The 72,089-nt window shown below is 41.6% G+C and overlaps 3 protein-coding genes and 1 long non-coding RNA gene across 4 annotated transcripts; 2 read left to right on the top strand and 2 right to left on the bottom strand.

Moving 5' to 3' along the window:
* Positions 1-4,140: 4,140 nt before the first annotated feature.
* Positions 4,141-12,593, top strand: LOC134284169 (vacuolar protein sorting-associated protein 11 homolog). Its single transcript, XM_062842562.1, has 6 exons — positions 4,141-4,329; positions 4,416-4,925; positions 5,070-6,702; positions 10,561-10,858; positions 10,933-11,167; positions 11,751-12,593. Exons 1-6 carry the CDS (start codon positions 4,315-4,317, stop codon positions 12,291-12,293), a joined length of 3,234 nt encoding a protein of 1,077 aa, XP_062698546.1. The 5' UTR covers positions 4,141-4,314; the 3' UTR covers positions 12,294-12,593.
* Positions 12,594-19,096: 6,503 nt separating this feature from the next.
* Positions 19,097-33,664, bottom strand: LOC134284054 (dolichyldiphosphatase 1-like). The gene is made up of 5 exons (XM_062842274.1): positions 33,643-33,664; positions 30,211-30,504; positions 29,986-30,086; positions 29,650-29,828; positions 19,097-21,221 (listed from the first exon to the last, which is right to left on the bottom strand). Exons 1-5 carry the CDS (start codon positions 33,647-33,649, stop codon positions 20,861-20,863), a joined length of 942 nt encoding a protein of 313 aa, XP_062698258.1. The 5' UTR covers positions 33,650-33,664; the 3' UTR covers positions 19,097-20,860.
* Positions 33,665-36,480: 2,816 nt separating this feature from the next.
* LOC134289661 (uncharacterized) lies at positions 36,481-37,215 on the bottom strand. The gene is made up of 2 exons (XR_009998601.1): positions 37,063-37,215; positions 36,481-37,001 (listed from the first exon to the last, which is right to left on the bottom strand). It is a non-coding gene; the product is annotated as an uncharacterized LOC134289661 (long non-coding RNA).
* Positions 37,216-37,469: 254 nt separating this feature from the next.
* On the top strand, positions 37,470-48,264 carry LOC109404863 (translationally-controlled tumor protein homolog). The gene is made up of 3 exons (XM_062859296.1): positions 37,470-37,644; positions 38,208-38,463; positions 47,184-48,264. The coding sequence occupies exons 1-3, from the start codon at positions 37,617-37,619 to the stop codon at positions 47,413-47,415; spliced, it is 516 nt and encodes a 171-aa protein (XP_062715280.1). The 5' UTR covers positions 37,470-37,616; the 3' UTR covers positions 47,416-48,264.
* The last annotated feature ends 23,825 nt before the right edge of the window (positions 48,265-72,089 follow it).

Here is a 72,089-nt window from a genome sequence, read left to right on the forward strand (position 1 = left end):
ATCGAACTTTGAAGGGAGTAGACCGAACTTCTTTAGTGCCGCATCCAGCTTCTGGTTCCAAACTCGGCTTGCTTGCTTGAGACCATACAAAGCTTTATTGAGTTTGCAGACCTTGGACTTCTCCTTCGGATCAATGAAACACGGCGGTTGTTCCATATAGATGTCTTCTTCAAGTTCTCCTTGCAAGAAAGCTGTGATTGCGTCCATTTGGTCCACGTTGAGATTGTGTTTCACCGCCAAAGCAAACAGGTACCGCAACGAACTATACCGGACCACGGGGGCATACGTCTTCTCATAATCCACCCCCTTTCGCTGCGAGTAGCCTTTTATCACAAGGCGGGCTTTGTGACGAACCAATCTTCCATCCGAGTCATGCTTGGTTTTAAACACCCACTTGCATTTAATCGCTTTCCGTCCAGCCGGCAATTCGGATAAACTCCACGTCTCGTTGTCCATCAGTGCATCGAACTCCTCCTGCATTGCTTGTTTCCAGTGGTGCCTGTCACTACGCTGCAGCGCTTCATGATGCGTCAACGGATCGTTTTCAGAATCATCCACCGCGCAAGTTGACACTGCTACATGGCCAACGTCATCATCGGATCCATCATCACGATCGCCGTCCGACAAACTTTGGAAGCTTGTGTCGTCCTCGGAAGTCTCAGCGATTTCCTGTGAAATTTTGATACCAGGAAGACCAGTTCTATCAACGGAAAAATGTTTATACTTGCCTGGCAAGACGTGCTCCCGTCCACTTCGCCTCAACACCTGTGACCGAGGTGGTTGTGAAACTGGTCGCGGAGGGAGCACAAGATCGGTCAGCGGTTCAACAGTAACATTCTCACTGCTTGATGCCTCGCCGTAATCCTTATCGTCATCATCGTCGTCATCGGGGTGAACTTCTTGCCGTTGGAATTCGGTTTGCAGGGGAACCTCACCTGGCTGCTCCAAGTCCAAACGTATAACTGCTTGTCGTTCAACTGCAGCGCCAAGTGCTTCAGTGCCTTCTTTCACAATGGCCGAAACACCTTCGTCGAGGAATACCACTTCACGGCTGATGATTGTTGATCTCGTCTTAGGGTCATACAGACGGTAACCTTTTGTTTCTTCGTCAAAGCCAGTGAGTAGGCATTCACGAGATTTGGCATCCCATTTCTTCCTTTTCTGTTTCGGTATTTGCACCATTGCCCTTGTTCCAAAAACACGCACGTGTGACAAATTTGGTTTTCTTCCAGTCCAAGCTTCTTCGGGGGTAACCTTGTGTCCCTTGGTTGGTGACCGGTTGATCAAATAAATAGCCGTGGACACGGCCTCGGCCCAAAAACTTTTTGGAAGTCCTGCCTCGTACAACATACAGCGTGCTTTTTCTACGATGGTTCTATTTGCACGTTCCGCCATCCCATTCTGTTCCGGAGTGTAGTCGTTGGTCCTTTCATGACGGATGCCATTCGAACTCAGATATTGCTGGAAGCCTCGATTTGTGTACTCCTTACCGTTGTCCGTTCTAATGGTCTTCAATTTCTTGCCGCTCTGACGCTCCGCCAACGCGTGGAAATTTTTGAACGCACCAAGTACTTCATCTTCTGATTTGGTCTTGAGGAAATATACAGTCATCCGCCTTGTTTTGTCATCGATGAAGGATACATAGAAACGATTTCCGCCGTGGGAGTTCACCTCCATCGGACCGCTAATGTCCGAGTGCACCAGTTCTAGTATTTCCGAAGCTCGTGTTCCATTCGATCCAAACGGTAATCTTGATTGCTTCCCCATTGGACAAACTCGACAATCCTTCATTTCCTTCGCGCTGACCTTCATTCCATCTACAACACCATTTGCAAGGGTCTCAACATTCCTGACACTGAGGTGGCCTAGGCGCTTGTGCCACAGCTCTAGACTTCCAACACCATCGCGAGTAGCGCCACAAACCATGACATTGCCTCTACGTTGCGTCTGTTCTAGTTTGAACTGGTTGTTTTCATGCTTACCGGTTGCCACCACCACTCCATCGCCGTTATAAACTTCGCAGCCGGTGTTACGGAACGTTACCGAATATCCTTTTTCAACAATCTTGCTAATGGACAACAGATTCGCCGTTAACTCTGGGATGAGCTGAACATCACTGACCGCTACGCATTCTTGACCGCTACAAATCGGCCAAAGCTTGGCCTTACCGCTGGCTACAATATCCATTGTTCCACCATTGGCAGCTACGACCTTCCCATTTCCTTCGCCGAGTTCTTCCAGCAAACTTTCGTCACTTGTCATGTGTGCGTAGGCAGCAGAATCAAAAATCCAGTCAGAAGCATCCGCTTTCTTGAACGTAGACAGCACAGCGCAGAACGTCTCACCTTTCCTTGCGTTTGAATCCTTGCAGTCCCGAGCTATGTGTCCAAACTTCTGGCACTTCCGACATTTTGGACCTTTGGCTTGCACTTGGGTGGGTTGAGGTTTCTGCTTGTTTCTTCCTGGGTTACGTTTGTTCGTCGCTAAGGCTTGATTGCGGTAATGGTTGCTTGACAACGGTTGTTCCTGGAGAAGTTTGGTCTTGATGTAATCGCCCGTAATGTTCACGCCCGAATTTTCTAGCGCCATGATCATTGGCCGGTAATCTTCAGGGAGGCCAGCCAATCATGTCAATCCACAGGTCCGGAATCTTGAAGCCAACACCATTTAGTTGATGTGACGTCGTCATTACTTGATTCACATATTCTTCCATACTTCCCAAGGGGAATGACATATCCTTTTCTAACCGGAATATCCGCATTTATCCGTTTCTAACCGTCGCTAACCGTTGCTAAGCGAGCTGCTAAGTGAGCAGCGGTTAGACGCGGTTAGCGACGGTTAGAAACGGATAAATGCGGATATTCCGGTTAGAAAAGGATATGTCATTCCCCTTGATACTTCCACAGGAACCGAGATCGGACTTGATAAGCTTGTGCAGAAGACCAACTTGACGAGACAGTCCACGATCTTCAAAAGCCTTCTCCAACTTGTCCCACGCCAGCTGAGCAGTCTCCGTATCCTCCAGATCACGGGTTCCCAACCGGTGGTCCGCGGCCCCCTGGGGGGCCGTGAAGCCAGTTCAGGGGGGCCGCGATGTAACCAAAATAATTGTTAAATTTTTATTCTATTTTGTGCAAATAATACCAATTTTAAATTTTCCATACCGCCACCCCCAAAAAACCACAATTTGAGGAAGAAATGTTCAGTATAAAACGCCGTCAGAGGAAAAAAATTTCGGCTGCGCCGCTATTTTCCAGCTACGGCACAAACTGAATGTACATGACTTCATTATTTACGAAATGTGAGTGTCAAATAAAAAAACGTATCATTGATCGTCGAAAATCCCTCCCACAGTAAATTTCTGGTAAGTAACTCTACTCAAAAACTCGGTTTCGTTAATTAAATTCATATTTTTTCTAAAAATTTGCATTGGGCCGCAGATGTTTTGATAACTCGTAAAGGGGGTCGCCACCTCAAAAAGGTTGGGAACCCCTGCTCCAGATGAACGTAAATGATCGGGTCGACCAAAAGAATCAGCTTCAGTTTGGCACGTAGATCTTTCTGCTCGTCCACTTGTTCGAAAGTTCCATCCTCCTTTTGCTTCGGCTTGACTGTGTCCCACAATCCTTCCAGTTGAAGATACGTCTTCGCGGCAAACTTCCAAGATGCCCAATTGGCTCGACCGGTCAGTCTTTCTATTGACGGCATACTTGAAAAACCGGACTGGGGATTTCCAGCACTTCCGCCTTGAGAGAATCCAGATGAACTTGATAACGACATTTTGAATTAGATGCTCAGGCCCATAACCTATAGCAGAGCTAAATGATTGTAGTCTGTTCTTAACAGTGGTTGGAAACTAACTATCTTTATTAAACAAATTATAACATAAGTCATCTTCTCAAGGCTTACTGTGACTTCTCCAATAGATTTGAACTAGAATTTAATTGTGTTTACAATTTATTTTTCTGCGTGTAACCCGTGAAAATCAATATTATATCCTCAACATTGTTGTCGGTTCGTAAAATGGCTCCTTCGCCCCAATCGCGAATTTCTCCGGAATTGTCTAAGCCATCTTTTTTACAATGGGGAAGCGTACAAAAACACCAAACAAAACCACCCGAAGCCCCGCAAAAAAACTTCGTTTTTTTGACAGATTCGATCTCCGATAAAAAAGGGATTGTTCATCATCAAAGATCAAAACATTTTTGTTTCTCAATTTAATAATAATTATTGTTTGAAAATTGTAGTAAAAAGTGCATATTTAGGATCTACAAAACCCTGTTGGACAGAAAAAAAGCTTATATTTCCGCCAGCATGGCAATTTTTGAGGTGAGATTGTTTTCTGCTTCACAATCAGTAAATATAAAAGAAGACACTCTACCGATGACGCCTCTTTTCTTCTGTTCTATTCGCAGTGGCGTAAGTTTAACTTTTTCGACCTTCGGAATGGCGTCGACGGTGGTCAAGTGGCCCAGGCGCTGCAGGGCGCTCAAATTAAGGCCACCACCAGTGGGAACAATCTGGTGGTGATATGCGACTCGGAGGGAATGATTCATGCCTTCAATCGATCGTGGGAGCCGGTAAGCTTCCGCGGTCACGATGGGCCCATTTTGCTGTGCGACATCTCCAAGCAGAACCACATGCTCGTCACGGTGGGATGCGATGGGCCCTCGTTTAAGGTTTGGAACCTGGCCAAACTGAACCCGGTGACGGGGGCACCATGTTTGCGCACGGTCCGAACGATGGTGGCAATGCCGACAGCCCTTGCCGTATCCGAGGGAGGCCAGTTTATGGCGATTGGATTCGCCAAAGGAGGAATTTCGCTCTACCGTGGGGACATCAGCCGGGATCGGTCCAAGACGTTGAAGCAGCTGACGGCGGGCAGTACGGACATTACGGGGATTGCATTCAAGCATTTCAATAAGGTAAGGCTTTTAAAGTTAGTGGGTCCAAATCTGTAGAATCTGACAGCTTTGAAGAAAGTTCCTACTAATTCTGAGTTAAGACTACAATTTGTAGTAACTCTAGGGGTAATTGTAGTAAGCAGAATTTCCCTTATCTACTTCTAGCTGACGCAAATGTTCGTGTGCTCCGACTCGGGCGTCTACCTGTACAACCTGCAAAGCCGAGACAAGGAGGTGCGCATCATCCTGGACACGATCAGCAAACCGGTCGGCTGTTGTGCACTGCAGACGGGCCACAACGAAGGTCATTTCATGGTTGGGCGCGAGGATGCCGTCTATTGCTACACCTCGGACGGGCGCGGTCCATGCTACGCCCTGGAGGGAACGAAAACTTTGCTCCAGTGGTTTCGATCGCATTTGCTGATCGTTTCGAGGAATAGCCGTGCGGCGGGGTCGAATGCCGGAGGATTTGTTCTCACCGTGATAGACATTCAGAATAAGTTCATCGTTTTTACGTGTCCCATCGAGGAGATTTCTGCGATCATTACGGAGTTCGGATCTTGCTACATACTGACGGAGGGTAAAGCTATTTTCCATTTGGATGAGAAGGATCTGCAGAGCAAACTTAATTTGCTGTTCAAGAAAAACTTGTACGATATTGCTGTCCGGATAGCCAAGAGCAATCAGTACGATGCCGATGGATTGGCGGGAATATTCAAGCAGTACGGGGACCATTTATACAGTAAAGGAGATTTCTCCGGGTCGGTTGATCAGTACATCAAAACTATTGGATTTCTAGAGCCTTCGTATGTGATCAGGAGATTCCTGGATGCTCGTCACATTCACTATCTAACGGATTATTTGCAAGCCATTCATAAATCCGGAAAAGCAACTGCTGCACATACGACTTTACTGTTAAACTGCTTCACCAGACTAGATCGAACAGAACAACTAAAAGAGTTCTTGGAGAATGAAAACAAGTTGAATCTTTTCGACGTTGATGTTGCGATCAAGGTATGCCGAAATGCGTCCGTCGAGCTTGCAATGTCCTTGGCAAAGAGGCACAAGAAACACGATCTATGCCTGAGTATTCTCACGGAAGATCTTGGCCGACATGAGGAAGCTCTCGAATATATCATGCAGCTTGAGTTCCACGAAGCGGAAAAGAACGTCAAGAAATACGGAACGCTGCTAATGGAACATTGTCCGGAGAAGACCATTCACTTGCTGAAGAAGCTTTGCACCGACTATGTCCGTACGGATTTGGGTGCCAACGCACTGCAAGATCACTTTGGAGATGATATGTTTTTCAAGCTTGATAACGAAAATAGCAACTATACCCGGGGTAATCCGGAAGATTTCATACACCTCTTTTCAAACGACGAACTCCTAATCGACTTCCTCGAACACCTCATCCGGAACATTCCGTCCTGCAGTAAGTTCGTGTACAACACCCTCATCGAGCATTACCTCTACCGTTGGCGGGAGTCCCCCTCGACAGAAGCTAAACTGCTGAACCTGCTGAAGACCGATCCAGATCGGTACGACAAAAACCACGTCCTGATACAGTGTCGCGTCAATCAGTTTTGGTCCGGTGTGATGTATCTGTACGAGGAGGACAAGCTGTACCATCTGATCGTGAGACATTACTTGAAGACCGGCGATTACGAGAATCTGTTGGCTAGCTGTCGCAAGTTGGGACACAGCGATGCCTCGCTGTGGCTGTTGGCGCTGAATGGGTTGAAAAATGATCCCGGGGCACCGCCGAAGCTGCTGTCGCAGGTTCTGCAGGTTATTGGTATGTACTTTTAATGCAATAGGTAATGCAACGTTTTGTATGGCTTTGAATTTGACTCTAAGCTAGCAATACTACTTCCAGTCGAAACTATTTGGTCGTTTTCAGCGGTGGTCCTCGCCCAAGAGTTTCACCTGGAATTCTTCCAAGAGTTTACCTGAGATTTCTACAGGAGTTCTACCTGATGGCTCCATCAGGGTCTAATCGAGAGTTCTCTCTGGAGCCCACTTCTAAATCTCGCAGGAGCTCAACCTGAAATTTCTCCAAAAGGGCCATCAGGATTTTTACAGGAGCTTCACCTGGGATTTCTCCAGGAGTGTCACGCGAGGAAGTTTTTTCATAGATGGAACAATCTCTCAAAGAGTTTCACCTGGGATTGTTTCAGTAGTTTGATCTGAAATTTTTCCTAGAATTTCTCCGCGCCATAGACTCACCCGAAGAAGTTCGCGCTGGAACTACGGTAAGATTTTTTGTTTTGAAAGAGCTCGGGAAGAAAGGATTCCCGTAGGCTCTTGGAGAGGAGCTAGAGAAGCGGCAGATGGTGCTTCGGAAGTATATTCTTTTGGGAGATCTTTCTTTGGAAGGAATTCCCTGACTAATTTGAGAAAGGAAGAACTCGGAAGAATTTCTAAGGGAATTAATGACCTACAGACGGAGCTCCAGGACGAACACCTTAAGGTTTTTTTTTCGGATGAACTTCGGAGGGAAGTCAGGAAGAATATTCGAAATCCAGAAAATAATTCTTAACCTTCCTTTTTCTATGAGATCAGTTTTGACCGATCGGCACATAAATTTAGCTGCCATGACCTTCAGGAATTCCTCCAAAAAGTCGTCCAAAAAGTTCCTCCATGCAATCCTCCAGGAATTCATTTAGCAATTCCTCCTGAATTTCAAACATGTATTTATCCATAGGTTCTTCCAGGGATTTTTTCAGGAATTTATCTTGGGTTCCTTCTGAAATTCCACCAGGAATACCTTTAGGGCTTTCTTCAGGCATTCATCCAGATACTCCTCCATAGATTCTTCCAGGACTCCTCCAGGAAGTCATTCAGGAATTCCTCCAGAAATTTCTCTAGAGATTCGTCCGGGAATTCATCCCAGGATGCCTCCAGGAAATTGCACAAGATTTTCTTCGAGAATTTGGGAAGTTCTCCACGGATTCTTACAGGAAATTCCTTTGGGAATTTTTCAAGACATCCTTCAGGAATTTATCCAAAGATACCTTCAGAAATTCCACCAGAGGTTTCTCCAGGAATTCTGCAAGGAATCCCCGAGCGTTTCATCCAAGAATGGACAATTTCTGAAGGAATTTCTGAATGAATCCCTGGAGCGATTACTGGCACAATCCTTGAAAGACTTGTGGCAGGAATCCCTGGAGGAATGCATGGAGAAATCCCCTCAGATATTTTTGGAGGAGACCCTGGACGATTTCTCGAAAAATAACCAAAGGAATTTCTGAAAGAATGCCTGGATGAATTCTTAGAAGAATTCCTAGACGAAGCTCTGGAGGGATTCTTGGAGGAATCCCTAGAGGAATTCCTGGAGGAATCCCCGAAGGTATTCTTTGAGGAATCCCAGGAGGAGTTTCTGAAGGAATTACTGCAGAAGTACCTGGACAAATCGTTTCAATATTTTCCGAAGGAGTTTCTCGAGGAATGCCTGGATGAATTTCTGAAGAAATCCTGGAAGAAATGCCCGTAAGGAATTCCTGGAATCACTAGAGGAAATCCCGGTAAAATTCGTGGAGGAATCCCAAAAAGGAATCGTAGGACGAATTCTAGGAGCAATCTCAGAGAAACTTCCTGGAGGAATCCTTCTAATAGTTCTTAGAAGAATCTTTGGAGGATTTCTCGGTGAATATTCCTTGAGGAGTTCCTGAAGGAATCCCTGGATGCATTCCTTGAGGAATCTCTGGAAAAATGCTTGATGAATTTGTAAAGAAAAAAGGAGGATTTCCTGGAGGACATACCGCCTGGGTTTCCGTCTAGGATTCGTCCAGATGTTTCACTGAGAATTAATCGAGGAACTTCGTAGCAAATACCTCCAAGATTTTAAAAGGAAATTTCTCCAAAAATTGGACTAAAACTTTTCTAGAAGATCCACAGTGAATTAATCTACGAGTTCCTCTGGGAGATCCTCCGGGAATTCCCCGGGAGATCCTCCAGCAGTTCCTCCGGAAAATTCTATAGAAGATTTTTGGGAATTCTTCTATGAATTCCATCGAGAATTCCTTCGAGCAGCCCTCCAAGAGCTCTTTCTGTAATTCTCTCATAAGTTCCCCCGGGAATTTCTCCAAGAGTTCCTTCGCGAACTCCACGAGTTGGAGCGAAACGTTCCAGGAGTTCTTCCGGGAATTGCTAATGAAGTTCCTCCGGAAATTGCTCCGGGGTTTCTCCAAGTATTTCTCCAGGAGTACTTCCGAGAGAATTCATTCAGGAGCTCCTACGGTAAATGCTCCAGCAGTTCCTCTCAGACTTGAGCCAGGAGTTCCGCCGGGAATTGCTCCAACAGTTCCTCCGGTAATTGCTCCAGGAAATCCTCTATGAGTTTCTCTGGAAATTTCTCCTAGAGTTGCGCTGAGAATTCCTCCAGGAGTTCCTTTGGGAATTTCTCTAAACGCTCTCTAGAGTACTTCTCCGGTAGTTTCGTAGGATATATCCTTCCAAAAGTTCCACTGGAAGTTCCATTAAGAATTCCATAGTAATATTCTTTAAAAATTCCGCCTAGGATTTTTCAAGATGTTTCACTGAGAATTCATCCAGAAACTTCGTAGCAAATAACTCTAAGATTTCAAACGCAAATATCTCTAGGAATTGGACTGAAAGTTTTTCTAGGAGTTCCACAGTGAATTAATCTACGAGTTTTTGCGGGATTTTCTCTAAAAGTTTTTCGAGAATTCTTCTAGAAGTTTCATCGAGAATATCTTCGGCCATTTCTCCAAGAGCTCCTTCAGAAATTCTTTCGCAAGTTTATTTCGGGAATTACTCCACACGAGTTCCTCCGTGAGTTCCTACATGAGTTTTTTTTTACAAATTCCTCCAGGAGTTCCTCCGAGACGTGCATCAGTAGTTCCTTCCGGAATTGTTCCATAAGTTCTTCCAGGAGTTCCTCCAGGAATTGCTCCAGCAGTTCCTCCGTGAGTTTCTTCGGAAATTACTTCATGAGTTCCTCCTTGAGTTTCTCCAAGAGTTCCTCCGAGAATTTCTCTAGGGGTTTCTTCGGAAATTTCTCCACATGAAAGGAAATTTCTCTAGAAGCTCGCTAGAGTACTCCTTCAGGAGTCTCGTAGGAAATTGTTCCAAAAGTTCCACCGGGGATTCCATGAGGAAACCCATTGTCATATCCTCCAGGATTTCCACCGAAACTTCTTCCAGATGATTTACTGATAATTAATCCAGCAAATACCTCCAGGATTTGAAACGAAAGCAATTCAAAAATTGAACTGAAAACTTTTCTAGGAGTTCCACAATAAATTGATCTACGAGTTCCTCCGGTAATTCCTTCGGGAGATTCTCCACGAGTTCCTCTAGGAAATTCTCTAAAAGTTTTACTGCGATTGTTCTATGGGTTCCATCGAGAATATCTTCGGGCAGCCCTCCAAGAGTTCTTTCGAAAATTCCCTCAGAAGTTGCTTCAATTTTTTGATTTGTATTTATGTGTATTTTAACTTTCGGCTAATTCTACATTGAAATTCCTTTAATTCGGGAATTACTACTTCTCCTGGAGTTCCTCCGGAAATTGCTCGAGTGGTTCTTTCGGGAGAACACCATTTCGAGTGGTTCTTTCGGGAGAACACCAATATCCGAAAAGAATCTAAACACCATGCTCTAATTTGCTACCTATTCTACCATCCATTCACAGCCCAGGAAAAACTGCAAGCTCCCCTGCAGATCCTCAACTGCTTGGCCGTGGAAAACGGACCAACCCTTCTACCGGTGCGGGACTACTTTATGCAGGTGTTCCAAAAGGAGCAGGAGTCTACCCGCCACGACGAAGAGCTGACGCATAAGTACAGCGACGAGTCGGCTGCCATCAAGAAACACATCAAACATCTCCAGGAGGGAAATGTGGAATTCCGGAACACGGTTTGCGACACGTGCAAGCAACCGCTGTCCTGGCCAGCGCTGTTCTTCCTCTGCAAACATTCCTACCATCAAGAGTAAGTACCTAGATGGATGGCTCCTCTAGGTGCGTTTGAGCCATACTGACTGACTGTCCTGTTTCCTGTTTCAGCTGCATCCGCGGGTACTCCGAAACCGAGCGGGACTGCCCGGTGTGCAACAAGAAAAACATTCAACTGATGGACACTCTCCGAGCGCAGAGTGAATCACGTGGCCAGCACGAAGCATTCCACAATTTGCTGGGTCGATCTGCGGAACCTTTTTCGGTGGTGGCCGAGTACTTCGGACGCGGATTGTTCAACAAGCTGCTGATTGTCGAGGAGGAAACTGCCGCCCAGTCTACGGAAGTAAGTTGTTTGTGTATATATCATGTCCACCCAAGGTTGTGGCGTACGGCAATCTTACTGTTTCAAAAATATCCTTTACATTTATTTATGTCAGATGGTATTTGCTACCATTCCAAGAGCGTCTTCAAATTCTTGTAGAGCATCTATATCTTCATCGGTCTAGAGCGATATTCCCTATACATTTAAGGTTCCCAGGTCTTCTTCAATCGAATGCAATTCATGGTACATAGTCCACAAAGTGGCCGACCTCTTTCTGGTTCCTTGATGAATATTGTATTTGCTATTCTTTTTCTTTTAGAAACATAACATGAAATAATTGCCTCTTAGACAAACAAGGCTACAACTCCTAGTATACCAATTACTACCTTGAACTTAATCTATACAAATGATGTTTATGTAAAAGGTTCGATTTAAGGTTGAGCCGAACTTTTCCAACCATTTTTGGGAAGGTTTGCGTTTGCTCCTTTAAAAAATGACAAAAACTTTTCACTGATGTCCCAAGTATCACCCCTAGTTCCAACAACCTCCCTGTTCAAGTTACTCTTCTTCTCACAGCAATCTTCCATGTCCTCTTCCATTCCAGCCTACCATGCCTGCTTCGACCGATCCAAGCATGCGCCAACTAGCGAAACAAACCGAACAAATGCGCATCTCTGGCAACGTTCCGCCCGCCAAACCGCAGCCTAACTATGGTCCCCTTACAGAAGCAAGGATCCGTCAAGAAGAAGCCCAGCGCTCTCAAATGCGGCTGGACGCCCAAGAAAGCGAAATGCGCCTACGTCTGGTGGAACAGGAACAGATTCGGCAGCGTCAGCAGGCTTCCCACGTAGCTCAACAGCAGCTGCGCCGGCGGGACGATCGTAGTGCACGGCGATCGCCCCACGGAAGTCCGAAACCTCCGTCGGCGCTCACCGGCGGCAACCCTTTGCAACGGACGAAGCTCACGCCGTACAAAAATCCGTTCGAAGAGATTGGCGACCTGGGCGGGTACGACAGCGCCAAGGACCCGTTCGCAACGGATGAGCCGACTACACAACCAAAGCAACAGGCGACGGCGGCGGCAGCTGTCGAGGCTAGCAATCCTTTCGATGAGTACGACAGCAATCTGGACCCGTTCGCGGAGTAAGAAACAATTCTTTAAACATTCTTAGTATTTAAATTTATTCTTTAATAATTACGAATTCGAACTATAATTGACACGATATAGTGAACTGCTAGATATTTCGCCATCTAAATTGAAAACATAAAGTTGAACATTTGTAACTTCAACACAGATATTTATTTAGTTTATATTATGACAAAAAATATACGATTGAAAAGAGATATTGTAAACGGCAATAAACCCAATGTGTAACAATTCTAAAACCTGGTGTTTTCCTTTATCATTACAGGTGGTTCGAGTTTCTGGATAACAGTATGGGGGCAGAAAATTTTGAGAACAACTTTAAGTGACCAAGTGCATGTTAATTCAAGGTTTTAAGGTAAGTTTTAATTTGTTATAGTTTTTACTGGTCCCAGCATGGTCGGGTTAAAAGAAAAGTTTTATGTATTCAATTTAATTCTTATTTTTTTTTAAATGAAAATCTTTTTGGCGTCACTGCGGGTAAGCCCAGAGCTAGACATTACACACTCAAAACAGATTTGCGGGCTCGGCAAAAACGCGCACAGCCGTCTGCTCAGTAAAACTATCAGCTGATATCCCAGCAAAAAGTGACATTTGTTAGCTGACTCTCAGCAAAACGATTGCCGAAGCTCAGCAATGAACTGTCAAAATTGCTGAGATCTCAGCAAAATTGTTGTTTGCTGATTACTCGGCTGTGCAAATCTCGGCAAAAGAATGGAAAAATGCTGATATCCCGGCAATCTGAATTAAGTGTGTACATTCTTTCAAAATTAAAAGTTGAATCAACAGCTCCTAAATCCTAACTTAGCAGGAAAAATCGACCAGTTAGCTTAGTGGACACTTAGTGGACATTTTGTATCATGCAATGGCAATCAAAGAAAGGCCTACAACAAGTTATTTCAAAACACTAAGTTAAAGAGAGCCAGGCAAAGTTCCAGTGGCAACGTAGGACCAGAGACAAGAAGTTATAACTTGAACGCTATAGTTTGCGGTCGTTCACAGAATCGTCGACCTCTGACACCATGCTGAAAATTGTTGTCGTAATTGTGTTTTTCGACATTCGTCTTGTCACGGTCGCCATATAATCATATAAGTTACGCTGATCAAATAATGATGACTGCACTTTATTCATGTTCGATCATTTACATTGTTGATTCCTACACAAGCTCGCTGAAAATCATATGCTAGTTGTTCTGCAACCAATCGAATACGGTCGATATCGGTTAGAAAGAGATGATCTTCTGAAGAACAATATATGTAAAAAGCTGGCTCAAGGCCAAACTTTAGTGGAGAAAATTTAATAGAAAACCAATCGAGGCGTGGGTGCGATCGTCCAACTAAATGGAACTAGGTGAAATCTTTCTGGTTTTATTGTTTGTATATTGTTCAATATCCAATGATTTTCAGTATTACAGTACTAGTGTAATTCTCGCTGAGACCGGTCCACTTTTTACACGTTGTCTTCAAAAATGTTTAAGGTGGCGATTTTCTGAAAGTCCTCGTTAAAAAAGTAAAAAAAAAATGCATTTGGTTACTCAAATTGATGGACCCCCCGTTAGTTAGAGCCACAACAATTTTTGCAGACCCCTCGATTTTGGTCAAATGGTGGCTCATTTAAACCGTTATAACTCGAAAGTTTCTTCAAAAACCACCTCAAAACGAATTGTTGTTGAAAAGAGGAAAGATAGAGCTACAATTATAAAAAGTTGGGTCGGCCATATTGATTTTGGCCGCCATCTTGGATTAATATACCAAAACATTTTTTTTCACCATGATGGTGAACCACCGATTTTCAAAACTTTTGCATCAAATGAAAGCTGAGACATTTATAGGTATACATAACATATCAAAAAGTTAGAGATGTCTTCTTCTTTCAAAAGTTATCTACACTGAGCAAAAATCCCCGCCATAAATTGAATGATTTTTGCCTCATCCGAGCCCCATGCCTATTTTCAGTCAAGGACCGGATGATTTTCGTTTGATCCAGTCTCCTTCAAAGCCAAAACAATTTTGAATGATGACTATCTCAGAAAAAGATGATTTTCGTTTCTTTTAAGGAAACCAATAAACGAATGATATTCATTCCTTTTCCGGTCTGATTTCTTGTGGGGTCTGTTTATTTCCAAATTAGTATTTAAAATGGACACAAAAACTTCATGCAGCATTTCTAAATTAGATTTAAGTAATTTATTTTTACAATTTCAATTTGACTAAATTTAAATTCAATATGAATATACATATAGGTGCGAAGGTATCCTAGTGGATCCGGCAATCGGACGCAAAAACTGGATATTCTGGACTCGATTCTGGAAGCATCCTGCTTGGCATCCTGTAAATAAATTCCAGGCATAGGACCAACAATATTCGTAAAACAAAATAATGAACAATAATTCTTTCTTACCTTTGGTGGTTCTTCGGATCCAAGAATCTCGAAAATCAACAAAGTCCGAAACCATCATCTTTACTTTTAATCAATGACAGGTGTAAACCTGAAATCGAATGATTTTTTGTTTGGCATACTGAAGAAAATACTTTCAGATGTTTTTGGAATGATAATCAATCACAACAAACCCTATGCGAAAAATCATTTATTTCTTGTGACAATTGTAATCTTAAAACAGGATGATTTTTATTCAGCAGGACGCAGTAAAGTCATTCTGCTGAGTTATCATTCAAAATAAAGATTCTGAGGATCTGTATCGCATTGAATGAAGAATCATTCTTTGCACGGCGGGGGGTTTCGTTCAGTGTACCGTTTTGTGAACCATGCCACTTTTGCGCACTGGGCCCGGTGCCAGCCGTTTACATAAATGTAGCGTTATTTCGCAGTGCTTAAAAAAAGTTATAAAAGCAATGCCCGCATCATTGAGAAACAGTCAACAACGGAAACGAACCTCCGATTTACCCATATTTTGCGACAGGGGCTTTTGTGTATACATGCAGGCGTAAACTCGGATGGCTGTTGCATGTCGTTACCGGTGCGCATGGAAATGTATGGAGAAAATGCGGCTTAATTTACAAAACTGCAGATAACTTTTGATCGGAAAAAATACATCTCTAATTTTTTGATATGTTATGGTGAAAAAAATGTTTTTGTATAAAAATCCAAGATGGTGGCCAAAATCAATATGGCCGACCCTACTTTTTATTATTGTAAGCTAGACGAGAGCTTAGGAGAAACAAACAGTTCTGGCGATGTCAACAGTTTGAAGAACTTCGAATGAGTGTAATCAGTTTTGTACCTTTTAATTCCGCCCTAATTGCTTATCCTTCAACAGATACGCGTATTTCGACTACCACTTGTAATCTTCCTCAGTGTCAGTAATCCACTCTGAAATACTGACACTGAGGAAGATTACAGTCGAAATACGCGTATCTGTCAAAAGAATAAGCAATTAGTGCGGAATTAAAAGGTACAAAACTGATTACACTCATTCGAAGAGGGTATTCTGCTTAGAGGGTTCGAAAAGTCGGTTACAAGATCAGTTTGTAGAAGTTAATCCATGAAACAGTGAAAACAACAGCGCAACAGGTACCGCTCAGCGACGTGACTATTGCTTGGCTCGAAGAGGAGTACCAACGAGTGATGAACGAGAAGAATGGCGCCAGAAATCGAATGCTAGAGGCCGGTATCCGGTTCAACAGGAAGCGGTACAGAGTGGCAAGAGCAGAACGAAAACGAATCCACCGGAGCACGAAACGGCAGTGCAAAGATAGTGTGATGGCTGTAGCGTAGCAATGCATGGATAGGAACGATATGTGGAGCTTGCTTAGCAACTGTCAACGATGGCAGCAAGGAGGAAGAAGCACTTCGAGGATTTATTGAATGGTGACAATCGAGGTACAACCCGAGCAAAGTCTGATAGCAAATTGAAAACTAATTTTGATGTTGTGATATTTCAAATTTTGGTAACTCAGGTAGTTTTCGTTTTGGTCGTTTTAACGGTTAAAACATCAAAAATGAGAGCAAAAGAATGTTCCTGTGACAGCAAATTAAAAACCATTCCTGCTATCGATGATAGCAAAGTGATAACTGTTTCTGTTATCAGCGCAAGAAAATTGAAAAATCGTTAAATGTAGAGTTTTTCGATTGATATCAAATCCTAAATGCAATAATACAATTGCACTGATGATATATCCATAGAATTACTTCACATAGTTTACTAAAAGATTTAAAAACTATTGTAACACTAAATATTAACATTAATTCAAAATGACAGCAAATCGAAAACAAAATTTGAAATCAAATTAAGTAAAGATTAAATGATATCAAATGTGATATTAATTTATTGCTGAATACAAATCATGTTTTCGATTTGCTGTAATTTTGTTGTTGGACTTCACTCGGGGACTATGCGTATTAGAGTGGGTCAACGTTGTATGGAGAAACTTTAAATTTGATCGTATCAACCCGGAACAAAGATTTTTCAATCTATATTAGCGTCCAAAACAACTGTGCAAAATTTGGGAGCGATTGGTTGCGTCCCCGTATTCCGCATTGCGATTGAAATTTGTATGGAAGTTAGTATGGGAAAACGTACTTTTTCGCATTTTACTCATAACTTGAATTCTTTTGTCCAATACTATGTAACTAATGACGTTAAAGTATAGCCTAGGATATGCCGAAAAACTTTGCCAAAGACCGCAAAGTGATCCGATGCTAGTGAAAAAAGTTATTCGCCTGGTAACTAGGGCCAAAAATTAAGATTTTATTATTGATGTTATTCCTTTACATGTTAAATGTTGAGCACCACCGGGCAATCTGTACGTTATAACTTTTTTCACAAGTGTTGGATCACTTTGCGATCTTCGGCAAAGTTTTTCGGCATATTCTAGGCTATACTTTAACGTCATTAGTTAGATCGGTTTAGACGAAAAAAAATCAATTTATGAGAAAAATGCAAAAAAGGTCGTTTTCCCATACTAAATTGCATACAAATTTCAATCGCAATGCGGAATACGGGGAAGCAACCAATCGTTCCCAAATTTTGCACAGATGTTTTGGACGCTAAAAGGAATCAAAAAAGCTTTGTTCCGAAAAATCGACTTTGTTGACTCAGTCTAATGCGTATGTTGATGACGGCCAAGCAGTGGAACACTGAATGAAGTTAAGAAGGCCCTTAAGGAGTTGAAAACCAGAAGGGCAGATGAGAAGGATAAGAATCCCCTCCCTTCATCAATCAATCCATTAAATTATTGTATACATATGGGAGAATGAAGAATTGCTCCCCAGTGGTGAAGATATGACAAGGCCACACTTCGAATTTTCAAGAGCACAAATCTAAAGAACCAATTATTGACGGTTTACGCTGAAAAGATGATCGATTAATTACCACCAGCGTTTAACCAATCGATCAAGTTTTCAGCGCAAACCGTCATTTGGTTCTTCAAATTTGTGCTCTTGAAAACTCTAGGTGTGGCTTTGTCATATCTTAACCTTATATGCCCAGTCTTATACACAGGCTTATCTTACCTAACCGATCAAACTAAGACCTGGGTGGCCTCTGCTGTACATAGTAGCCGTCTCCATTCCACTCGGTCCATGGCTGTGTGTGTGTGTCTCCGGTCTAATCAGCGTTTTGTAGATAGTCAACTTCGTGTGACGGCGAACTTTGTTCGATCGTAGAGTTCTGTGAAGTCCAAACTAGATTTCTGCCACAATGCGCCTCTGAATTTCTCCGCTGGTGTCATTGTCGGCGGTCACCAGTGAGCCCAAGTACACAAATTCTTCAACCGCCTCGATTTCATCACCGTCGATATAAATTCGGGGTGGCGGGCGCGGTGATTCTTCCCTGGAGCGCTTTGCTATCATGTACTTTGTCTTCGACACATTAATGACTAGTCCGATTCGCCTGGCCTCACTTTTTCTTCTTCTTCTTTATGGCTCTACGTCTCTACTAGGACTTGGCCTGCCTCGCTTCAACTTAGTGTTCTTTGAGCACTTCCACAGTTATTAATTGAAGGGCTTTCTTTGCCTGCCATTACATGAATTTGTATATTGTGATGCAAGGACAATGATACACTATGCCCAGGGAAGTCGAGAAAAGCTCCCGACCAGAACGGGAATCGAACCCGCCGTCTCCCGATTGGTGATCCAAAGCCTTAACCACTAGGCTAACTGTAGGCCTCACTTTTTAGTTTATCCAGAAATCTGTATTCGTGCATGATCTGCCATAGCTGGTCTTGATCGATTGTAACATACGCCGACTAAAAATCGATGAACAAGTTATGTGTGGGCACGTTGTATTCGCGGCATTTCTGCAACACCTGGCGGATGGCGAAAAACTGGTCCATTGTAGCGCGTTCACCCATGAATCCAGTCAGAAGTGCCAATAAATCAACCATATAGACCGTTCGCAATGCTGTTTTATTTTGTATGGCGAGTTTTAAAATTTTTAAAACTCGCCATACAAAATAAAACAGCATTGCGAACGGCCTAAGGCCGTAACAAATATTTATTTCACTTTTTGTCCCATCTCTCTTTGACTGGTCGAGGGAGGAGATAAAAATAATAAAGCATTAAATCAGAAAAATATTTAAAACTCATCGGATTTGTTAAAGAATTTTTAACAAGTAGCGATATTTTGATAAATATTTTTTTATCTGCCCCCTCAAAATGCAAAATCCAGCCAAAAAATTTTGCAGGGGGGGGGGCAAAAAGTCAAAATAAAATTTGTATTAGCCTAATAGTTCGTGGTGATCTGCTCCAGTTAAAAAAACTAAACTGGCGTGAATCGCAAAATCGTCATTAATAACCTCTGTCCAATGATTTCTTTCACTTCACAAAACAAGATACTACGGAAATGTCCTTTAAAGAGTTGTGGTTGTCTTATTTTTTATTCACTGTCTCATTATAAGAATTATTACAGCTAGAGCTAGTAACTAGTACAATCATGTGTGTTACGTCTTCTCCCGAATATCGTCGAGGGATAAAAAAAATCAATATCTAACCAAAATCTGTCTTATCATTCACATGCTTGTTAATGTGTCAGTGCTTTATGTGTGTATGTGTGCTCGCGTGACAACATTCTACTGATAACCAAAGAATATTGTTTTCCATAAACTACTGTCCTTCGTTCATTCCGCTTTTTTATATCTCGCGTTTTCGCTTCCATTCTTTTTCGATAATCCGTACATAACATTTCATTTTAGCCACGGAACGCTTGCACCTAACAACTAACGGAACAGCACATACCTACTCGTTAATGTTCGTAACAACAAGTGGAACATGGATCGATCGTTATTGTTTTTTTTGTTCTACCATTCTACTGTCTAACAGATCCATCCTGCATGGCAAACGCTCAGTTCTGATAGCGATGGTGAATGTTGATTTGATTTCGTACACACTTAACTTTTAGTGTATTTTTCTATTGTTTATATAGACAGAGCAACAACAGCTTCCGCTTTGCTTCTACGGTTCTGCTTAGGACTTATCATCATCGGGAGCAATTTACGCAGATTCAGTCAACCTTTTCTGGGGTTTACCTTAGTAATAGTAGGTTGTTACTACCATCGTGGAGTTCTATACTGGAACTCCAGGGAGTTTGAAGCATTCTTTTGTGATTGTACCTACTGATTCGACAATAACTGTGCAGTTCGACTTCTATTTTGATGCTACGGCCTTAGAAATTGGTTTCTCGAACTGCGCTAGACTGGTACCTTCGTGAACTTTATGCCATTTATATATTTATTGCCGTTCTATCCTCAAGGATCCGTTGTGCGTAGAACGGCAGTAAAATTCACGTTTAAGTAATGTGAAAATGTAGGTATATAGCAGGAAATAATTAAGAAACTGAGCTCTAAAATGTGATGCGTTAGAATGAACTTTGACCGACTCGCTAAATTAATATGATGCCATTGAATTCAAAATCAGAAATCGATGTTGTGTCCTAAGTAATGTCACTGAACAGAAAGAAACAGTTCAGCAGGCAATTTGGCTTTAATCCGCGCTCTATGAGCAGTAGAGTATTACAAAATTGCACATAGTCAGTAAGTTTGCTTTATGACAACTGACTTTAGCGAGATTCGAGATGTTTCATGTATCTTTGCTCATCACTGAAGTGAACCACTCTAATTTACTGAAAAATAACATCTTTTTCTAGCTGTTTCAATGTTTAAAGAATATTGGGGAGTTTTAGAAAATTAAATTATAATATTTTAATTTCCTGCATGTATTGTAGACACTTGTTGGCTTAACATTTACTATTTAGTTTCGTTCAAAACTAATAAGTGACGCATTCGTTGGTCATGGTGAAGAATCTAGATAATAAAGCCTGCTCGCAAACGATTACCCTGTCACATAAACTTTAGCAAGTACTATACTCTGTTTGAGGAGACAGTATAAGGTAATGATAATCTCACTGGTCACTGCCCTGCATTCCGCTGTTGCTGTCGATGAATCGCAAATCATTGCCCGCTATCTATGGTGCTGCCGCTTCTGCTATAGTTGGGTTGCTTTTTATGGTGGTGATGGTAGGGGGGGTTGTGGTTCGTAACTTCAAGCACTGCTATTTAACGTATCGTCGAGATGATGTACCGAAACCGCCGTCGGATCAGGGTGACCAGAACCGTCACTGAGATTTCATGCTCACCAGTTTGCGAGCCCGGGCACGAGCCTCCTGCCTGGTGACGGTGTACTCAAACCACAAAATGTTCGGAATCAGCGTGGTGTCCCGGAGGAGGAACAGTTCCGATACCTTCCACGAGACCACCATCGGGAACAGTGGCGTGAGGAACCAGTGCGTCAGGCTGAACCATACCGTTCCGACGATGAGCCCCACCACGGCTCCCACCATCACCTGGCTCAGCGAGTGATACTGTAGGTAGATCCGGCCGTAGCACACGAGGAAGGTGGCCACCGAACAAACAAACAGCACCAGTAGCCGTACCAGCCGCTCCATTCGGGCGTTGTTGTTGTTCATGTGGTGCAGTCTGAAAGCAGTTCAGAATTAATTAAACGTCAAGGAAATGTTTTTTTGTCACTAGAGCAGTGTCTACTACCTGAGAAACCCTGGAAAACCGGGAATCCTTAGGGAACTTTATTTAACAGGAAAAAACTTGGAATACTTAAGGACAAACGTCTTGAAATCCCGGTTCAACAGTGCATCAAAACTTCAGGCGCACAAATCTCAAGAAGCAAGCTTCAAACAACAATGCATTTTATTATTCTGTTCTTGCTCACTTGTAATAAGCTTAAAATAAGAAGCTCAGGTGCGCTGGTTTTGTTTACGAAGAGATTTGTGCCCTCAAAATCGTGAATAGGTGCCAAAGTCGGCCATTGTGGCGGCCATATTGGGGTTCTAACAAGTCTGTCCTTAAGGAATGTCTTGAAAACTCAGAGAAATTTTACACTGATAAAACATAAACCATTGGGTATACAATAACAAGTAGCGAACTTCACAACTTGCAAATCTACTTAGAAGTAGCGTCCGCAGAGTTTACTTCCGTGAGGTTGCCATTCACTCGTTTCATACCATTTGAATATCTAGTATCTACATACTTGAAATTCTACATAGATGAAATTTTGGTAGGGTTTCTTTCTGGAACTTCTTTGGAATACATGGCGCTCATAGACATGATATCGAAAATTTTTGTTGGAGACAACACGGAAGCTGGATTTGTTGCGTACTTTTCAACTCGTGAATAATTAATTAGTCCTAACCCAAAATCCAAACTGTTTGATGTTTGATCTTCAGCAGCGTTGCAGTGTTTACCGATGCAAGGCTTAAAAATCTCTAAACTCATCAGACACGAATGCCAGGCCACATAAGTGGTAAAGTGTCTTTAATAAATATTAATAATAATAATAATAATCTAAACTCATGATGCACGATCTTTATCCTATTCTGTTCAAATTGGGACAAACTTATGTCGCATCAAATGCAGGTTGCGACATTGTCATTATTGTTGCGTGATGGTTGAATTTTGATTCAGTGCTACGGATAAAGAGCAATAGACGGAACTCCAACGCGTTCCGATGAACAAAGCCCAACACTTCGAAGGCCTTGGCAGTAGTAATCGTGATGTGCTTGTTAAAATCCAGCGTACTATCGTCACTCCCAGATCTCCCAGAATTCCTTAAATGTGATACTTCTGAGAATTGATTCTAAAATTATCTCAAGCAGTTCCCCAAGAATACATGAGTTTTCCGGAAATTCCTCCATAATAACCCAGAGAAGTTCTTCAGAATCTACACAGAACTTCTTTCAGAAGTACCCCGGGAAGTCCTTCAGGAGTTCCGCGAGAATTCCTCTAGGAGTTCCTAGGAAATTCCTACCTCCATGGCATCCCCAGGAGTACTTCCAAGAATAAAACGAGATATTTCTAGGAGTTCTCCAAACCCCTCCAGGATATTCCAGGGAATTCCTCTACGGTAATTCCTTCATAAATGATCCCAAAATTCTCTCTAGAATTTTCACAAAAAAATGTTTTACGAGTTCAAGATTTTCCCAAAAAGTCCTATAGTAATAAATAATGCCCGGAAATTCATCCATCAGTTCCCTAAAAACATTTAAACAAGTTTCTTACAAAAAAGAATCCTCCAGAGTTCTCCGTGAATTCCTCCAGGAGTTTCCTGAGAACTCCTCCAAGAATGTCCTGAGAATTCCTTCAGGAAGTCCCCGGCAAATTTTTCCAGGCTCCCCGGTAATTACTCCAAGAATTCTCCGGGAATACTTCTAGGAGTTTTCTGTTTTTTTTTCTGGAGTTTTCCGGGAATTCCTCCAGGAGTTCCCCGGTTATTTCTCCAGGTATTCTCCGCGAATTACTTTATGAGTTCCCCGAAAAAGTTTCCCGGAAATTCCTCCTGAAATTCCCAAGGAATTCCTCTTGGAGTTCCCAGGAAATTCTTCCAGTAGTTCCCCGTGAATACCTGCTGGAATTCCTCCAAGATTTCACCGGAAATTCCTGTAGTAGTTCCCAGGGAAATTTCTGCAGGAGCTCCCCGGCAATTCCTCCAGGAGTTCCCAGGGAAATCTCTCCGGAGTTCTCCGAGAATTCCCCCAGGAAGTCACAGGGGATTCCTCCGGTAGTTCCTCGGAAATTCCTCCAGAAGTTTCTTGGGAATTCCTCGGGAATTCTTTTGGAATTCTTCTAGGAGTTTCTCGGAGATTTCTTAGAAGTTCTTTCAAAAGTTCTCCTGGAAGATTTTTTTAGGAACTCCTGGAGATGAGCTTTTGAATGAATTCATGTAGAACTTCTGCAGGATTTCCCAAGTAACTCGTGGAGAACTACCCAAGGATTTTCTAAAAGAAACCCTGAAGTACTCCTGGAGGAACGCCCGAGGAACTCCTGAGGGTATTCGAGGAACACCTGGAGAAATTCCCGGAGAATTTCCTAGGGAGATCTTAAAGAGGAACTCCGGAGGAATTTTTTTTTTGAAAGGTTCCTAGCGGCACGCCGACGGACGTAGAAACCTCTCCCATCACTGTGCGCACAATCGTCTCGCGTTTGCGCGGACAACGACAGTTCACTAGGCCTTTGGATAGGATAGAGAACGTAATCCTTCAGAAGCAGTTCACCAGCCGTGCACGGAACATGTCGTCCAGTAAGACACTGTTGCGTACTGCAGAGGTTCCCAAACTTTTTGCTATCGCGGCGCCCTTTGACATTTCCAAAAATGTCCCGGCGCACCAAAGTTTTCAACATTTTTTTTAAAAATTTTGGGCAACTTTCACTTTACAGTGTGCAAGACAAAATATCATGTTTTCAGAATTCAATATTTGGAAAACAATTTTTTAAATTAATTTCTCAAAGATAGTTTAAATATTTGTAAGATTCCAAAAATCATGTTGATTTCATCATAGAAGTTTAAAAAAAAGAAGAAACTCAGATGTACAGGTAAAACAAGCTGCTGAATTTCCAAAATTCAGTCAAAAATTCTAAAGCGTTTGCAATAATTAAAGAATTCTTATTGAATAAAAATGACTACACAGAGCTTGACCAAAGCTTCAACTTTTTGCGGAAATTGCAAAGCAACACTTTTATTATTTTGGAAAATTTCGGCAAACTGGGACACATGAAGAGATTGTAAAGACCTGCCAAATGGGCTTTAACCGTTATGTGGCCGGCAAACTTTTTGCTTTTTTCTACACCGTGTATTTTAAATGGGTGTTGGGTACCCTGGTACCCTGCCGGCCACATAAGGGTTAATTGAACTTATTTTCATAAATTTCAACTTAACCCTTTGGTCCTGGATTGGCCATATATAACCCCATTTATGAAACCGAGCATAACGAGTTCAGCGAGGTTGCGGCAATACTGATGAAACAGTCCGGTTCAAAAAGGTCAAAGCTAGCTCTTCACACTACCAGATCGGAAAACCTGCATGCCGCTAAGCTGTTCCGAAGACCTTGTAATTATTCTGAAAAGAACGTAAATAATGTTCATGAAATTAAAACTTTGGACAAGATATAGTAAAATCAAAAGCTAAGCTTATGCTTAAGAATTACAAATACAATTTCAAAAACTTGAAATTTTAAAATGTGGTTTAAATTGATATGTTTAAATAGGATACCAGAAATCCTATGGAACAATCGAAGAGTCAGGAAAGATTTTAAAAAAATGTGAGCGACACTAGTTTTACTAATAAAAAAATTAAAAGTGTTCCGCAATACAAATAAAGAGTTTGTTTTTTTGTTTCGTCACAAAAGCAAAAATCCTGCGGCGCAACTGGGAAAGGTTCGCGGCGCACCAGGGCGCCGCGGCGCACAGTTTGGGAAGCACTGGCGTACTGGCTCAGAAGGTTACGGTAGAAGGTGTGAAAGTTTCGGTTTTGTCATATGGTCGATTTCGTATTTGTTTTTTTTTGTCATGTCAAGGCTCAAAGAATGTTATTGTTCAAATTTATGTTGTGCCCTATAATTCAGTAATCTTTGGTGTGCCTATGATCTGTTAGATGGTCGATGTGTTCGCTATGTCCATTTTTGTTGGTCCTCATTTTAGTACTGTTTTTATTATTTTTGAAAGTTGTTTTTCGTCCACATCCCTAGCACTATCAGCATCTGTCCAAATAAGTCAAAATAAAAGAAAACCTTTAATATACTCAGTTGAAAAATGTAAACATATCTAATTTGTCATAAACAGTATACGTTAGTCAAAGTCGAAGTAGTCAGTTTTTGTCGATTTCGTCTTGATCACACGGTAGCTTCGAATCTATAAGCATGCACTATTAAATGCTGCACTTCCCACTATTAGTTTCTTAAGTATTTTAAATTGATATTGGAAGAAAATATTATTAAGCATTAGGCATTCGAAACATATTAGGGTTTACTCACAAAACTATCAGATATAAAAATAATGATAGAGAAAATTAAATCACGAAAGCACATCAAATGTTGAGAACTATGTATTAGCTAATGGATACTACTAATTATTTCATATTTGAATTGAATTTGTATTTGTTAAAATTAACCGAATAGTGGGAAGCCCAGGCAACAGTTTAAAGTCTGCCGACTCAAAAAAAGATTCCGAGACTCGTCACAAAACACAAATATTTTCATTATGATTCACAACGACTCACGAAACCTTCCCAGACTCAATCGACCGGAACTGTTTCCTGGGTATAGAAACTACTGGGCCCTAGCAGGTTCCTCCTGTTTATCAAGCATTTCTGATAAATCAGCCATACTCCATCTGTAGCAGCCGGTTCGCAATGAACCGTTGGAGGCGCATTAAAGTGTTAAAGGTGATATTTTCATTACCCGAATTTAAATTAACATCCTTCACTTTAATACCGTCGAACCCTGTGATCTTGGCCAGGGAACTCCGGAGGAATTTATGAAACGATTTCCTAGGAACTTCTGGAAAAGTTGCCAGGGATCTCCTGGGAACATTGCCGAGGAGCTCTTGGAAAGATTCTCAAGGAAGTCCTGGAGATCTCTCCGAGGAATTTTATAAGAATTCCTAATGGTATGCCCGTGAAACTCCTGGAGGAATTCCCGAGCAGCTTTTGGGGAAATTTCCAAGGAACTCCTGAAGGAATTCTCGTGGAACTTCTTCAGGTATTCCCGAGAAACTCCTGGAAAAATTTCTGAGGAACACCTTGAAAAATTCACATGGAACTCTTTTAGGAACTCCTGAGAAGCTCCTTAATAAATCCTCGGGAAACTCCTGCAGAATAACTGAATGAATTTCCTGTGAAGTCCAAATAAAACTACTGGGATTACCTAGGAAAATTGCCGAGCAACTCCTTAAGGAATTCGCGAAGTTATGGAGGAATTTCGTAGAAGAATTGCCGAGGAACTTCTGGTAGAACTGGTGGAAAAATACTCGAAGAACTTCTGAAGAAATTCTTAAGATACTTCTTGCAGAAATTCGCGGGGACCTTCTGGAGAAAGTTTCGATGAAGTTTTGTAGGAATTCCCAAGAAACTTCTGAAAAAAAATGTCAAGAATCGCCTGGAAAAATCCTTCCGAAGAAACTCCTTGAGGGATTCCAATGGAGCTCCTGGAGGAATTTCCGAGGAACTCCTGGAGCAAATTCTGAAAAAAAAACTCCTGGAAGAATTCTATAGAAGATGTCCTGGATAAATTCGCAAGGAACTTCTGCAGAAATTTCCGGGCAACTCCTGGAAACATTTCCTGGGAACTTCTGAACGGTTTCCCAGGGAAGTCCTGGAGCGATTGCCGTGGAACTCCTGAAGAAATTACCGAGAAACTTCTGGAGTAAAACCCGAGGAGCTCCTGGAGCGTCATATGGTCTGTGGAATTACGGATTGGACTCCTGATTCTTAGAGTGTTGGATACCATTAATGTCATTTTTAAAAGAAATTTTCGGTAGAAATTTTAAAGTAATTTCTTGCAATCCAGAAGAATTTTAGAAAAAAAAACCTAGAAATATTCCTTAATCAATTTTTGTTCTATTTTCGAAAAAGTTTTGCAAAAAAAGTTCTAGGAAGAACCGAGGGAAGAACATAGTAATTTAGCGGAATTTCTTGGAAGATAAATCTTGCACATTTTCCATAAAAATTTGACTTACAATAGTATAAGGATATTTCAGTATAATTTTTGACAAATTTATAAATTTTATAAAATTTGGGCTAATCTGGGCGAATTATAAACTTTCCAAAATCCCCCTGGAAAAACATGGAAAACTCAGGGTATTTTATTTTGTCTTATGAGAAGAATAACTTTTATGAAGTATTCAAACGAAAACGAACTAAATTTTTAATCTATGTACATTATTAAGTCTGTTAGATGAATCAGTCCCGGCTGAAAATCCCAATAATAAAGCTATTAAAATAATATAGTGATAAGCTGCAAAATAGTAAGTCGATAACCTGTAGCGTCCAACATAGCTCTGGTCCTCATAAGTTCCTACCTCATGCTTCCACGGGTACGGGTCAATCGATGACAAAACCGCCAGCTAAGAGTTGTGTGCTTTGCACTGCTAAGCATGAGTACTGTTGTACTCTAGTTTCACCTAGATTGAGAAGGTACGGCCCGAGCGTCTGTCCACCAAGGATATACGCCTCAAACAGCGGTTTCCAGCGACTGAATAACTGTAATGCGTCAGCTATATGTACCTAAGGTGGCAGCTCTTCCAACGCGATGTAGGCAGCGCAACCTCGGTAAGGTAGCATTCGAAACTCTTCAATACTACGAAACATGAAGTAAGAAAAAGTAAATGCGAACGATACCCTCGGAAACCGAGCCGACTACGAAATAAGGACTATGATTGGGAACTCAGTACCTGGCAGTCTGGCACATCAGGACTTCAAGTGAACTTGGAAAGGTAGGGCCTTTGGTTCGTGAAATGTTAGTGTGTGCGAATATGGGGTCGGATTAATAAAGATCCTGAGATTGCACGTATAAGAATATCCGCAAGCACATCTGGAGACACCCACACGGCAAAGTACCGACCATGTGCAGGATAGATGTCCGACATTTCTCGGACGTCATTGATGTTAGAACTTTTTGGGGTCCCAACATCGACTCAGATCACTACGAGTAAGATTTGAGCTCGGTTATCAACCGTGTCGGACTCTACGAATCGGCGATGGATGCGTTTCAATATATAGCGGTTTTCAGAACAAGAGTAACCGTAACACAAATCCACCGCAAAAATAAGAGAGCATGAGAAAAATGTGATTCCCCAAACGCAAAAGAGTATGGAACAGAACGATATGCGGAGGTTTTACGAAACTGCCAATAGCAGGCGGAGAAAAACAGCGCTCTCTCACGTCATGAACTGTCATGGTAACTTGCTGACAGAGAAAACAATGGTGGCTGCCAGGTAAAGATAGCACTTCGAGGAATTGTCGAACGGCGGAAATGGAAGAGCAACAGACAATATTCAAATTGATGAAGGCGGACAGGCGTTGGAACCTTGACGTTAGAAGGAGGTCAAAACAGCCATTTGAGGGCTGAAGAACAACAAGGCTGATGTAAAGGACGAAGCTCTTCTAAATTAAATTCAAACTCAATGCGCTTATTTTCGCGTGAGTTGCCTAATTTAGATGATCTGCACTTTATCCCAATTTCATTGGTTGTTGCAGGCCTCGCCTCCCAACTACACCACAAGTTGGCGTACATAGCAATCAAAATACAAAAAACGAAACTTAAGAATGCACCATGTACAAAACGCTAATAAGACCGGTGATCCTCTACGGGCACGAGACATGGACCATGCTCGAGGAGAACCTACAAGCACTCGGAGTTTTCGAGCGACGCGTGCTAGGAACGGCCCATATAGCCGAGGCGGTAAACGCACGGGTATTCAGCATGACCATGCTGAGGGTGACGGGTTCGATTCCCGGTCGGTCCAGGATCTTTTCGTGAAGGAAATTTCCTTGACTTCCTTGGGCATACAGTATCTTCGTGCCTGCCACACGATATACACATGCAAAATGGTCATTGGCAGAGGAAGCTCTCAGTTAATAACTATGGAAGTGCTCATAGAACACTAAACTGAGAAGCAGGCTTTGTCCCAGTGAGGAAATTACGCCAAGAAGAGGAGAGGAGTGCTAGGAACGATCTTCGGTGGTGTGCAGGAGACCGGTGTGTGGCGGAGAAGGATGAACCACGAGCTCACTGCACTTTACGGCGAACCCAGCATTCAGAAGGTGGCCAAAGCCGGAAGGATGCGGTGGGCTAGGCATGTTGCAAGAATGCCGGACAACAACCCTCCCTGCAAAGCAGGTGTTTGCAACGGATCCGGTTGGCACAAGAAGGCGTGGAGCGCAGAGAGCACGATGGGCGGACCAGGTGGAGCGTGACTTGGCAAGCATTGGGCGCGACCGAGGATGGAGAGCGGCAGCCACAAACCGAGTATTGTGGCGTACTATTGTTGATTATGTATTGTCTTAATGATGTTGAACAAATAAATGTATGTATATGTAAGATACCCTGATCCACATTACCTTATAAAGATGAAAAGCAGCACGTACTGCGTGAAAAAGCACATAAATTGTGAATGACTAGAAGGCATCCCGTACTCGGTCCAGATCTGGGACCGCGTCATCGGTCGCGGTTCCTGTATCCAGTGCTTCAACACCATGTTGACGCACTCGTTGAACAGCGTTCCGATGAAAAATACAATCTGCAAAACAACACCGGAAGTTAAATACAAAAGCCATCTTATTCTATAGATAGAGGCATGTACTGCCGAGAATCGCATATCTGTCCCATTTGCATAGGGAATCCAGCAAAGATGGGACTGATATGCGATTCACGGTAGTGTAGGTGCCAACACTCACGGTATGTAAATCTCGCCTAAACAGAATCAGCGCCACGAAGCCGGCCCCGATGCCTAACGGTGCTAAGCTGATCCATGCCAACAGCTTCCCCAGCAGGTCACCTGAAAAAAAACGAAGGTTTTTAGTGGGCCACCTTCTTTCCAAGGACGAGAACAAAAACACTCCCCTTTTCCACCCTCCGGATGGTCAGTGTGTGGAAGAGAAAAGGAAAAGACTTTCGCTTACCTTTGGGGTATTCAACTAGGGTGAGAGTGATCGGCTGCCAGTCGGAGTGATTGTACCCAGCGATGTAGTGGACCTGCTGCTGGACAACCGAGTCCAAGTCTGGTGAGGACATTTTTTTTCTGCTTGCTCTTTTGGCGTTCGCTGTGGCTGGATGTCCTTTATTTTTGTTTTGACATTTGCTCCTCCTGCGGATTGCTGGCTGCTTTTTTCCCTGTGCGAAGACGACAACGACGACAACGATGATGATGGCTGTTGGCTCTGCGTACGGGTCACTCAGCACTGCGCTGCGATTGGCTGGAGGAGTTTTTTGTGTGATTGTGGTGTTGTCATTTTTTTCTTATTGGAAATTTGTTGACACGAAGAACAGGGTGACTCAACGAGCTGTCAATTAATGGGCCACGTTCACTAATATAATTTGAAACTCAATACACGGAAAAATTAATGGAAAATAAGCCAAATCTGGCGTTCGATTTGAATAGGTCGTATCTGTATAGGAATCACAGCAAACATACAACCTATTGGTGATTTGAAGTTGCATGAAGAAGTAGAAGAAAAGTGATGATGTTTTGAAAAATCTCTATCCCTATAACACATGGGAAGATTTTAAAATGCCTCTATAGAATCTAAAACAAAATCTAATTAAAAACGGTTTGATGTACGGTGTTAGACTTTGAAGCAGACATGGGCAAAACACCAAACCGTGCTGCACCGGTGGCGTGTTTGCCCCGAGGGGAATGGCAGCAGCCGTTTTCCAAAAATCTTACCATGTCTTTTGGAAAGTTCTAAGAGGATATCGTCGTAATGATTACTTTCGATGTAGTTGGTACGGGATAGAGAAGACTGTGAACGCTTTCAAAGAGGATAGAACGGTTAGAAACGGATATGGGCGGATATTTTCGTTCACTGCTCTTCACTCAGAAGTGATACAAATCGTGATCAGTTTTAAATTTAATATTTTTCATCATTCCCCAAATATACACTTTACTTTGTATAAAACTTATACTAGGCTCGCATAGTAAACTAAACTATGCAAGATTTGCACGAAGTTATTTTGAACAGTGTTTAGGTTGTTGTTGTTGCCGCCAGCTGCAGCAAAAATCATCGGAACGGAAAATAATAAATATCGGATGTCTCGGGGCATGGCCAGCGTTCCGATTCCGATAACCATCTGCAGGTAATGTACAGAAATATGCTTTCAATGATTCTCAATATCAAATTTTGCATTTTTTCAGCTCACGGGTGGGAGAATCGCGCGTGATTTATTCCCTGCCGTGTGGTGCATAACCGTCGTGACTCGCGTCGTGAGGAGGACTAACCGGAAAAATAATACAAGAAGACTCCCCAGAAAACGGAGCTGCAGCAGCTTACAATCGCTGGGGAAAAAGGAGAAGCCGGAGCATTCGGATCACAGTGTCCTCAAATATCCCCTGGTGTAAAAATACCTCCACAGATTGGAAAGGGGTATGTCGAAACTGTGCAGCGGTACTTGGAGGTGACCCTAACCCAGTAATGGTTTTGTCGGCCAAGTGAGCCTGGACCTCCGGAGCCAGTCACGGACGTGTACGGAAGATGAAGCTGGTCGGACGCTTAGAGGACCCCGCACGAGACGGATCATCATACTCTTCAGTTCATCGAACAGAGGTCGGTGTGGAATCTGCGAACCCAGTCACCAAGCTCCTGCTGTACGTTCGTCGTCATGGTGGTGCCCACAGTCGTTGTAGCCAAAGGATTTTTTCGATTTATTTTAATTTCATTTGTATTACTATGTAATGTAATAAACTGTGTTTACTGCTTGTTTTTTTAATTAACTGTGCCGTTTTCATTTTTTACAATATCGGAAAATAAGCCACTTCTAAGCAGTAAAAAATTAAATCTGGGTTAAACTAAGCTAGGTATACTTCACTTATACTAATAGAAGTTTAAGTGAAAGTTATACTAGGTCAGTTTATTCTGCATTTATACAGGGCCTAGGGTCAACCAGGCGAAACTGAAATAGTGTAGGATGTATACTATTTAGTTTTGATTTTTTTCTGAGTGTTCATCCTGTCAGCAAAATCTAGCGTAACATTTGAAAAGGGCCTATCTGCAAAACGTAAACATTGAGAAAATCGCATGAGAAGATTACCTCCCAGATTAGTTAATCCTATTTAAAAACGAAAGACTTTTTTAGGTGTTTTATTCCATCTATTGACACATATGGGAATCTACTTCATGGTTCTGTGCATTATTTTCATCATACTATAGCAAAAATTCCATAAATAATGTATTTTTAACATGAACGGCAGATAGGCCCTTTTACAATCTAAAAATCAGTTAGGCCCTTTCAGTTAGGCCCTTTTATCGACGGCAATTTCAGTTAGGCCCTTTTATTTTTTCTTATTTTTAGCTAATTTTAATTATTCTGGATTATTAGTATCGATAATTCAAGGAAAGTTAAAGAGCTACTTAAAATTATTGGAAAGCATGAAAAATAACCCAAATTTACAAAAGGGCCTATCTGATTTGAAGGAAAAATTTCAGTTAGGCCCTTTTATTTTTTCTTAATTTTAGCTAATTTGAAATATTTTGGATTTATTTTCATCTATAATTCAAGGAAAGTTAAAGAACTACTAAAAATTATTGGAAAATATGAAAAATAATCAAAATTTTCAAAAGGGCCTATCTGATTTGAAAGGTAATTTTCAGTTAGGCCCTTTTGAGTGCAGTTAGGCCTTAAAAGATTATTCAATTTCAGATAGGCCCTTTTAAAATTTATTTAAAATACGGGTAAGAAAGCTCTTTTCTCATTGATTAAGGTGTTATGGGATAGCTTAGGTAGATATTGATAGGAATAGTGAAAAATCGGGTTTGTTTACATTTTGCAGATAGGCCCTTTTCAAGTGTTACGCTAGAAATGTCAACTTTCAGACAGATGGAAAAAGAAAGTAAATAATTTTGTTGTCCTTCCGAGAAGTAGTTCAGCTGGAAAATACCATTATTCATGAATACTGAATAAAAAGCGAATTGTTTTACTATTTTTAGCAATTATAAATGTGACATTGTTGAATTCTTCTTACAGATTGCAAATAAATTGTGATCTTGAAAACGGCAAGATTGTGTCCTTGAAGAAGAGGACTTTTTTGTGGATGCTCGGGTAGAATATGTTATGGTGTTTGCTCGGGCAAAAGCCAACTGCTCGCTTTGTGTTCCTCCCGGGAACATAACGAGTCGTCCGGACGCTGGACAATAAGGAACGTTGTGAGCCACATCACCGACGTCCACAAAATAGTGTTCTCCCGGTTCTCTCCAACGCTAATGCTCTTCAGCGCAGTGACTACCGGCAAGCGTATCAATATTGACCCAACCGACTTATCTCCAGTTGTTCGCAGTTGTTGCAGTGCAGCTCTAGTTTCGGCTATGTTTTTTAACTTGAATCATAATAAACAAACTTACTTTTCATCTTAGCGGTAAATCCTTACGATGATTCCGTCGATTCCATGAGTAGATTCCGATTCCGGGTCGTTCCGGTTAAGGATCAACGAGCCGATCAGGATTCCGACTTCTGTTTTGATTTTTTTTTCGTTTTGACATTTCTCTTTCGTAAAAACATCCTTACTGGAGTGCGTTCACGATGAAATCACCGTGAGCGCTTTCAAATCGTTGGAGGTTTGAACACGGTTAGAAACGGATAGCGACGGATAGATGGGAGTTTGGGAAGGATATGAAAAAAATAATTTCTTAGGAGCATTTATTCGGGAGTTTGGAGGAAAAGTAACGAAATTCACAAAAAATCCGGATCTGCCATTCCCCTCGCCATACAGTTAAACCTGGCTTAACGCTTAAGTCAGAGTGAAGAAATCGCCCCGAAGAGGATTTCTAGATTGAGTTTAAATAAGGGCGAAAGTAACATGAGAGAGTTCTCTTCATCGACTCTCTCTTCTTCAAATTAAAGTGACAAGATGCAAGTATGGTTGCACTTTTTGGTCATAAATCGCTAGGTTGCAATGCAATCTAGCGTCTAAGTGTAAAAAAGTTCATCTGAATTTGCATCTTGTCACTTTAATTTGCAGAAGAGAGAGTCGATGAAGAGAACTTTCTCATGTTACTTTCGCCCTTATTTAAACTCAATCTAGATTTGATAACGTCAGTTAGGCCTTAATGAACACGCTAAGGTCAGTTTACCCAAATATGGGTAAAGTATACCCATAATCACCGAAAAGTGCACAACCTCATTTTATGGGTAATGGGGCATTACTCATATTTGAGTAAAGCATTCAGTACACGCTTTGCCAAGTGTGCAAATATTTGGCAAAATTGGACAAATTTATTTGCCATGCGTGTACTGACCAAATAAATTTGCAAACACATTGTTGTGCAAATATTTGCTCAATTTTGTCACGGCGAATATTATGATATACACTGCGAACCCGGCATTACCCTTTAAGGAATAAAAAGTACTCTTTTTTTGCAGATATTGTGCGTTTAGCACTAAATTGATTTCCGAAAAAACTTCATTGACTTCCGCTGCCTTTCCTATGCGTTAAACATAACGTCGGAAGTAGTGCGCTGTATAGAAAACCAGATTTATTGTACAGCGCACTACTTCCGACGTTATGTTTAACGCATAGGAAAGGCAGCGGAAGTCAATGAAGTTTTTTCGGAAATCATTTTAGTGCTAAACGCACAATATATGGAGCTGTCAAAATAAAGGGTACTTAAAAATTTTGCACAAAGAGTAATTTTTGCCCATTTTCAAGTTTCAAGTGTTTACTCTTTAAAGCACAGAGAACAGACATCCAGGCTAGAACAAATTTCATTCGGAAAGTTGTGTAAGGATTTGAATCTTTACTTGAGTAAGGTTGCAAACCAATACACGATGACAACACTAACGCCACCAAACACCATATTGCCACAGTCAGTGGTGAATTGAAACATTTCAAGTGGTGAATTAAATTAGTATGGGAGATTAACCGATTGCAGCGCCACCCTATTGCCACTTGTGTTGCCGATTTCAAATGGCCGTTAAATTCCTTACACAGTTTCGGAATTGGACTTGGATGTCTGTTCTCTGTGTTTAAAGGGTGAAAAATCTGTTCAGCAGTTTGTCCTAGGCGCTAGCTCTTTTAACTTGTGATATCGGGAGCAAGAAATAAAATTAGAAATAACTGGTAAGTGTAATAATTACTGTCTACATTTTGCTTGTAATGATATAATCGTTGAAAATATTGTGTCTCGATTGCAGGACATCCGAAAAAATGGAATTTCCTAAGGATTGCCTAGTCTGTCGCCGATGGATTTCTCCACATCATTCAGGAACTTCACATCACACAGGAACTTCATATTTACTATAAAATAGTTATTTTAAATTAAATAAAATTGTTTTTATGCTAAATTGTTTCGTTTGTTTACCGATTTCATTTAATTTTATTTCATTTCCAAATTAAAAAAAAAAGAAAACCAAAAAGAGTTAAATTTACCCATTATTTCAACCGAATTGTTTTGTGAATAATGGGTAAAATTCACTCGTTGAACTGACGTACGAGCGCTTTACTCTTTAAAGAGCAAAGACCGTTTACTCTTTTTAAGAGTTCACCTAGTTACTCTCAAAGAGGGTACTTTTTTACCCTTTATAGAGTACTTTGGTTTCTCAGTGTATTGCAAATTGAACACTTTTCAAGTAAGTCAATATGGCAAATATTTGGTCATGTTTGCAACTCGAGTACTGACTCGAGTGGCAAACATGTGCAAATAATAGTTTTCCAATTGTTTGTCACACGTGTACTGACCATTGGCAAATAATACACGCTAAGGTCAGTTTACCTATTTTTCTAAAATATGGGTAAATTTTACTCAAATTTGCGTAAACTTTACGCAAATATGGGTAATTAAAACTCATATTTTGGAATAGTGCACATTCGCATTTATGGGTAATATTTACCCATATTTGGGTTACAATTACTCATATTCTGGTACACATTACCCATATTTGAGTTTTGTTTACCTATATTTGAGTATCATTTACGCATATTTGCGGTTGTGCACTTTTTGGAAAAAAGGTAAACTGACCTTAGCGTGTAGCCAAACGGCAAACGTCTGATAACGTCTGATACGTCAAATAGCCAAATATTTGCACATAATGGCAAAGCGTGTACTGAAAGCTTAAGATGCATTTATTGAATTATGAGTAATTGAAACTACTCAAATATGAGTAATTTTTTGCTGTTAATCAAATGCAGAAAATGGAAATCAAATTAAATAGCAATGGTTGATATATTACATTTACGAACAAACTATGATAAAAATAAATCGTTTATTGCTAATAACGGCTCATAAGGGCAAAATACAATAAATTATTAATGTTCCATATTTAATAAGTTTCACTTCCCGGTCACTCCAAGATGTCCTTTCGTTTTCGCCGTAGTGCTTAAATAATTCACCTAGCCTAGCTGCCGGAAGGGATGTGCTTGCCTCTGGAGGTGACGTGGCAATCATTTCTACATGTTCGATTGGCATCAAGATTCACGCCGTGCTCTCCGAAGGTTTTCTTTGGCGAAAACGTTGCACTGATGCCGATTTGTTGGAATCATTTGGAATTATTGCTGAAAATCGTGCACCGATGCAAGTCCAGTGAAATTCAGGTTCTTCAGTTTCGGCCTCGTATGCTTCTCAACTCATCCTTGCTTCCTTTTCGTTTCCGCTTTGGTTATCCGGAACCGTGTAGAATCATGTTTGGTTGGGTATCAGGTACGCCGGAAGCAGGAAGGGGGCAGCGCTATCAGAACCTCTCCAGATCGATGCCGCCACCAAATAATCTTCAAAGGAACAAAATGAACAATCTTTCTTGATTAATATTAAACTTATTCCTTAACTCACCTTTCAGAACAGATTGCTTTCATCAACAACCACAAATCAACAAGTTTTTGACTAATTTTTCTTCGTTTTTGTTTGTTTGTTTGTGACATTTTGGATCTAAGTTTTGATCGCCAGAATTATTATTTATTTTTCATCCAAATATGGGTAATTGCAACTACCCATATTTGGGTGAAATGGCTTTACTCATAATTTGAGTAAATTTTACCGTTTTTTGACGGAATGTTTTACCCATAAAATAGGTAATGCATAAAGAACCCATATATGGGTAAATAAATTACCTATTTATGAGTAAACTGGTCTTAGCGTGAAAAATCACTGACGACTTTAACTTTTCCGTGTAAAAAGCTATGAACGCAACCCACCGCAAATCGCCCAATGTTTGCTTGATTTCGCTGTCAACGTGACAGCTCGCGTCTCGCGCGGGTAGCTTTTCAGCGTCGGAACGTTGCCGGCCCTGCCCAGCTGTCGACACATTCTTTTTCCGGCGAGATCCTCAGGTGGACGTATCGTAGTTTTCATAATTTTAGCCGTAAAACTATCTCCATCTTCCCACAATGAAAATCTGGAAGGATATCTTCACCGGTAAGTGGGCGGGCACCGCCCGGGCCAGCGCATAGTGATGGAATTGACCCGCGGACTGTGCCAGTTGACGGAGAAAATCGACGACGAAAATTTCGTTGGGTGGAAAGTGCAGATTTTCGACTGTCGTCGCCAAAATGCACCAGCAGCAGCAGCTTCGTCTGACGCTTCTTCGTGAGCTTCTTCCCCGCAGTGTTGTGACTTGGCGAAGAAAAATGAATACGTGTAGTGGAAAAAGTGCAAGTTTTCGGGCAAAACATGAGTTTTGTTGGAGAAACAGTGGTGAATGTGAATGGAAATGTTAATTTTTGATGAATTCTACAACAACAGTAACGTTTCAAGTGATTATTTTTGATTTTTTCAACGAAAACGAAGTGTAAACAATGCGAATGTATGAGTCAGGTTAGGAACAATGTTCTGGCCCTGGAACGAATTCTAAAATTAAAAGTGCATTGACCTTTCGTTTTGGTGAATCATCCAAGGGAGTTCCATGACTATCTGCTACTAGTGTTTAACCAAATTATAGCGGAACCGTGATTAATTTCGATTGTTTTCCCCGATTGCAGGTGACGAGATGTTCTCGGACACCTACAAGGTGAAGCTGATCGACAACGTGATGTACGAGGTCTACGGAAAGCATGTATCTCGTACGCTCGGAGATGTCCAGCTGGATGGTGCGAACCCATCTGCCGAGGAAGCCGATGAGGGCACCGACGCCGCCACCGAGTCCGGCGTTGACATCGTGCTGAACCACCGTCTGGTCGAGACTGGATTCGCTGACAAGAAGCAGTTCACCACCTACCTGAAGGACTACATGAAGAAGTGAGTACGATTAATGAGGCAGCGGAAGAATGACGATGCACATTAACGAAATTGAATCTGGCGAGCTACCTATCCCTATCCGTGTACCTGTTAATTGTAACGGCCATCGATATGTGTGATAGTACTTCTGAAGTGAAAATCTTGGAAATGCAAACCGTTTCTGTAGAAATTAAATTTTAACAGTAAAAATGATCCTGCGAAAATGCTCGTTTAAAAAAAAATGGAAGTGCTGCCGACAAGAGTACAAAATATGTATGGAAAAATGTGTCGAATGCAATGAAATTGTAATTGTATTTATTGATTGAACGTAGATCAGTTTACAATTGATATACTTACTTTCAGTCCTGAGCATCCATGGTGGAGCAAAGGACCGAATTGAAAGATCTCCGTCCTTGGCGATTGCTAGCAATCGCCTTGACCTATTGCCGGGTCAAATTTCTGTCGGCTTTATTTTCTTGCTGAGGCTGCGCCGTCCTGCGTAGAGTGTGGCCGACCCACCTCTACTTTCGCTCACGAATTTCTGTCGCTATCGGCTTTTTGATGATATCGACGATGGAGCTTCACGTTGGAAATCCAACTGTGAAGCCACCTTGCATGAATTATATACCGCAGGCATCTTTTGATGAAGATCTGCAGCCGTTGAGTGTTCTCCGCTGATACATACCAAGTTTCACTGGCGTAAAGCAGCACAAATTGAGAATTTGGATATTGGTGCGTCGACTAATCTGATTGTTTTTCCATACTTTTCTTAAACTTCCAAAGGAAGCCCTCGCCTTCTTGATCCGTGCACCTAAGTGGATCCATCGCTATTTGGCTACCAAGATATTGGAAGCTTTCAACATTCTCCACTGATTGTCCAGCTAGCGTAAAGCTAGAATGGTTGACCGTGTTTACACCCAACGATTTGGTCTTGTTAACGTTGATGGTGAGACCTGCCACCGAGGAGAGATCGGCAAGATCATCGAGCTTGCTCTGCATATCAGAGCGCCGTTGTGCTAGGAGAGCAACGCCATCAGCCAATTCGAAGTCATTAAAGTGCTCCATGGTAATGGGTTGCCACAGCAATCCCCGATTTGGTTCACGGTCAATCGCACCAACCAGGATCTCGTCGATTACGATGAGGAACAGTAGCGGTGATAGTATACATCTTTGCCTCACTCCAGCAACGACCCGGATGAGATCAGACAAAAAAAAACCGTTGTGCAGTACTCTGCACGAAAATGCCCTGTACTGTGCTTCAATGAGGCCGATTATTTTTTCACTGAGACCCTTGCGCCTGAGGGCTTCCCACATGTTTCCGTGATTAAGACGGTCGAAAGCTTTTTCGTAATCAATGAACACCATGTAGAGAGACTCTTGGAATTCATTGATTTGCTCCAGAATGATACGGAGCGTGACAATATGGTCCACACAGGATCGTCCGGCACGGAATCCTGCTTGCTGCCGTCGGAGAGTTGCGTCAATCTTCTCTTGTATCCGGTTAAGAATCACTTTGCAAAGGACTTTGAGAACGATACACAGTAACATGATGCCCCGCCAATTATCGCATACAGTCAGGTCAGCCTTTTTGGGTACCTGACTAAGACGCCTTGCATCCAGTCGGCCGGAAATGTCGCGGTTTCCCATATGTTGCAGAATAATTGATGCAGTAGTTGTGCGGATACTACGGGGTCAGCTTTGAGCATCTCAGCTGATATGCGATCGACCCCTGGAGCTTTGTTCGATTTCATGCTACGGGTGGCTGTTTCTACCTCCTTCTCTGATGGAGCTTCGGTGTTGACACGGGTAATGCGTCGAACCCTTTTGGCAGATCATGCTGAGGTGTTGATGGCGTGGCCGACACTTCCAAAGGTTTCCAAAGTGCTTGAACCAACGTTTCAACTGGTCAGCCGGGTCGGTCAGTAACTGTCCAGACGTGTCTTTCACGGGCATCGTAGCATTCATCTTGGTCCCACTAAGGAGACGTGAGACATCGTAGAGGAGACGGATGTCGCTTGTGTTTGCGGCTTTCTCGCCTTCGTCGGCTAGGGAGTCCGCCCACGCTCTTTTGTCCCGTCTACATGAGCGTTTCATTTCCTTCTCGAGAGCCGAATAGCGCTGACATGCTACGGCTTTGGCTCCTCGTGTTTTCGCTTGCTCTATCGCGACTTAGGCGTTCCTTCGCTCCTCTATCTTCCTCCAGGTATCATCTGTGATCCACTGCTTTCTTCGGGTGCGTAGCTCACACAAATTATTCTCGCCGGTGGCGATGAAGGCGTTCTTGATGGCGCTCCATTGATCTTCTATGCTTCCACCTTCCCGAATGGAGGAGAACGTGCCCCTAGAGCCGACCTACTGATACCTGATGCTTCCACCTGCTGGAATATAAGCAGCACGGTTCTATACTGCCCCTATTGGCACAACAGTCCCATGTGAATAGGAAACCCAGCAAATATGGGACTGTTATGTGAATAGGGAGCGTCCATAAATTACGTCACGCAAAAATTGATCATTTTCAACCCCCCCTCCCCCCTATGTCACACTTTTTGTATGATACCTCTGAAATTTTTGTATGGGTCGTCACACTTTGTTGAACCCCCCCTCCCCCTCAAAGCGTGACGTAATTTATGGACGTTCCCATATGGGCAGTATAGCTCCTCGACGAAGGACCTTTTCACCGCAGTCGGACGCAATGTCGGCGCTACGTTTGTTCCGCGCATCAAGAAGGCTCCGTCTCCATTTTCGGCTGTTGCAGATGTGGTTGATTTGATTTTCCGTGACACCATCACGGGAAGTCCATGTCACTTTGTGCACTGGTCGATGAGGAAAGAGCGATCCCCCAATCACCATATCATTGTTGCCACAAAACTCTGCAAACAGCTCTCCGTTTTCGCTCATTTCTCCGAGACTATGGCGTCCCATGACGTGCTCATAGTCCGAGTTGTCGGAACCAACCTTCGCGTTGAAGTCGCCCATGAGGTACTTGATACCACCTTTCGGAGTCTTGTCCACGACAGCATTCAGTTGACTATAAAAGTTCTCTTTATCTTGCAATTCGGCAGTATCGGTTGGCGCGTAACATTGGATCATGGTAAGGTTTCAAACCCGAGTTCTGAATCTGGCTACAATTCAGTAACAAATTTTGGAAACGACGTATAATCAATGCCACACCATTGACGTCGTTTTCAAAATTTGTTACTGAATTATCCTCTCATTAATAGGTTCCCATTCCCACTTCATTAGCGCAGCGTGGGCGTGAGCGCTGAGCAGGAAACCAACTCCACTATGGCGAGGAGCTTGTTCACCTCGTATGCCAGAGTATAGTAGAATTTGACCCGACGCCAATCTGTGTTCTCCAAAGTTCGGCTAAGGGACTTCGGTCAGTCCTAGGATTTCTTCATACGGCATGCCTCATTGGCTAGTTGTGCCAGTTTACCCTGCTGGGCTAGGGTTATTACATTCCAAGTTCCAATTCTTGTCCGTTGTTTCGCACTAAAAGTCGTTGCCGTTGAATCAGTTCGTAATATTTCATTTTCGGTTTCTGTAACGGTTTTTTCACAGACAAACAGACGTAACTCTTAGAGGAAATTCATCAAAAACTTTTGCCCGGTGTCATTTTCATGAGTTCACTGCCACCTGTTGGTAGGACCGCGCGCGACACTATCGGCCATGATGGATTTGGATTTGACGTTTTGCTGACACGCACACTACTACACAAATTACATGTAATTTTCGTTTGCATCATTCAGCAACGTGTACACTGGCAAACGTCAAAGCGATCGAACAATAACGCATCTGGCGGAACGATCGCGCAAATCAAATGTTATTTGAATTGATCGTTAAATGCATGTGCCAAGCCGTTTTGAAGAGTATTACGTCTGTTTGTCTGTGTTTTTTTGGTTTCGGAAACAGTAGGTTGTTGGCCTAAGGTCCCCTATCCACCGTGGTGGGGCTGCCACCTTAGGTATAGCTTCCGGTGGAGGAGCATTTCATACTCAGCCGCTGGATGCCGGAACAGACGCTGTTTGAGCCGCACCACCTTGGTGAACAGACGCTCGAGACGTATCTTCTCAATCTAGCTGAAGTCAGAAGGACAACAGTGCCCAGGCTGCACTACCAGCTAAGCGCACAACTCTTAGCTGGCGGTCTTTGTCATCGCTTGACCCGTGGAAGCATGAGGTAGGAACTTGTGAGGACCAGAGCTATGTTGGACGCTCTCCTTATCGACTCACCGTTTCAGTGTTGGTAAACTCACACTCAAAGCACACTCATGAACCGCTCCTGCGTGAGCAAACTCGAGCGCGATTCTGAATCGTTTTCTCATGCGCGAGTTTTTCATGCAAAATCTCGCTCTCACGAGTCAAGCGCCGAAATCTGATTTGCTTGTAATACGAATTCAAATCAATTTGAACGACATTCAACGTTAGTGGACGCTAAATATACTTTTGTTCTATCATGCAATCCTAAAAACTTCGATGTAAATAATAACAATACCAAGAAATAAAGCAATGAGTGAAATCATGAGTTAACTCATGCATGATTTTTTCGGCGGCGAGTTTGGCGAGTCAAGAATCGCGCGTGAAACAACTCAACCATGAGATTTGAGAATTTGAGTTTTTACCAACACTGCACCGTTTTGCAGACAAAATGATCGGGACAGGCAAAATTTTCACTTTTCAAAAAATGTTCAAATAGCTTTAACTTTTTGCAAGTGCATCAAAAAATCTAAAATTTTTACTGCAAGGTGATCGACTAGTTGTGTATCAATGGTCCAACATTGGGAAAGATCGGACTATTCTACATGAAGTTGGAAAGATTCTAGAAAAAAGTTATAATTATCCGATAGCTAACATTGAGCTGTTATATCTCCGGATTCATTGAACCAAATGCAATGAAATTTTGAGCGTTCATGACTTTACATGATTATTTTTTGAAAAGTAAAAATTTTACCTGTCCCGATCATTTTGTCTATTCCCTGCCCCCACTCGCATAACAGTCCCATATGAATAGGAATCCCAGCAAAGATGGGACTGTTATGCGAGTGGGGCAGTGTACATCCGGAGAAGTGTATATTGAATATTCTAAAATTTCCTCCCCAGGAGAAGTATAGTTACAATGGTAAACGTTCGACGTATTTCATGATGAGGCTTCCAACAGATGCACAGATGAGAGTATAGCAACGATTCCGTTGTTGACATGCATACATGCTCGAGGCGGGACACGCGACGTTGCCATCACATTTTTACTGAAAGTAGCAAACACTGGGTTCACATGGTTATCTCTGGGTCTGGGGTGGCCGATGAGGAACTTGCGGGAATTGCAAAATATTTGAGCGTAGGTAAAGCGTAGACGTATATTAGTTCATATGGAGTTCCGAATCGGGCCTTGAAAAGAAGCCATTGCTGAGGCTCCCGGGATGTTCAGGTCTGATATGCAGAACCAGTGTTGCAATTTTTCGACAGGCTTTTATGATAGCGATATTTTGCTTTATTCATTTTCTCCGTTTTGGTTTTCCTGTCAAAGTTGCTTTCCGATCAGCAACACTGGAGCGAAATGAAATAGGTACTCACACTCGCACGCAGCGTGCTGAAAGCGAGAGCTGACAGGGCTAAATTTCCATTCAATTTTCTGTAGTTGAGTGTTTTCACCCGTGCTAACGTATAGGGCACTCACTCTCACAAGCCACCGCTTGAGACGAATGGCCTTTCAGCATGAGTAGTGTGTGGATGATTGGGAATTGATCTTGTTGGGTCGCTCACGAATGGAGCTCTCGGACTCTGTCAGTTCTCACATCGAGGAACTGAAAACGACCGCCGCAGTCATTCATTTTCGGCTGAAAAACAGGCACTGAGACTGATATTTTGCAGGACTGTGCAGAACTGTTTGGACGAGAGAGTTTTCTCAGAGGTTAGGAAGCGACAGAGCTTAGTCCTGGGACTACTATTGAACCCAAATTTAGGTTATTTTGACGCAATCCCGCACTCTGAAAAATCTTCACGTCCGATTTACGTGAAAACATAGGTAATTCTCGTCCACCATACTTTTCATGTAAAAGTTACATGAATTTCAGGTGGAGGAACTCACCGGTGAGAGATTCTCGGTTACATGATTTTCACGTGAAAATGACGTTATTGTTCAGGTAGCTCAAAAAGGTCTTTAACGCGATTTTTGTAATTCTTGTTTTAAAATGATAAACTTAATACACAATATTCATTTCCACTAATTTATTTCAAATTAAAGTTAAATTTATACAAAAAAAATCAATCATCTGCATTGCACTAAGAAGTAGACCATTGTTGCTGGCTCGTAAACTGTAGCTGTGTTGCCGTTGTTCTCGCGATGAATATGAAAGTTTACTGAAAGAAATTAATAGAGCACATATAAAACTACAACCAAATGTATAGACAAATTAATAATAATAAGAAACTTACCCGGATTTCCATAAAACAACAGTTTTCAGATAACAACAGCTGCCAATCCACTGCCTCGTCCACTGCCGCCATGTTGGTCACTCAGTATGAAACTTCACTCATATTTTTTTCAGACAGGCAAATCACGTCATTGTGACCTGAACTGAAGGTGAAACTGAACTGATCTCATGTAAGAATCACCGGAATCATGTGAAACAGACCGGAAGAAGCATAACCAGTAAGTACGTGATTTTTCACGTAACTTGGACGTGAATACTTTTTAGAGTGCGGTCTTCCTCAAAAATACGGTAAACGACGATAGTCGTGAATAAGTAGTCAGACAACCTATTTGCACGTATAATGAAATTTTTGATCTTGTTTTACGTGCGGGAATGTTACATCAAATAAGATGCAGCAAAAGTGCCCCATGTGAAGGCGCCATACGTGCATTGGCGGGACAATAAAACGCTATATGACATGAAGCGATATCTTATGTGATTCAACATGTCAGAGGATTATTCAACCCACCGCCGATTCTCTCAAAGGAATCCGAAAAGGATCTTCGTAAGCATCATACAGACCTAAAAAAACATGTTGTTATCTACCATCAACCAACTTGGCATAATAATCGTCAATCTGCTATCCGAAAACAAAACTACCTTCACTAAATCTGGCGTAATACCTACTTGAAAAGGACTCGTACACTTTGTGTAAACAACGTTGTTGCCGCCCTCTGCATTCACCCACGCATATCAAAACCCTTATCAGAAAGAGACCGCCATCAGCTAAGAGTTGGTTGTGCACTTAGCTGGTAGTGCAGCCTGAGCACTGTTGTTTTTCTGGCTGTTCAACTAAGGAGGTGCGGCGTTTGTTCTGGCATCCCGCGGCTGAGTAAGAAACGCCCTGCTAAATCCAAGATGCGAGCCCCATCAGCGTGGTTGTCCCAGTGTTGGTTGGGACACTTTAAACAGAACTGGCCCTCCGGCGAGACAGGAGTGTTGGCGTAGGCCCAATATAAGCCACCAGCAGAAATTCACATTAATACGAATAAAATGGGAGAAATACGACTCGATACAATCGGCAAAAACCCACGCGACAAAAAAAAAAGGATTACGATTGGAAGCTTGGAACATGGAATTGCAAGTCAATTGGACTCGCAGGATGTGACAGAATATTCTACGACGATTAACATCCCCGCAACTTCTACATCGTGGCGCTACAGGAACTTTGTTGGACTGGACAGAAAGTGTGAAAAGGGGGGTATCGAGTGGCTACCTTCTACCAAATCTTTCTCACCACCAATGAACTGGGAAGATGCGACAACGTTTGATCGGGTGCCGGCAGATTGAGAGTTGAAGGCCGTTTCTTCAACTACAGCATCATAAACGTGCACTGCCGACATACATGGAGACCTGATGATGAGAAAGAAGCGTTTTACGCGCAGTTAGAGCAAACATACGATGGTTGCTCGCCGCATGACGTAAAAATTGTTGTCGGCGACATAAACGCGCAGGAAGGAAGCGTGAAAATGTACTGACCGTTAATCTGGCGGAACAGGCTGCATGCGAATGATAACGGTCAACGATGCGTAAGCTTACCCAATTGGCAACCTCTCATGGAATGGTAGTCAGAAGCACTTTCTTCTGAACTGAACCTCTAGCGCAGAGGCTTTGTGCCCCAAGCCGACATGTGCCAAGACAATCACGGGAATCTTCTCACGAGCGAGCTGGAGGTGTTCAAGAGGTGGCCGCAGCATTACGATGAACACCCTAATGGCGACGTTGAAAGTATCGAAGGTAGCGTGGTAACAGATCTAAGAGAATGCGCGGAGCAATACACAGGGCCGGATCTAAGGGGGGGCCGGGGGGGCCAGGGCCCCGGGCCCCCACATTTTAGGGGCCCCCACAAAACACAATTTTGGTTCAAGTACTGCTCAAAAACAAATAAAAACTGTATTGCTCATCGCATTTGTACCTCCGTAGGGCCTCCACAACTGCTCGGGCCCCGGGCCCCCACAAACCTTAATCCGGGCCTGGCAATACAGCAGCATTTCGACAAAATGCCTAGCGATGTATCAGGACATTGAACAACGTCAACAACCACTCGGACCACTGGAGGAGTCATCAAGCGAAGCATTTCTAAGATTTATTCGCTAACAACGGAACAGCAATTAGACAACTTGGAGAAAAGACAGTAGGGTCAACACCGCGAGGATGCTCGCCCTTTTCTTTGTTTATCTCTGAGTCATTTATAAACGATGTGCACCCTACTCAATTTTTCACATTCTTGCAATTCACCATTTCAACTTCCTATTCTTTTCTCTCACCCCAGGCTGGTCACCCGATTGGAGGAGAACAACCCCAGCGAGGTCGAAGTGTTCAAGACCAACATCAACAAGGTGATGAAGGACCTGCTGGGACGCTTCAAGGATCTGCAGTTCTTCACCGGCGAGTCGATGGACTGCGAAGGACTGATTGCGATGCTCGAGTACCGCGACATTGACGGCGAGAGCACGCCAATCCTGCTCTGCTTCAAGCACGGCCTGGAGGAGGAGAAATTCTAGAGACCTAAGACGGAATTGTGTTTGTGTAATACAAATTGTATGTGTATAGCTAGATCGCGCTTAACCCTACTATTGTTTCGAATTCGATGTCTGCATCGGAGGAATTTTCTCTCACACTCCATTCAGGACGGGGCTCGGACGGAGAGTCCAATCTCTTATCTTCATTATTTTATAAAGCGAAATTCCTATTTTTTCAACTGAAAAGTGTTTTATATTTATTTATTGCACATCAAAATTTAAATTTTTGTATCAGCTTTTTGAGCGATTGCGTTGTTTCAAGTAGGACACAAAGAACTTCATGAATTTACGTCTAGAAAAACCCGTGGCAAACCAATTGTAAATCAATTCTAGTAGAGCAACAAGACTTTTTATTAATTTCCACTTGTAAATCCTCACACGCCACATTTGCAGTGCGCTCCTGTTGCATCTTAGAAAGCCATGAATACCTACCTACTTACACACAGTACATTGAAACGACTCGCATTTATCAAAGGAAATGAATCAAGTAGTCAGGAATATTATATCTTATAGTGCGAATGCAACTATTTTCAACCACCACTCAATACTCGTTGAGAAAGAAACAGCGGCTTAGGATAATTTAAATCTAACATCAGCAGGAATACTTACAATCATCCATATTTTCCCTCTTTTATTACGTTCACAATCTGATGGTGATCGGTGGACGGACTGAGGTGGTGACAAATGAGGACGTTTTGTCCCTTTCTCCCTCCGCGAACGATAAGAAGCGACCATTGTTTGGTGCAACAGAGAAAAAAAAAAGAATGTCAAAATAAAACAGTGCTGAACAAACAACATCTTCGGTTCAGCATTGCGAAAACAGGAAACGAACGTTTTGGAAATATTTAATAGGAAAGAAATAACCCCGTGCGTTTTTGGCACTACAGCTTGAGACATATTGACAACACCGCTAGCCATCATGGTTTCCCATAGCGGAAATCATCATGGTTACAGGTCGCAAGCCCTGGCAAAGTGTGGAACGTTTTGATGGCTGTGATCCCTGACCATCATGTAATCAAAATCCCAGGGATACTCAAGTGACCATACTGTTGGGTTGTGGGGGTTGCGTGTGTGGGGTGCATATATTGACAAGCATTGCTATGGATCGTTAGGGCTGAGTAGGAGCGGGGAATGGATCTACGATTGCTGAATTGCGATTATACCTACTGGTATAGTCGTGATTCAAAGTCTTGGCGCCGCTTTTCGCTTGTGTTCGGCCTTGTTGGTTTGTTTAGGCGGTGCGGGTAGGTCTCTATGTACTTCGTACGTGTAGTGCGTACGGCTTCAGCATTGTGGTTACTTGGGTAGTGCAGGATATTGGGTTTGAGACTGAAGGGGTCGTCATTGATTCTGCCGACACCATTGAGTGCTCATTGTTGGCGGTTGTGTTGGTGACGATTTCTTCAGCTTTATAATCTTATTTATACCACGCACAAACTTAGGGAAGAGGGACTGCTTTGTAATGCAAGAGAGGGATTTAAACTCTGCGTTACGGGTTGGGTGAGGTCATGCAGATAGAAGCAACCCAGGTGACCTTGCGGGCTCGGGTCGTGATGGATGAATGAGTGCAGTGTGTGTGGAGTGCGCTACCCTGTGGGTGCAGTTGAGTCCGGGTTGGATTGGAACGAGACCCTTCTCTACTTTAGATCGGTTTCGGTTGTACGGGCAGGGTAGTGTTTGTCTTATTTGTGACGTGTTGTGCGTGATTTGCGGCCCGAGCTGCGTGGTTACTTGGGAAGTATTGTGCTCTGTAATCTAGATTTTGGTTTTAAGGTGAAGCTATGGCTGGGTTGTGCCTCGGATTTGTTGGGCACAGGTCGGGAGAGCCCATATAGCCGAGGCGGTAAACGCACGGGTATTCAGCATGACCATGCTGAGGGTGACGGGTTCGATTCCCGGTCGGTCCAGGATCTTTTCGTAAAGGAAATTTCCTTGACTTCCTTGGGCATAGAGTATCTTCGTGCCTGCCACACGATATACACATGCAAAATGGTCATTGGCAGAGGAAGCTCTCAGTTAATAACTGTGGAAGTGCTCATAGAACACTATGCTGAGAAGCAGGCTTTGTCCCAGTGAGGACTTTACGCCAAGAAGAGGAGGAGAGGAGAGGAGGTCGGGAGAGCTGGTGGCGGTTTGTGCTGGAGGGTTCGCTCGATTGGTTATTCACTGGTGATGGCCAGTCGATCGACTGTTCGCGCAGCCTGTCATTTGGTTCTTGGGGTTTGTGCTCTCGAGGTTCGGGGCGTTGCTTCATTGTATCTTCACTTTAATACTAATATTCCTTGTTTGATTAACTGACTATTATGTCCAGGCGCTTAACTCATTCTATTTCATAGATTGCCAGATTTGAGGGTAATGGTTCAATAGGGTGTTAGCAATCAGAGTGGATTAGAACGAGTTGGCGCCTACAATACACCAACACTAACACACATACACCAACACGTACACGCACACATGCACCTACAACTAGCTGTAAAAGACCAGTGAGCGGGACAATGGTGCCTACCCAACAGTGCAACAGTTGTAGGTGGGGTGTTTGGCTTAGCTACATGACTTGGTCCGGCAAGCCCATAAACATCAATTGGTAGACGTATTGCCTAGTGAAAAGACAACGCAGATGGGCGAAAGCCAGGGAATGCGTTGATAATAGCAGAATAGCAGAATACAGCTTGAGACATATTGACAGACTATTGGGCGATTGGGGTAAGGGGCCCTCACTATAACTCAGTTGAAAAGGTCGTTACGTCAAGAAGAAGTAACTATAGAAAATCTTGAACGACAACGGCTTCCCTGGGAAGCTGACCAGACTGATCCAAGCAATGAGGACGGTGTGCGAAACTGCGTAAGGGTTTCGGGTGAACTATCTAGTTCATTCGAATCTTGCAGGGGCTGCGACAAAGGTGACGGACGCTGATGCCTACTCTTCGACATCGCTCTTGAAGGTGTTATGCAAGACGGATGACAAAGACCAGGAATCAGCATCCCCAGTAAGTCGCACTTATTACATTGCACTACGGTGGGGCATTGGTGTAGCGAACCTTTCTTTTCCAGGCTATATACTCGTGGGACCAAAAATGAGTACAAATTCAAAAATAAGCCTTCAAGGGGATAATTGCCTCACCCAGTCTTTTATTTTTTTTTTTTTATAGAATGAGAAAATCTGCAACAGATACCCAAAAGATGGTTCCTCGGGTGATGTGGGGATCGACCCACTAAAAACTCATTCTTTCTCTTCCTTACCTTCGTGGTACGCCCGTTAGGGATGACTTCGAGAAGGGGGGCCGTACATGAGTACACTCTAATAGTAAGCTGTCGTGAATATCCTTTCCGCCTGGAAGCCAAATGTCTGCGAATATAGACAGTCTTTCTGCGATCCGAATCTGATTTTCGAATCTCCTCCACCAGCACAGAGTGCGACACGGACACGTCCGTTCGTCTCCAAATCTGCCAAAAGAAGACCGATCAAGCCAAAGCCGAGCAAGCCTGAGGCTTCGCCTGCTTTGTCGATTTATTATCCAGCACATCTGTCAATCCAATTGTTATGTCGGCTATCAGTGCTAGTATTTAAACGCACTGGAATAAACCAGCAATTCCAAATCATCCATTTTGTCGTTTGTTTTTTTTTACGGATATTTTTATAATTACGTTCTACATACTACATTCTTCCCCTCCTCTACTCGTCTTGTGAAACTGGACTGAGGTAAATGCTTATTTTTTGTACAATTTCCAGCAGTCTAGGTACATGCATAGTTTGAAAAATATTGACTACCATCAAGACTACCATTTAGTTTTCTTAACTTTTTTCTACCTTTTTACAACTTAGATTCTATTTGAAGATTATCCAAATTCCATTGTAGTTCAATACAATGCAAACCCAATTCAATTCATACTGCATATTTTGTTTTAAATTTGAACAAAATGCATTCTAAACTAACTTCAAATTCAATCCAATTCTGTTTTTTTACCCAAATCCAACACCGATACACATACACTTCCCTTTCAAATTGCAATCCAACTCCAATCAAAATTGATCTAATCTAAATACAGTCTAAATCTTTGAAGAATCTCACCCAAATTAAGCCCAATACAATCAAAACACAACCAAAATCCAATCTTAATCCAATCTTTCCCATATACAATCGCTGGCAATCACAAACCAATCTAAATTCAACCAAATCTAAATCCAATCCAAATTCAGTCGAAGCCCGATCTAATTCCAATCAAAAATTAAATAAAATCGCTATGAAACTCGTTTTCTCTTGCTCGGTTCGTACCCTGCTGCACCAATCTAAACAACACTATTTTGATTCGCGTCCTCTCGCACGAATCTAAACACAAACCTCTCTGAGTCGCGTCCTCTCGCACGACCCGAAAAAAAAACTTTCGATTCGCGTCCCATCGCACGAATCTTTTTTTTTTTTTTTCTTTATTATAGTGTTTTTTAACTTACGCTAGTTCAACACTTACCGCACGAATCTAAACACAACCACCCAGAGTCGCGTCCTCTCGCACGACTCCAAACAAAGCTCTTGATTCGCGTCCTCTCGCACGAATCTAAACACAACAACTCTGAGACGCGTCCTCTCGCACGACTCCAAAGAAAACCGTTCCGATCCGTTCCTGTTCACACGAATCGCAACGCAACCCATACGATTTGCACGTTTCACAACATAATTCTTCAAAATGTCATCCGATTCATCGCCCCAGAAAATCTGTCCAGATTCACAAGTAACAAAATAGCAGCCCTGATAGCAGTCAGTTTTCTGTGCCTTATTCCGTGATCAGAATTCTGTACCGTGGCGTTACACCGCGAAAAATATAAAGATGGCCGCTGAAACTCATTGATGCTTCGCTTCGGAAAATCGATTTAACCGTAGAAATTTTCCATTTACCGAAAAACTTCTTCAAACACCGAACCATTTTATAATACATACCAATCTATGGGAGCTGTTGCGCCATTGTCGTGAATATCCTTTCCGCCTGGAAGCCAAATGTCTGCGAATATAGACAGTCTTTCTGCGATCCCCGAATCTGATTTTCGAATCTCCTCCACCAGCACAGAGTGCGACACGGACACGTCCGTTCGTCTCCAAATCTGCCAAAAGAAGACCGATCAAGCCAAAGCCGAGCAAGCCTGAGGCTTCGCCTGCTTTGTCGATTTATTATCCAGCACATCTGTCAATCCAATTGTTATGTCGGCTATCAGTGCTAGTATTTAAACGCACTGGAATAAACCAGCAATTCCAAATAATCCATTTTGTCGTTTGTTTTTTTTTACGGATATTTTTATAATTACGTTCTACATACTACATAAGCGTTCCACCAGCTACCGCTTTAAGTTGTTCACTCTCCCCTGGAGGCTCGGGGCTCGGGTCCTGGCTAGTACTTAGACTACCCATTGAGCTCAAGCTCCTCACCCAGTCTTGCGTGAGCGAAGTGCAGAATACTCTGTCAGAGTCAGCTTGGCCTCACCGAAGACGAGCTAGGTACTTACCAACACCTTAGTCTGTCGCGCCTTAATTTTTCACGCCATTCTGGTGCTCATTAAGGTTAAGGTGCTACTTCCACCTTTTGACCATCTCACATCCGCCCGTTAAAAGGTTTCCATCTTTATCCCTGCAGATTGCGGCTCACGGCATGGAGCTTCTGGTAGAACTCTAATAAGTTGTCATTGGTTTTGTTCTCTGCATCAGATAGTGAAAAAGAATTGAAGTGCCAAATATTTAAAAAAATCAAAATTTTCAACGTCTGTTGTCTGTGTTTTTTTTTTTCATCAAATGCTGTGTCTGGTTGTCTGTGGTTGTCCCTGGTTTTGTTCTCTGCATGTGATATGTAGTGAAAAAAATTGAAGTGTCAAATATAAAAAAAAACAAATTTTCAACGTCTGTTGTCTGTGATTTTTTTCATCAAATGTTGTGTCTGGTTGTCTAAGGTTGTCACTGGTTTTGTTCTCTGTATCTGATAGTGAAAAAGGATTGAAGTGTCAATATTAAAAATCATTAATATCATCAAATGCTGTGTCTGGTTGTCTGTGGTTGTCACTGGCTTTGTTCTCTGCATCTGATAGTGAAAAAAAAAATGAAAAGTCAAAACTTAAAAAAAAATTCAACGTCTGTTGTCTGTGATTTTTTCATCAAATGCTGTGTCTGGTTGTCTGAGGTTGTCACTGGTTTTGTTCTTTGCATCAGATAGTGAAAAAGAATTGAAGTGTCAATATTAAAAAAAAAAACAAAATTTTCAACGTCTGTTGTCTGTGATTTTTTTCATCAAATGCTGTGTCTGGTTATCTAAGGTTGTCACTGGTTTTGTTCTCTGCATCTGATAATAAAAAAAAAATGAAAAGTCAAAAATTAAAAAAAAACAAATTTTTAACGTCTGTTGTCTGTGATTTTTTCATCAAAAGTTGTGTCTGGTTGTCTGAGGTTGTCACTGGTTTTGTTCTCTGCATCTAATAGTGAAAAAAAAAATGAAGTCAAAAATTAAAAAAAAAACAAATTTTCAACGTCTGTTGTCTGTGATTTTTTCATCAAATGTTGTGTCTGGTTGTCTGAGGTTGGCACTGGCTTTGTTCTCTGCATCTGATAGTGAAAAAGAATTGAAGTGCCAAATATTGAAAAAAATCAAAATTTTCAACGTCTGTTGTCTGTGATTTTTTTTATCAAATGCTCTGTCTGGTTGTCTGTGGTTGTCACTGGTTTTGTTCTCTGCATCTGGGTTCATTCAAATATTACGTAACGCAAAATTTGACAATTTTTGACCCCCTCCCTCCCCCACGTAACAACTTTTGTATGAGAACTTTTCAAATTTTGTATGAAGCGTAACGCAGCGCTAGACCCCCTCCCTCCCCTCTCAGCGTTACGTAATATTTGAACGAACCCTCTGATAGTAAAAAAGAATTAAAGTGCCAAATATTTTATTTTTTTGTGAGAATTTCCTCGTGTGCTGCGTCTGGTTGGCTAGTCACCGGACAGACAAACAGGGCTATTATATTTATGAATGAAGAATTGAAAATAAAACTCAAGAATAAACTTCTGCTTGTAACTTTCCGCCCACGCTGCGTTACTGCTCGTCGAACTATTCGTTGACTCCGTTCCTCATTTTTACTGTTTTATTTATAAAGCCGGCAAAAGTTAACCGATTTCAATATAAGTTTTCCTGTTTGTAAAGTATGCATGTCAAAGTGTTGTGTAAAAATTTCATTGAATTTTATCTAGCCGTTGCAAAGTTTTATTTTCTTAAGTGGCACCCGATCAGTTTTTTTATATTCAAACTGCTACAACTTTGAAAGTACATACAAAATGGCTCAAAATTTAACTAAGAACATATTTTTATAATAGTATTACAGATACTCTTCGATATAACATACAAAAAAATTTCTCTTTGTACGTTATATCGAAGTGTACGTTATATCGAAGCAGAGAAAAATTTAATTTTTTTTATGCTAGTATTGATGTATTCGACGTGAAATTAAACCCAAATAATGTTTTCGGTGAAATTCACTAAACTATCAATGAAAAACTTGAGTTTTAACCAAAAATAATTTTGTTTTTTTTTGTGTTTCGATATAACGTACACTAATTTTTTCCCCAAATTGCGCTAATTCTGGGCAACAAGGCAAATGCTGCAACAAAACATTGATTTGAGTGATTTCGTATTTTATCTAAGGGTTATTTGTGGGAAAAATAAAAATTTTCAATGCTGTACGTTATATCGAAGCAAAATGTACGTTATATCGAATTCGTTATATCGAGGGTACGTTATATCGAAGATTACCTGTATACTGTAAAATTTTCATAAGAATTGGAGCAGTATTGGTAGTTCTATAAGGCGTCGTACACAAATTACGTAACGCTATAGGGGGAGGGGGGGGAGTCTAGCTTAGCGTTACGAGCCATACAAAATATTTTTGGTTTCCATACAAAAAGCGTTACAAGGGGGAGGGGGGGAGTCTGAAATCGCCGATTTTGGCGTTACGTAATTTGTGTACCATGCCTAATCAAAATTGTGCTTTACTGTCCTTAAATTGCCGAAAATTTACTATGGAGTGCTTTGTGCAAAATTTTATAAAGATAGTTATTATGGTATAGATATGGTTTTATCTATATATCAACCAATACTTAATGGATTTTGATGAAATTTTTATGCTATTAGCTTCATATAATTTACCATTACTGGTCCAAAAATAAGCAGTTTTGGTGTACGCAGTCTTAAGTTATAAAAAAAATGGTGTGACCAATTTTTGACCGTACCACCCTTTAATCCAGCAGCCTTCTGGTGAATATATAACGAACCACCTCAAAGACGGATTGCGCTGAAAATTTGATCGATTGGTGACCTACTGGTGGTGACCAATCGATCAACTTTTCAGCGCAAACCAACCCTCGGTTCTTCAGATTTGTGCTTTTGAAAATTCGAAGTGTGGCTTCGTTATATATTCACCTTCTACAAGCTTTACTTGAAGGTATAGTAGTACCACGACCTATTTTTCCGCTCTATAGCAAACGGTGGCATTATGGTTCATTATGCAATTAATTTCGGTTGAATTACGATTCATAATGAAATTATTTGATTGACACCCTGTGTTTCCTCGGTTCATGTGGAACACGGTAAGAACAAGAACTTGTAAAACTGTGAAGGTTATAGCACGGCTTGCTTGATTAAAATTTTGGGTCTAGCATGACGGAACACGTGGCCGTAAGAGTTGCTCTAAGAAGAGCGAAACACGATGATACTTATGTAAACGATCATATTCGATTGACTGCATTTTGTCATTGCATAAAATGCAGTATGCAACTCGCCTACTCTCGTTGGATAAATGTATAACTCGAAGATGAAAGAAAATTCATCCTTTTGTAACTCGTTGCATAAATCATCATTAGATCAAAACAGTTGGGCATTGTAGATGTAGGGTGTAGATGAAGTGCGATTCAAACTGTATTCCTCTTCTAGACTAAGCTAATGGAAATAACTTATGGTCAAACTAATAAATTTTACACTTTATTCACTTCAAGCCGTCTAGTTGGGCAGTTAGGGTAAAAGCACTAGTCTTCGCCCCCTCCCTAATTTTCGCCCCCCCTAATAAAACATTCGTATTTTTTATGATTAATTAGGTAGATTGTTGTTTGCTTTTCAACGTATCTGAGAGAGCAAATAAAAATCAATCTTGTGCACTAATGATATTCCACGAAACCAATAACTTAATCTATCGAATTAGCGATTGTAAAATAGTCATGGCAATGATGTATGTTTTTTTCAACGCAATGCAAACAGTAGCGATAATCAGAACCTGGGAAGACTTACAAAATCAACTCTTCCAACCCAAAATAATGAATATTGATAATCATACAAGTCTTGGGAATACACAGCAGGTTATTAATTCAGGTAAATTGATAAAACTTATCAATTTTTAGCTATTTTTATAGGTGGCGAAAATTAGAGCACAAAATTTTAAGTTTCCAATTTTCGCCCCTGGCGAAATCCCTTGTCCCGTTCTATTCGTATTGCGTGTTTCAGTTTTCGCCCCTCTCTTTCTCGTACTGAACTCGGGTGTGGAGATATCGAATGAGGTGAAGTTGATCTTTGTGAGGTTGGGGAAAGTGGGGCAAAATGTTCCATTTATGCAAACGTGGTCATTCTAATCTATTTCATGAGTGTCTTGTGATTTTTGGGGCTGTTCGTGGGACGAACGTTCCAAACCGTCGTGTTCTATAAGGGAATTCCTGCACAATCTATTTTGGAGGATAGTTTACTTTTTTGTATAAAAGACGTTAAATTTTGGTACGCGTGACGCAAATTTACCGATTCAAATAAATAAGTGAGGATTGTAGATGTAAGTGACCTATTTGTGGAATATAAAAAAATCCAAAAGTCAAACTTTTCTAAACTTGTTTAAAACTATGTTCACGTTGGTGAGAAGAATTGCAAAAAATGGGGGAGAAAATGGAATTAATTTTGAAAGACTTTGCATGGGGTGAACAATTGGTGATATGCCTCTTTACTCACGAGGATTTATCACTAACACTCTATTGTTCAAACTCTCTGAATTAAAAGTGAATAAAAAGTGTAAATTTTAGGTGTTGGAAAATTTTACGGGGCGAAACGTCCGCCGGCATTTTTCGCTTTGGCTAGTAATGAAATGTAACTTCCATTCAACTCTCATTTAACTATTCGCAACAGTTATGAAAGATTACAGACGCTTGTGGTAGTTAATCGGTCAATGTCAATCGCTTGAATTCCATGTGTTTCAAATTAGAAAATCTCTTTGACGTAACTTATTTATAAGAATCTTTCTGGCGTTCGATTTAAAAAAATCGTAAGTGTGCAGTGATGCTTATGCAGATTGGACTTATTCAAGTCGAACGCCAGATTTGTTAGGCACACTCATTTTGGATTCAAAAATTCCCTGCATTTTTTAAATTTTCGCCAAGATCCACACAGCCAAGCACTAAGTAAAAAAACAATATTATCGATCTCTCAGCAACTTTCACAGTTTGATAACCAGATTCAGCAATTCAAGACCAACAATTGAAAAGGCCGCATCAACATTGCGTAAACAAACACGCTTCTGTTGACTTAGGGCCTTCTGGGATTCACCCACGCATCTCACCACCCTTAACAGAAAGCTTAAGGACAGACTTGTTAGAGTCCCAAAATGGCCGCCACAATGGCCGACTTTGGCACCTACTCACGATTTAGAAGGCACAAATCTCTTCGTAAACAAAACCAGTGCACCTGAGCTTTTTATTTTAAGCTAATTACAAGAAAGCAAGAACAGAATAATGAAATACATTGTTGTTTGAAGCTTGCTTCTTGAGATTTGTGCGTCTGAAGTTTCGATGTAATGTTGGAGCGGGATTTCAAGACGTTTGTCCTTAATGTATGCGCTTTCTGTTAATGGGGGTGAGGTATGTGGGTGAAGTTAAAAAGGCCTCAAGTCGACAGAAACATGTTTGTTTACAAAATGTTGATATAGCATTTTCAATTGTTGGTCTTGAATTGTTTTTTTTTTTTCTGAGAATCAGCAAACAAACGTCACTTTTACTATTATCTCAGTGAGTTTGCTGTACAGTCAGCAGCTGTGCGAGAACAGCCGAATTTGCAAATATTGTTATATCTAGTGTATGATTTCAAAATAAGTAGCCCTATGGGCCCCTAATAGATATTTTTTTCGTGACGTAATTTATGGATGTTCCCCTTAAGTTATGTAATAATGCAAAAAAATCCATTTCAAAATCTCCCTACACTACACTTAGGTTCTATATACTACACCTTCCATTCTATTTTTTTCGCATGGGACATCACTCACTTCACCCCACAAAGCGTGACATATTTTGTGTACGTACCCCATTGATACGTAATTTTTAGTTGCCCATGTTTTCTTCTTTACAATCTGTCAATTGATCTATGTATGTATTGATGATTTCATGAATTCCTAGACTCTAGTGCAATTTTGATTTAGTGAGATACAATGTGCACACTCACTAATATTAGTAGGCGTTTGCACAAAAATGTTTGACATTTTACCAAAACAAGGGAGATGAACTCATCAAATATCTAGCATAATATGACCTTCACCGAACTAGATTTTTTTCGGGCAGATTTCGTGTTCCGCAATCTACTAGGACGGTTCGGCCACAACAGGTGTAAAGGGATAGTTAAAAAATAACTCTAAGGAATAGTGATATGCGCTGATAATTCGTTCTAGACCTTATGCATATGTAATTATTATCTAGGGTTATACGATACAGTAATGGATAGTGTGTTGTGTGTTGGGTTTTTATAACCTCCGGTCGCAGCGGGTGGACAGCCGCTGGGGGCTACTAAGTTCGTGGTTGGAGTGGACTGGGATTTTGATTCGGCATCGAGCCTGATCGATGCAAGGCGGGTATTTGAAAGTGCTTTGGGGATAGTTTCTAGTTCTAGTTCCACGAGTCATCTTGTGAACATGGAGTCCCTGTTTCATCCCTGACTTGCCCTGTCCGTACGGACTGAGTGATTCCACACCTTTATCGTTGATTTGCTAGCTATCTGACTGTCACTGTGGCCGGGCTTCAAGAAGTGCAACATGCAGTACACACCTCGGTACACACCACCCTCCGTATCACAACTTAACACTCATAATACACCCAGGTTGGTTCCGACTCCATGAATCTCCTCTTAGGTATGCCTGAAAACATGAGGCTTATTCTGCATTTCAGATTTTTTCACTAAACTCTGTTGATATTGCTAATCAAATTCTGTATCAAAATAATAACGATGAGAAAAAAAGTTGTTGTCCAGGTAACCGTGAGAAAGCGTAGGTGTTCAGTGAGGTGTGCAAATAATCACTGTGCAAAAATTAATTGCACAAAAGTCTAATAATTTCTGAGAAGCTCAATATTGTTTCGTTCTCTTAATTTAAACTCAAGGAGGCGAATAATATGCATACAGGAAAATAATTTTTCTTGATTTTCCAGACGGGAGCTGGCTTTGGATAACAGTACTAAGATTGCCGGTATAATTTGAATTCAACAAAATTTTAAGGATAGCTATGATCGAATTGAGGAAAATTTATGGGCAACTGTAGGGGGCAAAAATTAGAGCGGAGGTGGGGCGAAGATTGAATTTTGGGGGGCGAAAAATAAATCACAAATCAATATTGAAAATTGTTATTTTAATGAATACAATCTATAAAGATAATGGTACTTTTGAGCAGGGATACCACTGATTAAAGGATAATTAGCAAGCATTACCAAAGAAACATAGATAATATCGGAAATATATGTTGGAACTCAATAATTTGGATAGTTCAATGCTTTAGGGGGGCGAAATCTAGTGCTTTTACCCAATTTGATCGATTTCACGAAGGGAAGCATTTACCTGCCTAAATTACTTCATCTACCCTAGAAGACACCGTTCGAGACAGCAAATGAATCCCGGACAACGCTTGCACATGCGTACTTTCCGCACTTTGGCGCCACATAGTAGGAGTAGGAGTAGGTATGCCGAAGCCCTTGTACATCGACAACAAATCCCCAGTCTTTAGAAAGAAAGCGATGACATTACGTTACGACAGCCATCAGACCAAATTCATTTATGGGACAGTAAAAACGTACTGAAAGGGAAAATGTGCAACTGAAACATTATTGTGTCATTAGGTAAATTTCCATTTCGAACGAACCCACGCGAGTAGAAATCAGGGAGCATTCGTAAATAGAATTGAAAGAATAATAGTGAATCGAACAACCAGTAGCACGTACAGGTAAATTTACAGCGGATTTCTTTCAATCCCAGGAAATTGGCTCATTATCACCGCGCCTATGGGTATTTACTATTGCACGTGAATATTGATAGTAGCCGATGATGCTCTTGACTATGGACTGTGTTTATGATTCTCAATGGACACGCGGTAGGTGGAAAGTGGATTGCGATAGGGGCACATATAAATATTATGCGTACTCAAGTGGCGCTCGCAGTGTTGAATGGAAGATTTGAAAACACACAGGGAAAAGCAAATACTACGAGGCTGATGATAAGAACCTACTGTAATCATCATCAATTGACAATCGCCCGAACACACGTTTTTCGCCGCCTTATCTCCGGTGTGTGGGGGATAATTATTGTGTCTGCCCTGGCGCTAGGGATGGGAAGAAAGCAGCCTGGGTACAAGCAATTACAAATAAAACCACCCATCGCTATCATTTACTAATTGAACAAACAGTGGAGGAAATTAATCCTCCTGGTTCCCTTGGCAGATGACTGCTAGTGTGAGATTAGGGTGATCGTTAAATAACAGTTCATGTTGGAATTTACCCACATGATTCATGAAGCAACTTTTATTTTAAATATTAGGGTGGGACGGGGCAAGATGGGTCAGTGCCATTTTTGGGCGCATTACTTATGTTTTGATTATGTTAATAATTTTGTTAGATGACCAGCATGAATATACAAAAGTTTGGGACATTGATTGAAAAATTATTCACTCTCATTGGAAATAAAAAATAAAATGGTTTTTAGCCATTTTTCTTATGCGATACATTCCATATAATCTCCATATAAACGGCCGCGGGGCAAGATGGGTCACCTTCAATTTTGAGCGTATTTTTGGAGCATTCAAAAGTTATTTATTTTTTATTACAAGACTATCTCATAAATGACTTCAATCAAGCGGAATGAACACTCAAAATTATAATATAAAATTATGATAATTTTTTAGTGAAAACATCGATTTTCAAGTCGCCTTAGGACCACTCAAATCGTAAAGTTTTTTATATTCCAAATAAATCTATAAAATGTTTACTAGTAGCTCTTGCTTACTTAGTATGGATATGGAGCGTATATGAATGCGGAACAAATCTTATATTTTGACGTTTTTCGTTGAGAAAATGTGAATTACTTAAAAGGTGACCCATCTTGCCCCGCACTTTTTTCACGGTGCAAAATCGATCACTTTTCAAAACTGCTCGTTTAACATCATATTTTGTATTTAATGAACTTTTTATCGACTTTTAGCATAGCTAACTAGTGTATTAAAGAGTAGCGGACGAATACAAACCAATACGATTTGTATTTACAAAGTTATGGTGATCCATCCTTATGCGACCCATCTTGCCCCGCCCCACCCTATATATGTTTATATTTTAGCATGAGTATTTTTTATTATAGAGGTTTTAAATAGCATAAGTATTAGTGTGGATAATTGTGCTTATTTTTAGATCTTTTCTAACGAAGAATTGAGTTCATTGTAAAATGTAGGGCGTCGTGTATCATTGTGCTTGTCTCACAATACAATACATATGCAAATTCATGCAATTGCAGACAAAGAAAACTCTTTGATTAATAACTGTGAAAATACTCGAATAATACTTGGTTGAATTGAGGCAGGCCAAGTTCCAGTGGGAACGTCGAACCATAAAGAAGAAGATGAATTGATTAGTACCTGAATCATTTGATCATGAAGTGAAACGTACCAGCATCACTCGAATATGAAGTGAACCAGACCTGAATCATTTTATAATGATGTTAACCACTTAACCAGACCTGAATCTCTTATGAATATTAAGTGAATCAGACCTGAATCACTACACAGATTTTGAACTGGACTTGGATGTTATTTGTCTGTGATAAAACTTTCAGCTGTAGAACAAGTTGTATTCCTGCTGAAACGAATGCCAACAAAAAAAGAAGAGTATTTTCAGTAAAGAATTAGTTGGGAGCGTCGCCTCTGTACTGACAAACACCTATTGATAGTAGCATTTCCTTTGTGCAGCTTCAATGCTGGAATATTTATTTATTATTATAAAAAAAAAATAATTACAGTGATTTCAACTTAGATTTAAGTGTTCCTATCAGTCACTAACAAAGGCCTACACTTCCAACAGATGAACTCTACTGACCGCCGTTTCTACTGTCGAACGGTGTTGCCAGTTTCACAAGAAAATCGCCACAATACTTATAATCTTTTCTGAAAGTCGATACACTGGTACTAATTTATTGCTTTGCACTGCGTACCACAACAACCTGAAAATGTCAAACTGTGTAAGTTCACAAGAAGTTCCTCGTAAACTTCTTTCGAACTTTCGACTTCAAAAAGTATTCCAAGTTCAAAGAAAGTTCACACGCGAGCCTGATGGAGCTCTAATATATGATACCAGTACATTGAGTAAAATCCCTCCATGCTTAACAAAGCAAACATGAAGTAGTGGTTAGGCGTCGGGTTTCAACGAGGAGAACCCGAGTTCAAGTATCAGTAAGTAAAAAAACATGAAAAATGTATTTCAAGGCATTAGTCAATTTGGATTCCACCTGTACTAATGTCTCTTAGTAATAAATTACTTTTGAGGACTAAGCGCTTTTTTCATTTTATCGAAGCTTATTTAAGCTGAATAGCATTATTTTCAGCGGCACAAGTATACTTTTTGTAAACATGAGTTCGGTTAATTACTTAAAAAGTGAGCTGTATAGAACGGTATTCATCATCTTTCGAATAGCTGATTAAGGCCAAAAATGCTGTTTTATCCGAACTTTTATTGCTTGGGTGGTAGACCTTACTCCGTAACGCAATCCTAAAAGGTGATCTACTCACGCTACGGGTTCCGTTAAAGATCGAGCATGTTTGAAGCCCCCTCAACCATTCATCTCTCAGCACGGGATAGGGATTCCCGATTTGGTGAACTTTTACTCCCGGAACAGGGGGTCCGTAGTGCTATTCTAAGTCATGGATTACTCATGCGATATGGATATTTTCGATTCAGGCTCAGTAAGTAGATGCCAGATCGAACCCAATATCCTACGCCATTTTGGAATCCAAGATGGCGGCGCCCGATTTATGAATACAGTGACGATTCGTTCATTGAGAGCTCGTTAGATGGGCTGTCTCGATAGTTGAATGTTCACTTGTTGGGGCAAACCCCAACTAAAAAGCACTGTCAATGTCAAAATAGATGTCAAAATGAGTTTGACGTCTGACCGCCGTCGCATCACAGCTCCTGCATACAGAACGTTTGCGCAAGTATGTGAGTGTTCCGTGACGTATTTCTCGTCACTTGCGTGTGTCTAGAGCATTTTGATCAGATATCAGTTGTCCCAACGAACGAACACGATTCGCTAATCGGGGCGCAGTCGTGACCCAACCAGCGAATCCGTACTGTATAATTGAAATCCTTTGTATTATAGGGAATCCCTAAAGGAGAGTTTCTTGAGGTTTTCGTTAGCTTTACAGGTGGTTCCAGGGGATTTCTAGAAGGATTTCTCGAACCCCCTGTAATGCATCTGAGACCCTCCGTAACCCCCGAAAACGTTCCTGTAAAGCCCTGTAAAGCCTCTGAATCTCGAGTCAACCCCTCTAAAACTTCCTGGAATGTCCTCGAGACCCTATTAAACCCTCGAAATACTTCAGTAACGCCTCTGAATCCACTCTAATGCCTTTTGAAATTCCCTCCAGAACCTTTAAAACCTCCATGGACGCTTTGCAACACACCTGTAACGTCACTGGAACCCGCCGAAAATCCTCTGAAACTTCCTTAAATGTCCCCGGAAACCTCATGAAACTCCCTGAAATCTTATGAAGTTCTCGAAAAGGCCCCTGAAACCTGTGAAAATCAGTGTACGCACTTGCTCAAACTTCTGGTTCTCGAGCCATCCGCATGTCTCCTTGGCACAATTTATGGAGAAAGCCTTAGAAGATAGGCTGGTAAAATCGTTGGAGAAGTTCTTGCAGAAGTTGTTGGTGCTACCTGGGTGACCCATGAGAAATTAGTAATGCCTGGATGTTCCTTTCCTCGTACTTTGTATCTTTCTACAAGGGATAGACAAAATGATCGGTACAGGAAAACTTTTCACTTTTCAAACTAGCTGTAACTTTTTGAAAAGTACATCAAATATTCTCAAATTTTTACTGTAAGTTTATGAACTAGTTGTGTATCAGTGGTTCAAATTTGGAAAAAATAGGGCCATTTTCCACGAAGTTATAAAGATTCTTGGAAAAAGTAAAATTATCCGATAGCCAACTTCGAGCTGTTATTTCTGCGGATTCAATGAACCGAATGCAATGATATTTTGACTATTTAGCGTAGCTGGTCTGACGATACAAGCTCAAGCTCAAGTACAATTATTAAGGAATCTCTTTCGAGTATTTCGGCAATTTAGAAAAAAATATGCCTAATATAAATATTCTCTCTGCAATTTTTCTAAGAATTCTTGCAGAAATCCGTTGAAATGCTTCTCCGAGTTTTTTTTTTTCATATAATCATGTAAGAATTCGTTCAATATTTTCAACGATTCTTCTAGCAATTTTGTCTTGATATTCTTTCAAGGATTTTTTACTTGATCTGCGTTATCTGCTTCATGAATCGGTTCTAAAAATATTAGTGGATACCCCCAGTAATACCAGCGATAACTCCAAACATTATTTCAGGATTTATTTGAAAAGTCCGCTGAAAATTTATTCATATTTTTTACATGGACACATTTAAGAATTTTATCGGAAAATCCTTCCAGGAATCCATCAGTAATATCTTCGGTAATGCTTCCAACAATCCCTCCGTGGATTTTCAGTAAGTTATCGAATATTTTCTTACATACATAATTTCTTCGATGAATTCGTTCAGAAAGTTTTACGCTGCTGGTGTTACTAATGTTAATTCAGATTAATTGAGGGTGTTAGAATCAAAGGAATGTAAGTGACAAAAACCCACTTTCGAGTAAATAAGGGTTAAAGGTTTTCATCATTTTTTCATCCCATGCAAAATAAATGGAGATTCAAAACGGATCAAATTTTCTCTGATTTATTGTAATTTTTCTTATCATCGTAAAAATAACTTCAAAAAAGTTCACAGAAGCTTGAAATTTGAAGATTTTTTTGTATATGCTCAGCTTAAAATTGACAAAATGGTCACTTACACCCTATTGCATCTGGGCCCCTCAATGTTAAAGTGGATGCCTACATAGTTTTCAGCATAATTTTCTCATATTTTGCAACAAATACTGCCAACTGCCATCATCAACTTCTTCATTATTATCAAATACAATTTATGTAACAATGTCAATTTGGATGAATTGTGGAAGGAGTATAGATATAAATTCATGTCGCGCACATTTCGTTAACCCTAAAAGGGATACCTGGGGTCCATTGGACCCCAGGTGCCTTTCAGAGCACGTCTTTGATGGAACACACTCAGCGAGGTGGCGAAACTGAGGCCATGAAGGTATCCCTTTTAGGGTTAATATTGAAATATTTAGAATTATTTAGAATGGAGAAAAAAAGGTTAATTTATATAATGATTCAGAAGTTCCAGCTGCACCCTAATGTTGACGCGTAGGTGTGGCATATACTCTCAGTCTCAGCAGCTGAATGTGGTGCGTATTTTTAGGAAGTCACCAGCTGCATTTTTTGTGATATTTTTTTTTTGTCGTGGCTGAGATTTTCCCAACATCATCATTAAGTCGGCGCGTCGCGTCGTGATGGGTTTTTTGACGGGACTGACGAGAGATAAGCTACCGACCGCTGAAATTAATCAATATTTTCCCTTGGGGTGTTCTATTTTCCGCGAATGAATGGTACCTGCCAGCTAGCTACCACTATACGAGGTGTGTGGCCTTGTCTCAACAGAGCGTGATGTTCGCTGTCCTGTTTCTGTCTTTGAGTGCTTGTTTGGTCGAGCGTGCTCGAGAAAGTGTAAAATGGCAATTGGGCGCAATAAATTTCCCTAGGATATCAACACGTTAGTGTGAATCGGAAACACGATAAGCATCTATCGTTGAGCACATGAATGGAAGGATGTGCTGGAGAATGGCTAAGCAATTACTATCTATCCTTTACCGATTATACAACCTCGTCCAACCCAACCCGAAGCATTCCTTGGGCGACTTACATATATTGGGTTTACAACGGACTCTCGAGAAAGTATTGCAAGTTACAATACGATACTTTTTTTATTAGCATAACATCTGTGCAAATATAACACAGAGTGAATAATCGTACCTACGATAATAATGGTACGATATTTTTTTTAAATATTTGATTTCATCATTATCAGCACCATGTAAAGGGGATGTTTTTTTTATTATCGTAAAAATTGGTACGAAGGTTCTCACAATTTAATGATTTTTTTCATAGTTCGTAAACATTGTGTCTACTTACCTTACCGGTCAGGCTAAGGCCGGGGTGGCCTCTGCTGTACATAGTAGCCGCCTCCATTCCACTCGGTCCATGGCTGTTTGTCTCCAGTTTCGCACTCTGCGTAGGGTCCGCAGAACGTCCTCCACTTGGTCGACCCACCTAGCTCGCTGCGCTCCACGTCTTCTTGTACCGGTCGGATGACTCTCGAGAACCATTTTAGTCGGGTTGCTATCCGACATCCTGATGACGTGACCCGCCCACCGTAGCCTCCCGATTTTCGCGGTATGGACGATGGTTGGTTCTCCCAGCAGCTGATGCAGCTCGTGGTTCATTCGCCTTCTCCAAGTCCCGTCTTCCATCTGCACTCCGCCGTAGGTGGTACGCAACACCTTCCGTTCGAAAACTCCAAGGGCGCGTTGGTCCTCTGCACGTAGGGTCCATGTTTCGTGCCCATAGAGGACGACCGGTCTAATCAACGTTTTGTAGATGGTTAACTTCGTGTTACGGCGAACTTTATTCGATCGTAGAGTTCTGCGGAGTCCAAAGTAAGCACGATTTCCTGCCACAATGCGCCTCTGAATTTTTCTGCTGGTGTCATTGTCGGCGGTCACCAGTGAGCCCAAGTACACGAATTCTTCAACCGCCTCGATTTCATCACCGTCGATATAAATTCGGGGCGGCGGGCGCGGTGATTCCTCCCTGGAGCCCTTTGCCATCATGTACTTTGTCTTCGACACATTGATGACTAATCCGATTCGCCTGCTTCCCTCTTTAGTCGGATGTACGTTTCCGCCATCGTCTCAAATTTACGAGCAATAATATCAATATCATCAGCGAAACCAAGCAGCTGACCGGACTTCGTGAAAATCGTTCCACTCGTGTTTATCCCCGCTCTCCTTATTACACCCTCTAACGCAATGTTGAACAGCAAGCACGAAAGACCATCACCTTGCCGTAACCCTCTGCGAGATTCGAAGGGACTCGAGAGTGTCCCTGATACTCGAACTACGCACATCACTCGATCCATCGTCGCCTTGATCAATCGTATCAGTTTATCCGGAAATCCGTATTCGTGCATAATCTGACATAGCTGTTCTCGATCGATTGTATCATACGCCGATCGATGAACAAGTGATGTGTGGGCACGTTGTATTCGCGGCATTTGTGCAACACCTGGCGGATGGCGAACATCTGGCCCGTTGTAGCGCGTTCACCCATAATAGGAAGCAATCAGTGAAGTACTAGATTGAAAGTAGTGAGCTGGATTTTTGTATGGTGAGATGATCAGTTCTCCATTTCTGTAATGAAATGGTCCAAACAGCGTGGATTATATGATTTCTAGACTAATTTGATGCTATTTGAGCAAAAGTTTGGGTAACTGTAATGTTGCATTATTTATTTCTTGCAACTTCAACAACACAGTTACCCAAAGTTTTGCTCAAACAGCATCAAATTAGGCAAGAAACCATATAACCCACGCTGTTTGCACCATTTCATTGCAGAAATGGAGAACTGATCATCTCACCATACAAAAATCCAGCTCACCACTTTCAATCTAGTACTTCACTGATTGCGTCCTATTCCAGCCTGATATTGTAATCGATGATAGACGGCGGCATAAAATTTGAGAGAGTATCTTGTAGGCAGCGCTCAGTAGTGTGATCGCGCGGTAGTTCCCGCAATTCAACTTGTCGTTTTTTTTGTAGATGAGACACACGATACCTTCCATCCAATGCTCCGGTAATACTTCCTCTTCCCAAATCTTGGTAATGACTCAATGTAGTGCTCTCACCAGTGCTTCTCCACCGTATTTTAGAAGCTCGCTTGGTAGTTGATCTGCTCCAGCGGCTTTGTTGTTTTTCAACCGGTCAACATCCTCTTTAATCTCTTGGAGGTCAGGGGCCGGAAGTCTTTCGTCCTGTGCACATACTCCTAGATCTGTTACCACCAGGCCCGGATTAAGGATTGTGGGGGCCCGCCCAAGTAACAAAATTAATTTTATAATGGTTTTGAAGTATTCTTCAACACCTGTGCTTTAAATCCATGCATAAACCACATTGCTCTGCAAAACGACATCAACTCAACCATAAACCCGCCATAAGACCAAAGAGGCCCATCCTAAAATGCTCTTGGAGAGTTGTTTTTAAATTTCTCTTAAAACTTGTTGTACTTCCCAAGTTGTCCTCAAGGCGAATTGCTCTCTCCTTGTAGAATTCTTCAAGTGCACGATAAAACGATAATAAATTTGTCAGTGTTGTTGCTGATGCAGCTTTTATGTCGACAGAAAAGTTTGATGAAATAAATTGAAAAAAAAACACAATGAAAATGACACATTATTGTAATTGGGATTAATTTATTACACACATTGGAAATATTTCCGTGGTGTTACAAGGATCTTAAATGCCAAGCAAAATTCATCGTATATATGTTGCAAGATACCTCCAAAAATTGCAACGCAACGCGCTTCCATTATAATGCACTAATAAGATATTTAAACATATTATTCCTGGTCATGAGAACATTGTTCATAAGTTTTCTCAACATGGCTTCCATTGAAATCTGGGCCGGTGGTCGGTCTATTATCGATGGTTTTAATAAACATCACCATAAGATCGCCTTAAACTTCTTTCAACTCATGCCAGAGCTAAAAGCATAACTCAAGAATACTAGGATTTATAACGTTCTCAATGAAGCCTAGTTGGTCTCTATCAAGAACGTCTTAAATTTATTTCATCTCAAGCAAGGGTGAGAAGTATTTTTCAAGAGTACTCAGATTTATAACGTTCTTGATGTAGGTTTATGCAAACTCCGCCGAGAACGTAATAAATCATGTACGCCAAATTGTAAACAAACAATAAATCATCGCACCGCGGTGGATTTTGTGAATCTCGTCCGATTAATTTGATCATCAGCCCGGTACCGTTGCCAACCAGGCAGACCACTTTCGATAACCGGCCTTGATGCGGTACAGTGCCTCATTCCTCCGGTCAGCATTTCCAACAGGTAAGTAGTTGTTGATTTTATAGATCGATGATTGGAACCCGAGTTACACGGGAATCGACGTCCTGGATGACCAACTCACCTCATTTCGGATGCTGCAACCGGAGGAACTTGGCACAGCACCGCACCGCGTCGCTGTTGGGTTTCTGGGTAGGTGTTCTTGATTGGAAGCAATAATGGAACGATGAAAATCAAAATCTGATGCTTGAGTTTTTTATTGTATTTTTCATGTACCAAACTGTTCTTATGCGAGAACAGTTGCTCTTGATCAAGAACGGATGATTGAAGTTAACTACAAGAGCCTTATAAAACTGAAAATAAGTTCAACAGTTCTTGTTGTGTTTATGGTTTTATGAACTGAACCTCAAGCATTCTTGGAGGTGTTTTTAAAACCACATATTGACGAAGAATAGTTGTGCTCAGCTGAAACTCCGATAAGATCAACTCGAATATGCAATGTTCCGATAAAACTATCATAAAAACAAATAAAACCAAATAGAATCAAGATTGTTACTTGGGCGGGGCCCGAGGGGATGTGGAGGCCCCTCGGAGAGATGACCAAAAATGTTTTTTCCATATTTTCAGTACAGTACTTGAGTAATATGAAAAATAAAGCTAGTGTTAGCAACCAAAAAAGGTTTTTGTGGGGGCCCCTAAAATGTGGGGGCCCGGGGCCCGGCCCCCCTCCCCCCCGCCCCCCCCTTAGATCCGGCACTGGTTACCACGCCACCTTCGGTACTTGCAACGGCGCCATTTAGGTGCTCATCTTAATGCTTTCGCCACCTCTGGACCACCTTACGCTCGCTCGTGAGAATATTCCCGTGATTATCTCGGCACATGTCGGCTTGTGGCACAAAGCCTCTGCGCGAGCGGTTCAGCTTCTCGTAGAACTTTCGTGTGTCCTTAGCGTGGTATAGCTCTTCCATCGCTTCGCGATCTCGTTCTTCCTGCTGGCGCTTCTTCATCCGGAAGACTGAGTTCTGCCTGTTCTGCGCCTGTCTGTAACGTGCCTCATTCACTCTCGTACGGTGTTGCAGCACTCTCGCCCATGCTGCATTCTTCTCGTTTTTCAACTGTTCACATTCGCCGTCGTACCAGTCGTTTCTGTGATTCGGAGTCGCAAAGCCTAGCGCTGCAGCCGAGGTACTACCTATGGCGGATCGGAAGTCCCTCCAGCCATCTTCAAATCTAACTGCGCCAAGCTGTTCTTCCGTTGGTAGGGCCACTGCTAACTGCTGCGCGTAGTCTTGAGCCACTTCTACGTTACGAAGTTGCTCGATGTTGAGCCGCGGCGTTCGACTTCGACGCGTGGTGATAACTGTGGAAAGTTTTGAACGCATGCATACAGCGACTAAGTAGTGATCCGAATCTATATTCGCACTGCGGTATGTGCGGACATTGGCAATATCCGAGAAGAATTTACAGTCGATTAGAACATGGTCAATTTGGTTTTCTGTTTGGTGGTCGGGTGATCTCCAGGTGGCTTTGTGGATATCTTTGCGGGGAAGAAGGTGCTTCGGACTACCATACCACGGGAGGCTGCAAAGTTTACGCATCGCTGGCCGTTATCATTCGATACGGCGTGCAGGCTGTTTCGCCCGATTACACAGCTCAAGAGCAAACTTATGTGTCTCTGACAGATTTTGGGCCGCTGAATCCGAATCCGGGCTCAGATTTGCTCCAGCACGTCACAATTTTGAGCTATACCTCAGTTTAAAGGGCAAAATATGCGATTTTGGGCTTTTTTGACTGCGAGCCATTAAGCATGGAAATATTTTTTTCAACCAATCAAAGCATACATTTGTCAATTAACATCTACATTATCGACTCATGCTAAATATTTCGTTTTATCAAATCAAATTTGATGGATTAAGGCATTTTATGTCAGTATGTAAACTTGCATGCAACTTTTGGAGGGTGACTTGTATGGGAAATATCGTACCTACCATAAATCGCTTAAAACTATCAAATTCGATTCGGTAAAACGAAATATTTTGCTTAAGTCGTTAATTTAGATGTTAATTGACCAATTTATGCATTAATTGGTCGAGAAAAATAT

The sequence above is a fragment of the Aedes albopictus genome, chromosome 3 (assembly GCF_035046485.1).
Source record: "Aedes albopictus strain Foshan chromosome 3, AalbF5, whole genome shotgun sequence".
In the NCBI taxonomy this organism is placed as follows: domain Eukaryota; kingdom Metazoa; phylum Arthropoda; class Insecta; order Diptera; family Culicidae; genus Aedes; species Aedes albopictus.

Bases quoted from the DNA above. Each gene is read 5' to 3' on its own strand.
- LOC134284169 (XM_062842562.1), top strand. The intron at 4,926-5,069 runs GTAAGGCTTTTA...ATCTACTTCTAG, and splicing joins CATTCAAGCATTTCAATAAG to CTGACGCAAATGTTCGTGTG. The intron at 6,703-10,560 runs GTATGTACTTTT...ATCCATTCACAG, and splicing joins GCAGGTTCTGCAGGTTATTG to CCCAGGAAAAACTGCAAGCT.
- LOC134284054 (XM_062842274.1), bottom strand. The intron at 30,087-30,210 runs GTAAGCGAAAGT...GTTTTTTTTCAG, and splicing joins CCTAGTTGAATACCCCAAAG to GTGACCTGCTGGGGAAGCTG. The intron at 29,829-29,985 runs GTGAGTGTTGGC...GTTGTTTTGCAG, and splicing joins TTAGGCGAGATTTACATACC to ATTGTATTTTTCATCGGAAC.
- LOC109404863 (XM_062859296.1), top strand. From the start codon at position 37,617: ATGAAAATCTGGAAGGATATCTTCACCG. The intron at 37,645-38,207 runs GTAAGTGGGCGG...CCCCGATTGCAG, and splicing joins CTGGAAGGATATCTTCACCG to GTGACGAGATGTTCTCGGAC. The intron at 38,464-47,183 runs GTGAGTACGATT...CTCTCACCCCAG, and splicing joins CTGAAGGACTACATGAAGAA to GCTGGTCACCCGATTGGAGG.